The sequence below is a fragment of the Oncorhynchus nerka genome, linkage group LG28, assembly GCF_034236695.1.
Source record: "Oncorhynchus nerka isolate Pitt River linkage group LG28, Oner_Uvic_2.0, whole genome shotgun sequence".
NCBI lineage: Eukaryota > Metazoa > Chordata > Actinopteri > Salmoniformes > Salmonidae > Oncorhynchus > Oncorhynchus nerka.
The window spans coordinates 74,121,800-74,184,683 of NC_088423.1; the positions used below are offsets into that span (position 1 = coordinate 74,121,800).

At 46.0% G+C, this 62,884-nt stretch overlaps 1 protein-coding gene and 1 pseudogene across 3 annotated transcripts; one reads left to right on the forward strand and one right to left on the reverse strand.

Annotated features, from left to right (window-relative positions):
• Window positions 1-6,355: 6,355 nt before the first annotated feature.
• On the reverse strand, window positions 6,356-18,400 carry LOC115112546 (fibulin-7-like; annotated as a pseudogene).
• Window positions 18,401-27,681: 9,281 nt separating this feature from the next.
• On the forward strand, window positions 27,682-60,066 carry LOC115112355 (C-type lectin domain family 18 member A-like). 3 transcript variants are annotated; one of them, XM_029639367.2, is made up of 13 exons: window positions 27,682-27,899; window positions 28,723-28,814; window positions 47,809-48,039; window positions 48,302-48,399; window positions 48,553-48,674; window positions 49,335-49,442; window positions 49,602-49,694; window positions 51,191-51,297; window positions 51,462-51,591; window positions 51,727-51,823; window positions 52,333-52,424; window positions 59,270-59,426; window positions 59,594-60,066. In XM_029639367.2, exons 1-12 carry the CDS (start codon window positions 27,773-27,775, stop codon window positions 59,305-59,307), a joined length of 1,335 nt encoding a protein of 444 aa, XP_029495227.2. In that variant the 5' UTR covers window positions 27,682-27,772; the 3' UTR covers window positions 59,308-59,426; window positions 59,594-60,066. The 3 variants fall into 3 exon arrangements, with proteins under 3 accessions (XP_029495227.2, XP_029495226.2, XP_064869191.1); XM_029639366.2 differs by lacking the exons at window positions 59,270-59,426; window positions 59,594-60,066 and adding an exon at window positions 53,958-54,761; XM_065013119.1 differs by lacking the exons at window positions 59,270-59,426; window positions 59,594-60,066 and having other exon boundaries at window positions 52,333-53,379.
• Window positions 60,067-62,884: the final 2,818 nt, after the last annotated feature.

The window sequence follows — 62,884 nt, forward strand, 5'->3', positions numbered from 1 at the left end:
GTGTGTGTGTGTGTGTGTGTGTGTGTGTGTGTGTGTGTGTGTGTATGTGTGTGTGTGTGTGTGTGTGTGTATGCATGTGTAGGGGGATAGAGAGGAAGAGATCTTGGATCTCTTTGATGCTGTTGGAATGGAATGGTGGTCTAAGGTTACTAATAGATAAAGAGTACTGAAATGCTCGCTACTGTTTCCAACTCTGTTTTCAACTCAGACCCAGGGTGTGTTTGTGTGTGTGTGTGTGCATGCGCCTGGGTGCTCATGCATGTTTTTCCATGCTTGTGTTTTAAAGGTCCAGTACAGCTGATGAAACTAACACTGTAAAAGTGTGAAAACATTAATCAGTGTTATCTCTCTTGGGGCGGCAGGTAGCCTTGTGGTTAGAGCGTTGGACTAGTAACCGAAAGGTTGCTGGATCAAATCCCTGAGCTAACAAGGTAAAAATCTGTTGTTCTGCCCCTGAACTAGGCAGTTAATTAACCCACTGTTCCCTGGTAGGCTGTCATTTGTTCTTAACTGACTTGACTATTTAAATTTTTTAAATGTTACTGGATTAAAATACAGTCTTCCACACAGATTTGTATGGGTGGGAGTTTTGACTTTCCATGGTGACATCACCATGCAGTAAATTGGTTAATAGACCAATTAAATTCTATCTTAAAAAATAGTTTCGAATTTTTGCCCATTTGAATGGAAATCTATTACAGTAAGGTACTTAAGTGTTACCCAGAAATTATTTGATATCGCTATAAAAAAAAATAAACAGCTGCATTGGGCCTTTAATATGTCTGTGTGAGTTCTGAGACAGATTGAAAAGAGGAGTGAGCTCAGAGTGTAGGGTTCGTATTCAGGACAGGAGGAGGGTGTGGGTGAGATACAGGTAGTCCTGGGTGGGCAGAGACAGGAGGGTTAGGAGGGGGTGAGGAGAGGAGAGGTGTGGAAGGGGTCAGAGAGGATGTGGGGACTGACTCATCACCACATCAGCTTTGTTCCTCCCCCGGGGACAGATAACATTGGGACAGGATGCCATTCAACTATTACATCTCCTTTCTTCCTTTCTCTTTCTGTCCCTTCCTTTCATCAAGACAGAAAGGGAGATAGATACAGACAGAGTGAAGAACAGCGAGGGGTCTCTTTCAGAGCAGAAATAGAGACACTGGTCTCTTAATTCACAGCAGCCTTCAGCCGATGACTGACTAACTGCTTTGAATTGCTTGATATTCAGACCACTCTATTCAGCCATCACTCTCTCCCTCTATCTCTCTTTATCATTTCCCCCGTCTCTCAGTGTGCAATCTTATTTTGGGATCCTCACCCCCCCCTGTGGTCCCCTAGTGGGTCTCACCCAGGTCAGGGGAGCCCCCCCCCCCGTCTCTCTCTCAGCCCAACAGAGTGACTCCGAGGTGGAGCTAGGTTCAGCGTGTTAGTGCCTGTTTGTCTCCACTGATGCACACTGCCTGGCTCTGCGTGGCTACACTGGGCTGGTTAACCCCTCAGTGCCTATATATGCGACTGTGTGATCACCCTCTCCGTAGCTGACGCGAGTAAGACCTTTAAACAGGTCAACATACACAAGGCTGCGGGGCCAGACGGATTACCAGGATGTGTGCTCCAGGCATGTGCTGACCAACTGGCAGGTGTCTTCACTGACATTTTCAACATGTCCCTAATTAAGTCTGTAATACCAACATGTTTCAAGCAGACCACCATAGTCCCTGTGCCCAAGAACACAAAGGCAACCTGCCTAAACAACTACAGACCCGTAGCACTCACATCTGCAGCCATGAAGTGTTTTGAAAGGTTGTTGGCTCACATCAACACCATTATCCCAGAAACCCTAGACCCACTCCAATTTGCATATCGCCCCAACAGATCCACAGATAATGCAATCTCTATTGCACTCCACCCTGCCCTTTCCCACCTGGACAAAAGGAACACCTACGTGAGAATTCTATTCATTGACTACAGCTCAGTGTTCAACACCATAGTGCCCTCAAAGCTCCTCACTAAGCTGAGGAACCTGGGACTAAACACCTCCCTCTGCAACTGGATGCATGCTCAGTCCCTTCCTGTACTCCCTGTTCACCCACGACTGCATGGCCAGGCACGACTCCAACACCATCATTAAGTTTGCAGATGACGCAACAGTGGTAGGCCTGATCACCAACAACGACGAGACAGCCTATAGGGAGGAGGTCAGAGTCCTGGCCGTGTGGTGCCAGAATAACAACCTATCCCTCAATGTAATCAAGACTAAGGAGATTATTGTGGACTACAAGAAAAGGAGGACCGAGCACGCCCCCATTCTCATCAACGGGGCTGTAGTGGAGCAGGTTGAGAGCTTCAAGTTCCTTGGTGTCTAACTAGAATGGTCCAAACACACCAAGACCGTCGTGAAGAGGGCACGACAAAGCCTATTCCCAATCAGGAAACTAAAAAGATTTGGCATGGGCCCTGAGATCCTCTACATCTGCAACATCGAGAGCATCCTGACTGGTTGCATCACTGCCTGGTACGGCAACTGCTCGACCTCTGACTGCAAGGCACTACAGAGGGTAGTGTGTACGGCCCAGTACATCAGTGGGGCTAAGCTGCCTGCCATCCAGGACCACTACACCAGGCGGTGTCGGAGGAAGGGCCTAAAAATTGTCAAAGACCCCAGCCACCCCAGTCATAGACTGTTCTCTCTACTACCGCATGGCAAGAGGTACCGGAGTGCCAAGTCTAGGACAAAAACACTTCTCAACAGTTTTTAACCCCAAGGCACAAGACTCCTGAACAGGTATGGCTACCCGGACTATTTGCATTGTGTGCCCCCCCACCCCCAACCCCTCTTTATACGCTGCTGCTACTCTCTGTTTATCATATATGCATAGTCACTTTAACTATACATTTATGTACATACTACCTCAATTGGGCCTTCCAACCAGTTCTCCCACACATTGGCTAACCGGGTTATCTGCATTGTGTCCCACCACCACATGTACATACTACCTCAATCAGCCTGACTAACCGGTGTCTGTATGTAGCCTCGCTACTTCTACAGCCTCGCTACTGTATATAGCCTGGTCTTTTTACTGTTTTATTTCTTTACCTACCTATTGTTCACTTAATACCTTTTTTGCAATATTGGTTAGAGCCTGTAAGTAAGCATTTCACTGTAAGGTATCCCACATCACAGCTCCCTCAACATGGAGCACCCTGCAACGACCACAGCACAGTGAGTGTACTCTATATCAAATCAAAGTTTATTTGTCACGTGCGCTGAATACAACAGGTGTTGTATACCTGTTGTATACCTGTTGTATTCAGCGCACGTGACAAATCAACTTTAGAGTACACTCACTGTGCTGTGGTCGTTGCAGGGTGCTCCATGTTGAGGGAGCTGTGATGTGGGGTATCTTATACACTACTGGTCATTTATTGTGTAAGAGTTAGTGTGTATGCGTTCTCACACCACTGCTCACTTGGATCTTGTTCGTGTGTGTCTGTGGCATTGGCCGTGTGTGTGGTGTGGTGTTAACCAGGGGTTTCACGTCCGTCCAGATGATAGAGTGCAGAGAGTGGGGAAGGTTTGTGGGCAGCTTGACACAGGGGTGAAACATTTCATCATACAACCCACACAACAACACCAGCCAAATCTACAGTACATCTCACACACACACACACACACACACACACACACACACACACACACACACACACACACACACACACACACACACACACACACACACACACACACACACACACACACACACACACACACACACACACACACACACGCATGTACTCCTAAGCCCCCAAACACCCAGTGCTAAAAAGGTGGAAAAGAGCATTTCAATTTGTCATATCTCATTAAGTAACAATATACACAGTGTGTGTGGTTTAGCTCATTCATATACTGTAAGGATCTAGTAGCTCTTTGAGCAGAGTGTCTTTGGCTGTCTGTCTGCTGCACAGTGTTGCTCTGTACTGCCATGCCTGATATCTTCCCCAGACCTGCTCATACTGTACATCATACTCCTGTTTAATCCACTATGATGGACAGATCATCTACAGGTCACACTTCAAGGCAAGCCCCTTATTCAGTCCTGTGCAGAGACATACGTACATATATAGGAGAAGTAAATAATGAAACCCTAGAAATCATACAGTAGTGTTTTGATTAAATGTTTAATAGTGCTTTCTCAGATAAATAAAAAGCAGATCACAAAGAGGGGTTTACAAAATAAATACAGTTGAAGTCGGAAGTTTACATACACCTTAACCAAATACATTTAAACTCAGTTTTTCACAATTCCTGACATTTAATCCAAGTAAAAATTCCCTGTTTTAGGTCAGTTAGGATCACCACTTTATTTTAAGAACGTGAAATGTCAGGATAATAAGAGAGAATTATTTATTTCAGCTTACATTTCTTTCATCACATTCCCAGTGGGTCAGAAGTTTACAATTAGTATTTGGTAGCATTGCATTTCAATTGTTTAACTTGGGTCAAACGTTTCGGGTAGCCTTCCACAAGCTTCCCACAATAAGTTGGGTGAATTTTGGCCCATTCCTCCTGACAGAGCTGGTGTGTCTGAGTCAGGTTTGTAGGCCTCCTTGCTCACACATGCTTTTTCAGGTCTGCCCACAAATTTTCTATAGGATTGAGGTCAGGACTTTGTGATGGCTTCTCCAATACCTTGACTTTGTTGTCCTTAAGCCATTCTGCCACAACTTTGGAAGTATGCTTGGTGTCATTGTCCATTTGGAAGACCCATTTGTGACCAAGCTTTAACTTCCTGACTGATGTCTTGAGATGTTGCTTCAATATATCCACATGATTTTCCTGCCTCACGATACCAACTATTTTGTGAAGTGCACCAGTCCCTCCTGCAGCAAAGCACCCCCACAACCTGATGCAGCCACCCCCGTTCTTCACTGTTGGGACGGTGTTCTTCAGATTGCAAGCTTCCAGCCTTTTCCCTCCAAACATAACAATGGTCATTATGGCCAAACAGTTCTATTTCTCCAAAAAGTACGATCTTTGTCCCCATGTGCAGTTGCAAACCATAGCCTGGCTTTTTTATGGTGGTTTTGGAGCAGTGGCTTCTTCCTTGCTGAGCGGCCTTTCAGGTCTTGTCAATATAAGACTCGTTTTACTGTGGATATAGATAGTTTTGTACCTGTTTCCTCCAGCATCTTCACATGGTCCTTTGCTGTTGTTCTGGGATTGATTTGTACTTTGGTGTGAAAAGTGCATTCCTCTCTAGGAGACAGAACACATCTCCTTCCTTATTGGTATGATGGCTGCGTGGTCCCATGATGTTTGTACAGATGAATGTGGTACCTTCAGGCGTTTGGAAATTGCTCCCAAGGATGAACCACACTTGTGGAGGTCTTGGCTGATTTCTTTTAATTTTTCCATGATGTCAAGCAAAGAGGCACTGCGTTTGAAGGTAGGCCTTGAAATACATCCACAGGTACACCTCTAATTGACTCAAATGGTGTATGTAAACTTCTGACCCACTGGAATTGATACAGTGAACTATAAGTGAAATAATCTTTCTGTAAACAATTGTTGGAAATATGAATTGTGTCATGCACAAAGTAGATGTCCTAACCGACTTGCCAAAACTATAGTTTGTTTTCAAGAAATTTGTGGAGTGGTTGAAATACGAGTTTTAATGACTCCAACCTAAGTGTATGTAAACTTCCGACTTCATCTGTGTGTCAAAATAAGTTTAACACAAGACCAGGAAATAAAGGATTGTCAATGTGTAGCTTCATGTCTTCTCATCTTACAGACATTGATTGTCATGTGTTGGATGTAAAACAATAAAACCAGTTAAGGAGCGCCTATTTACAAGCCCAGCTCTCTCTCACTCTCTCTGCTACAGTGAGGAAACATTCAATCTCCACCACAAGTGGCCATTTTCTCATTTTCATGTCTTTGACCCCTTGTCCCCATCCCTAATTTTGCACGCCCCTAAACCTTAACCACCCTTCCCTTTCAGTCATTAGAATTGATACAACTCTACCAAATGCATCCGTTCCTGCCATACCTGTATGTCTCGACTCAACTTAGACTCCCTCTTCCCCTCCTTTTAGTTCCTCTTTGATCCTTAGTGCCTCAACCCTCTCTACCCCCCTCCCAGCCCCCTAGCCACTGCCCCACTCCAAAACTCTTACCACAGTACCCTTTCACGCACCCCTCTGCCAACGGCCCTTCGTCCAAACTCTTATCTAAACTATTGTCTCTTTGAAATCCTCTCCATACCCACCCCCCCTTCACCATATCCACTTTCTTCCCTCCATTCTCCATCCAACTCCAGCTGGCCTCCCTCAACTCACACCCCTCCCTTTCTCTCTCCCCCTAGAACTCGTGCTGGGAGATGAACATGGTGATCTTGGTGATGTACCGCCCCGGCTGGACCCCTTTCTCCAGCTCAGTCATCTCCACCTCTGCCTCCAGTGTAGCAGGGCCTTGCACCGGGCTCCCCAGCTGGCCTGTCTGTCGGTCTGACCGCTGCACCGTGAAGTGGCGTCGGGCCTGCCCGCGGCCCAGCAGGGAGAAACGCAGCGTGTCGCCATGAGGCGGAGGGTCGACACATGGAACATGGTGCGTGGTGCTGACAGGTTGGATACGACAGACAGGTAGTGGTGGGAGATGGAGTTAGGGGCCTGAGAGCACACCTTGTTGTCCACAGAGCAGGGGTTACGCTCACAACGCCTGGGGAACGGAGAAGGATATAGGCATTACGAGGGATTATTGCAAGAGACTGATAAAAATAGTTATCAAATCTTTTCTTGATGAACTATAAGAGGAGGTATTCACAGGGGTGAGGTTTTGCTGTAGGTGGCGTTTCGTATGCGGGAAGAGTCCACACGTACACACTGGAACCCTCCGTAGTTGTTTATACACATCTGGTCCCGGGTGCAGTTATTCAGTCTGGTGGCACACTCATCTATGTCTACAGGCCAGGGAGAGAGAGGGAGAATAATATGTGTAAAAGTGAGGGACAGATAAAGAGACGGAGAGAAAATAGAGCGAGACAGAGAAATAACTGATTTATTGTAATTGTCTACAAAAACAAACATTTATTCAGACAAGATGTATGGTTTGTTTAATTATTCAGCCAGTGGATAACAGAATTGCACGGAATTACAGCTACAACGGATAGGAAATAATAGGAAACATTCATTATCCTTCAGCCAAATGATCTTCTTTCTCGTTGTGGTAGACTATTCAAATGTTTAGTATTCATCTGGCATAACTGGCATGTTTTGAGCCAAAGGATTTGATGGTGTGTGTGAGTGTGTGTGTTCAGCGCTGCGGGAGCATTTGAGACTTTGGTACAGTGTGTGTGGTCTCCTTTCACCTTTGCAGTTGCGTCCATCGCGGGTGACATTGTATCCAGCAGGACAGGTACAGCGGTAGCCTCCAGGGGTGTTAACACAGGCATGTAAACACAGCCGGCCAGCCTGACCCATGTGGAACAACTCACACTCATCAATGTCTGAAAGACACACACACACAGTTAAAATTGCTATTGATGTCAGTTACAGTATATAACATTACAGACTGTGTGTCTTTTGATGTTACCATAGCAATGGTAGCTGTTTGCAGTATACCTTTGCAAGTGGTGCCGTCACGCCCAGAGATGGTGTATCCGGGGTCACAGGTGCAGTGGGTGGTGCCCTGGACCTGCGTACAGTGAGATGGATGGAAAACGGACCAACAGTCACAGCCGGGGGAGAGATGGCAGCCGCCGCAGAGGAGGTGGCAGACGAGGTGTTCGTCATGGTGACAAAGGCTGGAAAAAAAAGAAAGAGGGAGAAAAAGAGAGAGGAATGAGGAGAAGCGTGAAACTAAGGCCGATTCTCATTGATATGGAGGTTTCTGACTGCAGTCTGAGGGCATGGCCATCTAAACATCTCCATCTTCAAATTGGTACAGTGCAGCTTATTTCTTTATAAAACACTATGGTTACCATGTGAACAAAGAGTAACAAATGAACTATTGGTTCACAGGGTAACCAGTGTTTGGACCAGTGTTGTGTTTGAGACCACCTAAAGCGAGACCAATTCATGACTAAGATAGGAGCTAATCTTGTCCGAGTCAAGACCAAGACCAGAGGGGGACAAGGGGTACGAGACCGAGTCAAGACCAAGACCAGAGGGGGACAAGGGGTACGAGACCGAGGAGGGGACAAGGGGTACGAGACCAAGTCAAGACCAAGACTGGAGGGGGACAAGGGTATGAGACCGAGTCAAGACCAAGACCAGAGACTGAGTCAAGACCAAGACCAGAGGGGGACAAAGGGACACCGGGGGGAGGGACAGTGCGAGACCGAGTCAAGACCAAGACCGGAGGGGGACAAGGGGTATGAGACCGAGTCAAGACCAAGACCAGAGGGGGACAAGGGGTACGAGACTGAGTCAAGACCAAGACCAGAGGGGGACAAAGGGTACGAGACCGAGTCAAGACCAAGACCGGAGGGGACAAGAGACCGGAGGGGGACAAGACCAAGACCAAGACCGGAGGGGGACAGGGTGCGAGACCGAGTCAAGACCAAGACCGGAGGGGGGACAAGGGGAGTGAGACCGAGTCAAGACCAAGACCGGAGGGGACAAAGGGGACGAGACCGAGTCAAGACCAAGACCGGAGGGGGACAAGGGGTACGAGACCGAGTCAAGACCAAGACCGGAGGGGGGACAAGGGTACGAGACCGAGTCAAGACCAAGACCGGAGGGGACAAGGGGCGAGACCGAGTCAAGACCAAGACCAAGACTGGAGGGGGACAAGGGGTGCGAGACCGAGTCAAGACCAAGACCGGAGGGGACAAGACAGACCGAGTCAAGACCAAGACCGGAGGGGACAAGGGGTACGAGACCGAGTCAAGACCAAGACCAGGAGGGGGACAAGGGGTACGAGACCGAGTCAAGACCAAGACTGGAGGGGGACAAGGACAAGGTCAAGACCAAGACCGGAGGGGGACAAGGGGTAGACCAAGTCAAGACCAAGACCGGAGGGGACAAGGGGTACGAGACCGAGTCAAGACCAAGACCGGAGGGGGACAAGGGGTACGAGACCGAGTCAAGACCAAGACCGGAGGGGGACCAAGACCCAAGACAAGGGTACGAGACCGAGGGACCAAGACGAGACCGAGTCAAGACCAAGACCGGAGGGGGAGGGGAGTCAAGACCAAGACCGGAGGGACAAGGGGTACGAGACAGAGTCAAGACCAAGACCGGAGGGGGACAAGGGGTACGAGACCGAGTCAAGACCAAGACCGGAGGGGACAAGGGGCAAGACCAGACCAAGACCGGAGGGGGACAAGGGGTACGAGACAGAGTCAAGACCAAGACCGGAGGGGGACAAGGGGCGAGACCGAGTCAAGACCAAGACTGGAGGGGACAAAGTGGGAGGGGACCACAGGGGACCGAGTCAAGACCAAGACTGGAGGGGGACAAGGGGTACGAGACCGAGTCAAGACCAAGACCGGCGGGGGACAAGGGGTACGAGACAGAGTCAAGACCAAGACCGGAGGGGACAAGGGGTACGAGACCGAGTCAAGACCAAGACCGGAGGGGGACAAGGGGTACGAGACCGAGTCAAGACCAAGACTGGAGGGGGACAAGGGGTACGAGACCGAGTCAAGACCAAGACTGGAGGGGGACAAGGGGTACGAGACCGAGTCAAGACCAAGACTGGAGGGGGACAAGGGGTACGAGACAGTCAAGACCAAGACCGGAGGGGACAAGGGGTACGAGACAGAGTCAAGACCAAGACCGGAGGGGGACAAGGGGTACGAGACAGAGTCCAGAAAAAAATGATTCCAATTCAAGACCATGATTGTAATTTTGTCAATCGCCACCATAATAACAGTTCAAAATGTCCAGTATTTCTGTGTTGATATTTCAGAACAACATATGGATTCTTTAGACATTCAGAATGGTGAAGAAAATGCTGGCTGAGGGAAAATAAAGCCACTCTACAAATGATTACTAACCCAAACACAGTGGGGAAGAATGGATCTTATGCAGCTTCAGAGAAGGGCTAATGGATTTATAAAATAACTATTAGAACAAAAAGAAGAATAATATTACTTTCAAAGGCTTTCTGATTTAAATCACTTCAGTTTTTGTTGGAAATGAAAGGGTTAATACTGAAGCGAAAAAAGATCCAATCAGGATTTTTCTTTGTTGTTCTCTGGGGAGATAAATCTAGCTAGCTAAGTCAACCATTGGGTAGGCCATCATAAGCTAGATAGGAAAACTACTATTGTGTAGCTAGCTATCTTTAAAAAAAATCTAGTTTGTGCAGCAGGTGTTATAGAAGAGGATGTTGTTACTAATTTGTTAGCTTCTCCCTTTTCAAGAATAACTTCTTGAGTAAGTTTAAATTTATCCTCATCTACTGAGTGGAACTGTGTTTATTTTTATTTCCGTTGTTAGCCATCTCTTTGAAAATAATGTGTGTGTGAAACGTTGTTGCATTTAAACTTTAGGTCACCAGTTACTTTGTGTGCTAAACGTGAAATGTTTTTGCAATGGAAAGTAATAGTTGTACATTTGGATTAAGAAATGCTTAGCCTAATGGTTGTGTTTTAGTATTCTTATGATTGGAACCCACTGGCTTACTATGTCAGAGTGGGTACACTCACATTTTGCAAACAAAATCTCAAATGGTCTGCCCAGCAAAGGAAAAAATCTTATGTTTTCAGTTTATTAGATTAGCACTCTAAATCACACCTTTTTATTTTTAAATAGAAAAACAAAAAGGTGACGTTCTAGGTCCACAACAAGGTGACGTTCTAGGTCCACAACAAGGTGACGTTCTAGGTCCACAACAATGTGACGTTCTAGGTCCACAACAAGGTGACGTTCTAGGTCCACAACAAGGTGACGTTCTAGGTCCACAACAATGTGACGTTCTAGGTCCACAACAAGGTGACGTTCTAGGTCCACAACAATGTGATGTTCTAGGTCCACAACAAGGTGACGTTCTAGGTCCACAACAATGTGACGTTCTAGGTCCACAACAAGGTGACGTTCTAGGTCCACAACAATGTGACGTTCTAGGTCCACAACAATGTGACGTTCTAGGTCCACAACAAGGTGACGTTCTAGGTCCACAACAAGGTGACGTTCTAGGTCCACAACAATGCTTAAACCACATCAGGAGACCCTTTTGGAGGTCTGAAAATATAAATGAGTATTTTTGTAATAATAATAATGTATTATTTTTCTGTTTTTGCTCCATCTGATTGGGTGGTTCTGGCTCCCCAGTGGGTAGACCCTTGTCCACCCAGGCCCACCTATGCCACTGATGCAAACAGGGCATGATGACTGAATTCCCTTCTGACTTTGGACCAGACCTTTTCAATACCTTGTTTGCATACCCATTGTTGCCTTAGTTAGCATTTACTGGTAGATATCATACATTGAAAAGTATTTCCTACCTACCCTACTGGCTACCAATGTCATTTTTCTGTGAGCTGCTCTATTCCAAAAAACCAGTTGAGAGCTGTGCACTCTTGCTGCCTGCAGATGACATTCTGCTGAAACTAGGCTGTGTGTGCTGCGCACATGTGAATATACAGCTCTGGAAAAAATGAAGAGACCACTGCAAAATGATCAGTTTCTCTGCTTTTTACTATTTATAGGTATGTGTTTGTTTGTTTGTTTTTAATTAAAAAGTTATAAAAATTTACATTTTTGTTTCATTCTATAAACTGACAACATTTCTCTCAAATTCCAAATAAAAATATAGTCCTCATTTAGAGCATTTATTTGCAGAAAATGACAACTAGTCAAAATAACAAAAATGATAGTGTTGTCAGACCTCAAATAATGCAAAGAAAATAAGCTAATATTCATTTTTAAACACAATACTAATGTTTTAACTTAGGAAGAGTTCAGAAATCAATATTTCATATAATAATATGTAATAAACCTGATTTTCAATCACAGCTTTCATGCATCTTGGCATGCTCTCCACCAGTCTTTCACATTGATGTTGGATGACTTTATGCCACTCCTGGTGTAAAAATTCAAGCAACTCGGCTTTGTTAGGTGGCTTGTGACCATCCAGCTTCCTCTTGATCACATTTCAGAGGTTTTCAATGGGGTTCAGGTCTGGAGATTGGCCCTGGCCATGACAGGGTCTTGATCTGGTGATCCTCCATCTACACCTTGATTGACCTGGCTGCGTGGCATGAAAGCTGTGATGTGGGCGGACGGTCTCGAGTACTACAACACTGGTTTAGACTGACTTGCAATTTATGTTAGGTTACATTAAACTTTTAAAAAATGAAATTAAACCGTCATGCAACACTGTAGATTCCCAACATATTCTGACCTCAGTGTTCACATCCATTACACCATTCAGCCCTCTATCAGTGGGCTGTGTGTGAGTGGGATGATAGACTTATAGAAGGCTCCCACACAGTGCAAGCAGTGTTAGTCATGGTCAAAGTCCATCCAAATCCCCATTACTCTGTGTGTGGCTCTCACCTACAGCAGTGTACTGTACACATGGGGGAGAAATGAAACAAACAGACAGAGAGAAACAAAACCTAACTGGGCCTTATTGAGGCGCAGGCTCTGCCTGGAGCCCTGAGTGTGTATGATAGCCCAGCCAGCCAGAACCAGCGAGAGGGAGTGGACCTGGGTCTCCCTCGGTGTCTGGCCCTTGTGTGTTGTTGCTACTAGTTAGCCATAGCATAGAGATATATATAGGACTAAGATCTGGTTCCAGTTTATAATCGCAATAAGGCACCTCAAGGATTTTGTTGTATATGGCCAATATACCACTGTTAAGGGCTGAGTCCAGGCACTTAACTTTGCGTCGTGCATAAGAACAGCCCTTAACCATGGTATACTGGCCAATATACCACACCTTATTGCTTAAGCATCTCTACCTACATGTTGGCACAGGGCTCTGGCAGGTGGCTCCGGCCCAGCCTTTGGTACACGTGCAGGAGAACTGGTTCATCTCGTCCACACACGTCCCTCCGTTCAGACAGGGAGACGAGGCACACTCATTTATGTCTGAGGAAAGACAGGAGGAGCAAGGGATTAGTCAAGAGAGGAGAATGAAGTAATATTAGCCCTGATGTAAAATGTTGGCTCGCTGACAAGCACAGGTGTAACCTTATAGCTCTGATGCATGAACCAAAAGAGAAAAGCTCCTTCTCTCTCTGTGTGTGTGTGTGTGCATGCACACACTTGCGTGCGTGAGCATGAAGGTGCGTGTGCATCCGTGTGTGTGAGTACTCAACCTAACCGGAGCGAAAGGGATGGCCTGACTTTTAGTCTCACAGAACGTCTTTGAAGCGTTATCTAAATGTTAGCGAGCTGTCAAGACAGAGGGCTGCTATCACTATGTGTCATAGTCACTGGATTCAATAACCCATTCTGGATGGCCATGAAAATACATAAAAAGGAAATGTGATAATGAAACACATATGGATGCAAGCCACCTTATCTAGATAAATGTTAGTAATATGCATGAAGTTTAAAATGAGGGAAAGGAGATAAAGAAAAGAGGGGGGCACAAAGAGGATGCTGACAAGGACGTGAGAGAGATGATAGAGAAAATAAAGAGATGAGTGACGGGACAGAGAAGATGAAAGGAGAAGATAAGGGGGGGGGGACACCTGACAGGAGCCAGAGAAGTAGATGGTAGTTGACAAAAGATAGTGATTTCACATCAGATATGTGTTAATCTCACCAATGGTTAAGGTTTGGATTAGGGGTAGGGTAATCTGTAGCAGATGGTTGGGTCACTGCTGCAGGTGGGCTGCTGGCCGCTCCAGGTGAGGCTCTCCTGACACATCCTGCTCTCTGCTCCCACCAACTCATAACCCGCATCACACAGGAAGTGAACCTCGTGACCTGGGTTCTGCGCCTCTCCCAACTTCCTGCTGTTGGCAGGCGTGTCCAGCTTTAGACAGGTATCTGTAAAGCGGTGGGGGGCGGTTGGTAGGGGGACATAAGCCAAGACTTAACTCTCCAGCCATAGGTCCATAGGAGTTCAGTTTAACATGTCTACCTACCGCTAACCACCAAATGTCAAATTACATACAGTAGTAGCAAAGGAATAACAATCCACCAATAACAGTTAACATTTTTAGAACGCAGCGTGACGCTGCTAATAGCATTTTTACCAGGACTACTCGGTCCGGCTGTGCTGTGTGTAGGCCTACACAACTTACTGCATCACGATTGGTTCTCGTTCACGAGGTTGACAACAATAGCAGAAACATTAGTAATACAAACCTTCTTCACATTCTTGCAACTGATGTTTTTTGGATTATAAAATAAAAAGCAGCAGGCCTACTAAAAGCCATTTTAGGCATTTCAGTGTACTTAAAAAGAACATGAAGAAATCTAATTTAAGCATGTTGCATGTTGTGTCTTTGACTGATGTTTGGGCTGTGTGCAGACTTACCATTGTTTACTTTGCCAGTCTGTTTGGTGGCTGTGTTCTGCAGCAAGTTGAGTTTCTTCCTCGGGGTGCGGAGGCTCTGAAGGTATGTAGCCTCGTGGGTCGACAGCAGCTTCTGGACCTGCTTTAGGGAGCTCTGCATGTCCTGCCTGCTGGGACAGTCCTACAGGGACAGGGCATGGTAAGCAGGTGAACACGTTTTTTGTCCAACAGAAACAGGGGAAGCCAGGGGCAGTGGAACAGTTAAAAAGGGCTATACAGGGATAACTTGACAAGAGAGTCATCCCCAAAAGGCAATTCATTTGCAGAGTTACTCTATTTTAAAAAGCCGTAATTCAGGAAGATCTTAACTGCATTTTAGCAAAGGGGCAGGTTACAAACATGGGTTTGTAAGATCCATTAAAACATTGAGGAGCATGCAAGCTTATTTTTCCTACACTGACATAGGCAATGAATGTTCTCTGTGTAGCCTAGTGAAATGCAGTTACAGTTGATAGATGACTGCCTAATTTAAACTCAAGTCAGGGACCGTGAGACACAGGTGACTTGGTCAGAGGATGGAGGCAGAACTAACTCTTACATTAGCTTCCTAGAATTTGACATCACTCAGTTGTACAGACCACATTCTGTAACGTCTGCTTCCAACTCCCACTCTCAAACACGTAGATCCCCTGAACGCAGCTCACTTTCCAGCTCACACTCTCAAACACATAGAGCCCCTGAATGCAGCTCAGGTTCCAGATGCCAATCACCTAAATTCTGATCATCTGTTCACACACCTGTATGTCATTATCACACACTATTAAGTTCTTTGCACCCCATCATTGTGAGGTATTGTTTGTTTTGTGACACACTTCTATTGGGAGCTCTGGTTTTCCCAAAATGTAATGCTCCCGTGTATGATAGTTTTGGCCTGCCTCACTAACGATACCTTTTGCCTATTCCCTGCCTGTACTTTATCGGATTTCCTGTTATCAACCTACTGCCTGATCTCCCGGACGAAGTTACTAGCCTTTTCCCTGCCTGTCCTGTTGCCTTAGGACCCCCTGTGTATGACCACCTGCTTGCCCCTGGACCCAGCTACCTGCCTCCTCCTGTGGTCCTTTACAAATAAACACCTGCGCTTGAAACCAGCTCTTTGTCTTCCATCGTGTTCATTACACATACACTGCAAAGGCAAATGTCCTCGCAACTTAATCACTGGACAGAACAGAGGAATGACCTTACCAACAACAGCAAGTTAATGTACATTGGCTTGAGTTATGAATGATAAACTAGCAGCTGGTGAGCCACATGAAGTGATTTGTTACTGCATTTAGAAAGTATTCGAGGGGTTTTCCTAAGATAGCACTGAAAGGTAAAGAATGTAGTGTACAGTACATAAAAGTTGCTAAAAAGGTCACTGGTCTGAGTTTATGAGGAGACCAGAGGAGAGACATCAGAGTAGACATATCTGCTTCAACACTACATCAGCACTCAGATGGTCATGTTTTTAATCTCACTGTCCACAGTAGGCAGCCTAGTCGATGTGGTGAATGGTGACTGTATCAATTGAGTGGCGACATCATCCCCCTGGTTGTCTGCCCTACACGTGAACCAAGAGTTCTGAGCATGCATGGGCATCTCAACAACCCCTACCACCAGATGGGGAGCTTGAAGTCAGAGGTGGCTGTAGTGTTGGTAGGCTTTTGCCTTTGTGCAAAGTGAGTTGTTCTCTAGTGGTAGTCGTTTTATGTTTTGGAGGTTGCGTGCTTATGCCCCTGGTGGTGTTACTTGATGGTGCTAGAGAGAAGTCCTGTAGGCCTCCTGTACGGTCTAAGGGGGTTGCTGTGAAACACTAAAGACACACTCCATGAGAGAAAGAGTGGCTCCAATCCTATCTGGACTCACAACAGATTCCCATCACACTAAATCCCCTCCCATTCTGTCTTTTCTCATATCCCAACATATCTCTGCTGTTCTATCTCTTCAGCCCAGAAGTGTGTGGAAGTTCTGACAGTCAGTGGAATGATCTCCTTGGAGGCAGAAAAAAATGTTGCTTGCTCATAGCGTTCATTGTTTGATGCAGGGGTGGGTGTACTGTAGGTTGGCTGTTTGGGGTCAGATGGTGTGGCATAAACACCCAGAGGGTAAACATCACCTGTGTATGAGACACAGCCTCTCCTCCCATTGGCTGAGAAAATCAGGGAGTGTTAATAGTATATTTTCCCTAAACTTCAACTCTCTCCCTCCTCCTCCTCTCTGTCCGCTCATGGATGTTTTCAGAAGAAAGTAAATATTTGGTCATCCTGTGAAAACACCTGGCTGATTGAAACTGGAGCAGGGAGCTGGGCTGCTGGAGCGACATCAGTCAGGACCGAGGGAGGGAGGGAGGGGGGAGGGAGGGGGGGGGGAGGGAGGGAGGGAAAGGCTGCTGTTTGTGTGCCCCAGCGATAATGTCCTTTTTCTGCCTCCGCTGCAAAACATTTCATGCATTTGCATTTCATGTGTCTGTGACATTATCTTGGTGTGCCTAGGTAACATACCTATAGTCTCCTTCAGTAAGTTCTGAGCTGCTCTTTGAGTCGAGAGGTGTGCAGTGCAATGATGAAGGCCAAAGTAGCATGGTGATCTAATCCAAGGATTCTAAATTGTTCTAAGTGAATTATGTGATGCAGAAAGTTTTTGCATAAAAGGGAAAAGTGTCCTGTAGCTAATAATACTCTGACTGACCTTGTTACATTTACATTTACATTTAAGTCATTTAGCTTGTTCAATTATGTAATCACTGCATGGCTTCAGTTCTGCAGTGTGAGTTGTGCCATGACAAGAACAAGCCAAAGATCACTAATGAGACCTGAACAGACTCCTCATACACACAGCTCATTACCACACAGTACGTCATGATCTTAACCAAACGTGGACAAAAACTAAATTGAGTCCCAATCACACACACACACACACACACACACACACACACACACACACACACACACACACACACACACACACACACACACACACACACACACACACACACACACACACACACACACACACACACCCACACATACACACACACACACCAGCCTGCTGTAATATAGACCCTTGCACTTTGACAAGGTAGAGAGGTTTAGCAGTTTTTTGTTGAAATATGTCAGAGGTGTTCATAGGTCTAGTCATAGTGATGGGCCTCTCGGTGTGTGAACATGCATCAAGGGGCCTTAGTAATTGTTTGTGCAGCTTGCCTGGGAATTGAGGTCGACCAAACACCAGTTTTATCAATGGGTGTCTGTCCATGTCATGATGCATGGATAATGACCTTATAGCTGGACTTGCAGGCTCCTGACTTTGACAAGAGATTGTCACTTCAGCTTGATGCGTTTTGACCTTCAACAACACCCAGACATCAATGCTGCATTGCTCAGTGTTAGATGTTGAATTAAAGCCTGTCCATGAAAAGAGCATTCAGACAACCTTTCTCTCAGTCTATTTTCTCAGTTGTAAATCTGTGTGATATTTACCCACAGTCTTTTCAGGTCATTACAGATAATGGCAAGAATGTTAACTATGTCCCGAGGATACTGTATATTTGATAATTAATTGGTCTGGAAATGTTTTCTGAGTTTATTATGTTAATGGACTACCTAAACACATCAGAAACCACAATAGCCTACATTGAATCATAATACACTCATAGAGATTATAATTGTAACCCATGATCATATCAAATACAGTAATTTACTTAGATTTTACGCATCACTCTGTGATATGTAGTGTGATTACGTGCTTTTAAATCATTTACATTTTTGTTTGGACCAAGCAGCTGTGCAAAATAAAACCAAGGAACACCATGTGTTATCTCTTAATAGTGGCCAAGGTGCCCTCATGACACTGACAACCGCAGGAAACACTCACCTGCCCAAACGCAGCGCGGATTGGACAAAGACACAGGAACACAATGACAGCGTGCATCCAAATCATTTTCAGTTAATCCTGTACTGTGAATACACTCAGTCCCGAAGCGCTCTGGGTTGGGTATCTTCTTGGTACAGTGAATTTCCAGTGTGTAAAATGCGCTTATAAGCACCTCAGTGGTATTTGTGAGAAATGCTATTAATTCATTCACATGTCAGACAAGATGCCAAAGCGAAACTTTATGGAATGTAGGGTTTACTCTTCGAGAACCAATCAGGTTATGGGACTAGAAGACCTGTTGACCACATTTGACAAAATAACCATTGCGTAGGCATGTGTATTTATTTTTGGAAGGCACATGGCAAATTTCCTCCCTCAGAGCCTCTCAGATGTGGAATTTGTAAACTAGAGAGAAAAACAAATTTATCAGGAAGCTTGGATGGATTGAGGCAAGCTCCACTGGGCAGTGGGCACTGTGGGAAGGTGACAAGCAGGGTGATGTGAGACACAACTCATATACAGGTTGCATCTTCTCATGATTTACGAGGAAATGTAAACCCATCTTTCATTAGGGAAATAACTATGTAACACAGGAATTAGATATAACCTACTTGAGCAGCACACATTTTGTTGAATTAACTCAGCCTTGTGCTTATTACCAGGTAATTACAGTAGCCTAATGGACAGTGAGTCTGTGTTCCAATGTGTTTTTCTGTTATCTTGAATGGCAGATATCCTGAGAGAAAAAGCGTACTGTTGAATGAGCATAGAAAGTGGGGAAGGTGTGCCCTCTGCAGGGAGTAAGTGTCCATCACCTTGCCATCATCTAATTCAATGGTTATGTTCTCATCTCCCCAGCAGAACACACCTAACACCATCCCTACCATGGAAGTATAGCTAAGGTTAGTTGTTCTGTTGTACCCCCAGCCTGGTGAACGTTCTCATATCATAAAAACATTCTCATGCCATAATCAGCTCCAGATAGTAAATCACCAACTGCTGAAGCATCAGGAGTCCTGTTTCAGCACAGACCTGTCAGTGAGTTAGATCTGATTCCACCTGTAACTGATCCAACCACCCACCCACGTAGTATAGACCCACTGTGCCTGCACTGAACAGTACTGCATTTACTGGCCTCTACTTTACTGCTCCTTGCTTGCCTGCTTGCTCAGCTATAGTTCTGTCCCACTGTCCATTATGATACACATTTATCCCTTCTGCATTCCATTCTATTCCAGGGCTTGTGGTTCTGCATCACTCATCACAGGGACGTCCGCACCCGCCCTCTTGGGTTAAAGCTCTGTCTCTTTCACGACTCATTGACATGATGGTCTCAAATCCCCCTGGACAGCACTGAAGACAACAGTCACACAACAATAACTTCCCCACTACCACCCACCCACCTACTCACCCATGTGCAGTACCCCATCCTACTGAAAGCCCTTCACTAGGCCCAGGATGTGATGTAAGCATCACCCCCATGTCTGAATCTCTGTCCTACTCACTGAGGTGCCTCGGCGCTACTACAGTACCTTCCCTAATCCTAGTAGGTGATGTCACTATGAGAGGATAATGGGAAGAGAGCCGCATGTAGAATCGATAGCCCATGACCAGTGAGTGGTTCGTGACTGATTGGTGCCTCACTGCATGGGGGTCTCACTCCACAATGTCTGTTCTTTTATATCTTTGAGAATTTAATACAGAAACACGAGATGGCTCTCAATACTGTGAGATCCTTCTGTAAAAAGAAGCAGAACAGTACAGCTAGTTGAGGTTCTGTTGAAACTGGTTCCCCAATACACACCCCCTACCCCCAGTCTTTCAGTTTCAGTGGGGAACACACACATACAGTACGAACCCTCAAATTAAATCACAGAGTCTTGAGAAGACTCATGTTTGGAGGGATTTATTGTGAAATGTTGTTTTTGATCACATTTACGCATATTATTTGCTACTGATGGTCAAGACATTTGATGTTTTTGTGTGTTGTGCGGCGGGGTGTGGTTAGTAAAGTTGGGGTTTTGATGTGATGATGGAGAATGATTGGGTATCAGAACTCAGAACTTCTGTTCAGCAGACGTTTCATGGTTTCACTGTGGTGATTATATTGTATTTTTGACCTTGTGGGGATCTACTGCTGTAGTAGACCACTATGTAATAAAGGATTCCTGAAAAGATGGGTGAGATTTCTCCTCATGGTGTGTGAGCATCCCTGATTATTGAAACTTCTCTCGTTCTCTAGTTGTACTGTTTGCAGAGATTAGTTGTATAGAGATGGCATAGGAAAACCTCTGATTATTTGGTCTCTCTCACAGTGTTACCCACTATTGCATAAAGGCAGACTGAGCTATTTCTTTCAGCGCTACACCCTGCAATCACTGTAGTTACCTATCCTGAGGAAATAGGACAAGCGGTGCAGATTTCTCCAAATGAATGCCATAGTCAGGACTGTAATGCCAGTCATTGGTAGCCCAGTCTCATCCAATGCACACACACACACACACACACACACACACAAAAATATCTGTTATTTGGAAAACCTTAATTGAAAAAATGCCACGTGAGATATTTTTTTTATGTCTGTGGCCTTCAGTGAAACATAAATATTTTCATTGTGACTCTGAAGAAGTTTGCGATGTTATTCTCATGGATCAGTGACACTGAAGTCTGCTCGGTTTGGGCTCCTTGTCTATCTCTCAAGTACGGTATCTGTTGTTTATAAAGAGTTTAGGCTACAGTAATTGACTTGTGCTAACACGGATGTAGCCTACTGTTGTATATAGCTTTCCCTACACTACACATGGGATCACTCAGATAGGCCTACTGACAGTCACCTTTGACTTTTAATTTATGTTTTCTTGATTGTTTTACATAGGGTATACATTGGCCTTAGGGATGGTCCAGACTAAAAAATACTATTGGTCGAACAAAAGTCAAGCCAATCGATCGGTGGACATTTTTTACGGTGTATTTTTCCATATATAGACACACCCTATGTCAGGATTTGGCCAGGGTTGTTCCGGTTTTTGGTCACTAGATGCCCCCATTGTGCCTTTTGACCTTTTGTTTTCCCTTGATCCCCATTATTATTTGCACCTGTGCCTCGTTTCCCCTGATTGTATTTAAACCCTTTGTTTTCCTCAGTCCTTTGCTCTGTGTTTGTATGTTAGCACCCAGCCCTAGTATTCTGTTAACGCTTGTTGATCCCGGTGGACGCTCTTGTGGAATTCTGTTTTTTGTTCTTGTTTATTTATTTTTGAGTATCTTTTGAGGCTTTTTGTGCTATACCTACCACCTTGTGGATTTACCTTTTTTGTCTTGGAGGATTACCTTTGTTCTTGTGGAATTCCTTTTGAGGTTGTGGAGTTACATGTGTTCCTGAAGGACTTCACTTTTTACTACATTAAATACACCGTCTCAAGTACTGCTGTGTCTGCCTCATCTTCTGGGATCTGCCGACTATTCGTGGCTCAGTTGGTTAAGTGACTGTTTCTCACTCCGGAGACCCGGGTTCGTAACCGGGTCCTGACAGAAACACAGAGCCAAAAATGAACCCAGAGGCAGCCAGTTCCCAGGACCTTGTTGCCATGCTGTCCCACCACCAGGAGACTGTCCAACGCCACGAAGCCGCCCTGGTTCAGCAAGAGGCCTTAATGGCTAGACATTCTCATCTTCTGTCTGAGATGCTGACTTCCATAAAGCAGATATCTGATCGACTTACCTCGGCAACAGTTCCCGTCCCAGTACCTCAGATTCACGTACCCATGGCAGTTAACCCTCTGGCTGAACCTCGTCTTCCACCTCCCCAACGGTTCTCAGGTGATCCAAGTGCTTGTAAAGGGTTTCTCACCCAATGTTCTCTCTCCTTCGAGCTGCAACCCTCGTCGTTCCCCACCGACCGGTCTAAGATCGCATATATCATCACCCTGCTGTCGGAAAAAGCCCTGGCCTGGGCTACTGCTGTGTGGGATGCCCATAGTTCCTGCTGTGCCAGCTACTCTGCCTTTGCTGAGGAATTCAAACGAGTGTTTCAAGGCCCAAGCAGTGGTCCTGACTCAGCCAAACAGCTCCTGACTCTCCACCAAGGTCGGCGCAGCGTGACGGACTATGCCATCCAGTTCCGCACGGTGGCAGCAGCGAGTGGTTGGAACAACGAGGCGCTCACTGTGTGCTTTCTGAAAGGCCTTTCCGACACTATCCAAGATGAACTGGCCACTCGGGAACCACCGGACAATCGCGAGTCCCTGATCAAGTTGGCCTCACGCATTGACCAGCGTCTGAGAGAGAGAACTCAACCGTAGACCTCTAGCCCCTATCAGTCCCAGCTCCGAGTCCCCACCTTTATCCTCGCTGGCTCCACCGGAACCCATGCAGATTGGACGCATCTCCCAGGCTGAGAGAGACCGCCGGATGAGGGAGCGACGCTGTCTATATTGCGGCAAACCGGGCCATTTCCGTTCCACGTGTCCCGGGCTCCAGGGAAACGCTCTGTCCCGTACAGACCGGGGGAACTGTAACGGGAAACATAACCTCCTCCCATCCGTCCAACTCCCGTCTGCTCATTCCAGTCACCCTTTCCTGGGACAACCACAAGCTTCACCTTCAAGCCTTGGTAGACTCTGGAGCCGCAGGTAACTTCATGGATGGTGTCTGGGCGAAGGAGAATGGCGTTCCCTTTGAACCTCTAAGTGACCCCATGAGGGTTACTACATTGGATGGAAGCCCTTTGGGATCTGGACTTGTCACTCATGTCACTACCTCCTTGCGACTTTCAGTTTCACAACACAAGGAATTGATGAACTTTCATTTGATCTCCTGTTCAGAGTTCCCTCTCGTCCTTGGATACCCCTGGCTTCACAGCCATAATCCTCACATCGACTGGTCTGTGGGCACTATCAAGCAGTGGGGTCCTACGTGCCAAGCTACATGTATTTTCCAGAATTCCGCGAGTTCTACTCCCGAGTCTTTAGAATCCATCGACCTGACCCGAGTTCCCGAGTGTTACCATGACCTCAAACTGGTATTTAGCAAACAGAGGGCCACCATGCTACCACCCCATAGACCTTATGATTGCCCCATCGAACTGTTTCCGGGCACTTGCCCCCCCAGGGGTCGGATCTTTTCCCTATCTCCACCCAAACGAGCTGCTATGGATACCTACATCAAGGACGCTCTGGAAGCAGGCCTCATGCGTCCATCCACCTCCCCGGCGGGAGCAGGGTTTTTCTTTGTGGCCAAGAAAGACGGTGGATTACGTCCTTGCATCGACTACCGGGACTCAATGCCGTAACCGTTACCCGCTACCCCTTATGGCCACAGCCTTCGAGCTGCTCCAGGAAGCAGTTGTTTTCACTAAGCTTGACCTGCGGAACGCATACCATCTTGTGCGGATCAGACCTGGTGACGAGTGGAAGACCGCGTTCAACACGCCTACTGGTCACTATGAATACTTGGTGATGCCCTTCGGCCTGACCAACGCCCCAGCGGTGTTCCAAGCGCTCATAAATGATGTGCTTAGGGATATGCTTAACATATTTGTGTTTGTTTACTTGGATGACATCCTCATCTTTTCGAGCTCTCTTCAAGAACACACAAAGCATGTCAGACAAGTACTCAAACGCCTCCTAGACAGCCATCTGTACGTTAAGCCGGAAAAATGTGAATTCCATTCATCCCGAGTACAATTCCTGGGATTTGTAGTGGAACCCGGTCGAGTCCAAATGGACCCCAGGAAGGTAGGGGCGGTAGCGGATTGGCCCACCCCCAAATCCGTTAAGGAAGTTCAGCGTTTCCTGGGCTTCACAAACTTTTACCGCAAGTTCATCAAGAACTTCAGCTTGGTGGCAGCCCCTCTCTCAGCTTTAACCAAGGGTGGCAATGCAAGGTTTTTGTGGGGAAGAGAAGCTGAGACGGCCTTCCAAGGACTCAAGCAGCGCGTCCTCTCTGCTCCCATCCTGATACTACCGACTACGGATGAACCGTTTGTGGTGGAGGTAGACGCCTCAGAGGTTGGTGTTGGAGCTGTCCTGTCTCAGAGGGTGAAGACAAGAAGCTTCATCCGTGCGCTTTCTTCTCACACCGGCTTACCCCGGCTGAGAGGAACTACGATGTGGGGGATCGTGAACTCCTAGCGGTTAAGATGGCATTGAAGGAATGGAGACACTGGCTCGAGGGGGCTTCTCACCCGTTTCAAGTGCTTACAGACCACAAAAATCTGGAGTATATCCAGCAGGCGAAGCGGTTGAACTCTAGACAAGCTAGATGGTCTCTTTTCTTCAATCGATTCCAGTTTATCCTCACCTATCGGCCCGGGTCGAAGAATCTCAAACCGGATGCCCTGTCCCGAGTCTACGCTCCTGCCATTCGAGATGACACGGACATGCCTGTCCTTCCTGCTGCTAAGATCGTGGTTCCGATTTCGTGGCAAGTTGAGGATACCGTGAGACGAGCTCAAGCTATCGAACCGGACCCGAAAGGGGGTCCTGCCAATCGGTTGTTTGTCCCCAAGGCAGTGAGGACTCAGGTCCTTCTGTGGGGGCACTCCTCTCGCCTCACCTGTCACCCGGGCGTAGGTCGCACCTTGGAGTTCATCCAGCGTAAGTTCTGGTGGCCTACCATAAGAGAAGATGTTGCCTCTTTCGTCAATGCCTGCCCCGTGTGCTGCCAGGGCAAATCTTCTCACCTCCGCCCTCAAGGACTCCTTCACCCTTTACCTATTCCCCACAGACCCTGGTCCCATATCTCGTTGGACTTTATTACTGGCCTTCCTCCATCCCATGGCAATACTACTATCCTAGTCATAATCGACAGGTTTTCAAAGGCGGCCAGGTTCGTCCCTCTGACTAAGTTACCTTCTGCCAAGGAGACTGCTGAGTTGGTAATTAATCATGTGTTCCGAGTCTTCGGCATTCCTCAAGATATGGTTTCGGACAGAGGTCCCCAGTTCGCCTCAAGGTTTTGGAAGGCCTTCTGCCAACTCATGGGTGCTTCTGCCAGTCTATCTTCAGGGTACCATCCGGAGTCCAACGGCCAAACAGAGAGGATGAATCAAGAGCTGGAAGCCACCCTCCGATGTATGACTCGTAACAACCCGTCCACATGGTCGTCCTTCATTGTTTGGGCCGAATACGCGCACAACACCTTGCGCTCCTCCTCCACTGATATGTCCCCGCACGAGTGTCAGTTTGGCTATGCCCCTCCATTGTTCCCGGACCAGGAGGCAGAAGTCAGAGTGCCTTCAGCCTTGAAGTTCGTCAGACGCTGTCGGCTTATGTGGAGGAAGACCCGTCTTAATCTTATGCGTTCCTCACAGAGGTACCAACAACAAGCCAACAGACGTCGCCGTCCCGGCTCCTACCCTGCGCCTCGGCCAGAGAGTCTGGCTCTCCACAAGAGACTTACCACTACGGGTGGAGTCTCGCAAGCTGTCCCAAAAATACATCGGTCCCTTTAAGGTTGCCAGGAAAGTTAACCCAGTTTCTTATCGCCTACACTTACCCAGATCCCTTAAGATTAATCCCACATTTCACATTTCCTTATTAAAACCTATTGTTTTTTCTCCCCTTGTCCCGGCAGACAGACCTCCCCCTCCGCCTCGTGTCATTGGAGGCCAGCCGGCTTATACCGTCCATCGGATACTGGATTCCCGCCGGGTGCAGCGGTCCTGGCAGTATCTGGTGGACTGGGAAGGCTACGGTCCCGAGGAGCGCTCCTGGGTTCCTGCCAAAGACATACTGGACCCTGACCTCATTCGTCAGTTCAGGGCTCTCCACCCTGAGAGAGCTGGTAGGAACGTCAGGAGCCGTTCCTAGGGGGGGGATTCTGTCAGGATTTGGCCAGGGTTGTTCCGGTTTTTGGTCACTAGATGCCCCCATTGTGCCTTTTGACCTTTTGTTTTCCCTTGATCCCCATTATTATTTGCACCTGTGCCTCGTTTCCCCTGATTGTATTTAAACCCTTTGTTTTCCTCAGTCCTTTGCTCTGTGTTTGTATGTTAGCACCCAGCCCTAGTATTCTGTTAACGCTTGTTGATCCCGGTGGACGCTCTTGTGGAATTCTGTTTTTTGTTCTTGTTTATTTATTTTTGAGTATCTTTTGAGGCTTTTTGTGCTATACCTACCACCTTGTGGATTTACCTTTTTTGTCTTGGAGGATTACCTTTGTTCTTGTGGAATTCCTTTTGAGGTTGTGGAGTTACATGTGTTCCTGAAGGACTTCACTTTTTACTACATAAAATACACCGTCTCAAGTACTGCTGTGTCTGCCTCATCTTCTGGGTTCTGCCGACTATTCGTGGCTCAGTTGGTTAAGTGACTGTTTCTCACTCCGGAGACCCAGGTTCGTAACCGGGTCCTGACACCCTATGTGTTTTATAGTGGCGACCTGTCATTCAGGGCAGATAGGGCTCTGTTTAGCTAATATGCATATATATGTATATATATATTTGTCTTGATGACAGCTTTGTACACTCTTGGCATTCTCTCAACCAGCTTCACCTGGAATGTTTTCCAACAGTCTTGAAGGAGTTCCCACATATGCTGAGCACTTGTTAGCTGCTTCTCCTTCACACTTAACCAGCATGGCTACCACAGCATTCTGCAGTGAAAAGCCATCCCATGCTTAGTGGGACTGTCATTTGTTTTTCATCAGGTCAATGACCCAACACACCTTCAGGCTGTGTAAGGGCTATCTGACCAAGAAGGAGAGTGATGGAGTGCTGCATCAGATGACCTGGCCTCCACAATCACCTGACCTCAACCCAATTGAGGTGAGTTGGACCGCAGAGTGAAGGAAAAGCAACCAACAAGTGCTCAGCATATATTGGAACTCCTTCAAGACTGTTGGAAAAGCATTCCAGGTGAAGCTGGTTGAGATAACGTCAAGGGTGTGCAAAGCTGTCACCGAGGTAAAGGGTGACTACTTTGAATAATATAAAATATAAATATATTTTGATTTGTTTAAAACTTTTTTGCTTACTACTTGATTCCATATGTGTTATTTCATAGTTTTGATGTCTTTCTACAATGTAGAAAATAGTCAAAATAAAGAAAACCCATTGAATGAGTAGGGGTGCCCAGAATTTTGACTGATACTGTACATATATATATATTTTTTTAGCTAAACAGCCTAAACAGCCCCACCGGGGCACCACTGCATGACACTTAATACTGTGTGGTTGAAAGGTCAGTCAAGCTTTTATATGTTTGGTTGTCCATGTGGGTTTATCGCAGATCGTGTATCGTTCATTCAACTAAAGTTTGAGTAGCTGCCAACTTTGTGCGCGAGTGGATAAGAACAGTTACAAAATGTTGAAACTCGTGGGAAGAGGAGAGAGAGGGGGAGTGGGAGTGAACGAGAGGGAGAGAAGAGCAGGGTAAAAGAGGGAGCCACTTGTCCACAAGGAGTTTAGAGTACTTGGCACTATTTACCTCAGTAGCCATGGGGTCTCTAACGGGACCCTTGTGTCTGCTTCTGTTTTTCATGGTGACCCTCCAGACCCAGTACCTCACCCAGGCGAATAGGATAAGCACGGAGAAACCGAGCCGCGCTGATTCATCTGAGAGCGGTAAGAGCGCGCGTCGACAGTTCTGTGATCGGCTCAGCGCTGGTCAGAGGAAAACAGCAGGGTGGCCGATGCACGCGATACAGTATATGTGAAGAAGTGTGGTTGTTTTTATTAATTTCTCTTGCAAAAAATCCTCAAACTATTCTAATTAATGCAGGATGTTATTTCATTTACAGTGGATATAGGCTAACATTTTACGCTATCATCCAGAGCGATGTATCGTAATGAGTGATTACATTTTCATACTGGGCCCCCGTGGGAATCGAACCCACAACCCATGTTCTATCAACTGAGCCATACTGGACTAACCAACTAATTTGAAGCAGATACAACTTGTAAATTGTCATCTGTTTCCTACATTCCATCTTAACTTTGGTAAATTGCAAAAATGTGATTTGCATATAGGCTAAACATTGGACATTCATTAGTCAATTATGCTATGCTACGTTTTAATCCCCCAGTCAAAATAACCTATGGGATTTTTCTTCTTTCCCAATAAAATAAAGAATGCTATAGGATTTTGAGAACTAAGATTTTGTTATATTTCTGTTAGAATCCTATTTGGGAAAAACATCCTCAGTAAGGCTACAAGGCCTATATATTGAATAGAGATATTAGTTCTCCAATGATAGGCCAAACACATTTTAGCTCTCCAATGACAGGCCTATCACATGTACCGGCTGTGGATATACACTGTCCCAATGTTGTGGAGTGCTACTGTATCAACAGACCTTTCAGCCAACCCCCTTGCCCCCCTTACAGACACTTGCATTCCATTGCCATGGCGACCAGTCCTAAATAATTGTTCTGTTCTTTATTCCAGGGCTTGGATTGAAGGAGCATTTTCTGATTGTTACACAGCACAATAGGCTGCGCAGCTGGGTCACCCCCATGGCCGCTAACATGCAAAAAATGGTTAGTTGCCTTGCCTGCCTTTCATTATATTTATTTTGTGTGTGTGTGTCAGTTTGTCTGTCTGTTTGTCTGTCTGCCCATCTGATTGGGGAGGATAGGCTGGTCCTAGCTCTATAAGGGCAACTTCTACCCGAAGCTGTAAGCAAATGTAACTCGGACGACTGCCGTGCTGCCATGCAGGCTGGCCCCTTTGAAACACATCACTGAGTTACATGGCTGCTGCTGCCTGCTGGACACCAAGGTCACCTGAAATAGAGCCCTGCCAGAAACCCTCCCCTGTGCTCTTTCCCATGCTCCCAATTACAGTTTGTCACAGTCCGTCTCTTGGTTAACCGAGCCCTCTGTAAAGGCCCTCCATTTGATCCATGATTTATTACACAGCTATATATTATATCCAAAGGTACTGTACAGATCAGTTGAAATCGTATCCTCATAAGTAATCACAGTTCCTCCCTCTCTGAGGGTATCCCCATTTCCCCATCTCTAACAACTAAAGAAAGGCAGCGACACCAGCCAGAGATTTCTCACAGGGTATCTTCTGTTGAAACATTGATATTCCCAACAGTGAGAGACAGTGAATATCAGTCTGTTAACGAAGACAGTGCATGTTGCAGTCACAGGGACACTGACACCACAGCTGTTCTGTATTACATTTACATTTACATTACATTTAAGTCATTTAGCAGACGCTCTTATCCAGAGCGACTTACAAATTGGTGCATTCACCTTATGACATCCAGTGGAACAGCCACTTTACAATAGTGCATCTAAATCTTTTAAGGGGGTGAGAAGGATTACTTTATCCTATCCTAGGTATTCCTTAAAGAGGTGGGGTTTCAGGTGTCTCCGGAAGGTGGTGATTGACTCCGCTGTCCTGGCGTCGTGAGGGAGTTTGTTCCACCATTGGGGGCCAGAGCAGCGAACAGTTTTGACTGGGCTGAGCGGGAACTGTACTTCCTCAGTGGTAGGGAGGCGAGCAGGCCAGAGGTGGATGAACGCAGTGCCCTTGTTTGGGTGTAGGGCCTGATCAGAGCCTGGAGGTACTGAGGTGCCGTTCCCCTCACAGCTCCGTAGGCAAGCACCATGGTCTTGTAGCGGATGCGAGCTTCAACTGGAAGCCAGTGGAGAGAGCTGAGGAGCGGGGTGACGTGAGAGAACTTGGGAAGGTTGAACACCAGACGGGCTGCGGCGTTCTGGATGAGTTGTAGGGGTTTAATGGCACAGGCAGGGAGCCCAGCCAACAGCGAGTTGCAGTAATCCAGACGGGAGATGACAAGTGCCTGGATTAGGACCTGCGCCGCTTCCTGTGTGAGGCAGGGTCGTACTCTGCGGATGTTGTAGAGCATGAACCTACAGGAACGGGCCACCGCCTTGATGTTAGTTGAGAACGACAGGGTGTTGTCCAGGATCACGCCAAGGTTCTTAGCGCTCTGGGAGGAGGACACAATGGAGTTGTCAACCGTGATGGCGAGATCATGGAACGGGCAGTCCTTCCCCGGGAGGAAGAGCAGCTCCTTCTTGCCGAGGTTCAGCTTGAGGTGGTGATCCGTCATCCACACTGATATGACTGCCAGACATGCAGAGATGCGATTCGCCACCTGGTCATCAGAAGGGGGAAAGGAGAAGATTAATTGTGTGTCGTCTGCATAGCAATGATAGGAGAGACCATGTGAGGTTATGACAGAGCCAAGTGACTTGGTGTATAGCGAGAATAGGAGAGGGCCTAGAACAGAGCCCTGGGGGACACCAGTGGTGAGAGCACGTGGTGAGGAGACGGATTCTCGCCACGCCACCTGGTAGGAGCGACCTGTCAGGTAGGACGCAATCCAAGCGTGGGCCGCGCCGGAGATGCCCAACTCTGAGAGGGTGGAGAGGAGGATCTGATGGTTCACAGTATCGAAGGCAGCCGATAGGTCTAGAAGGATGAGAGCAGAGGAGAGAGAGTTAGCTTTAGCAGTGCGGAGCGCCTCCGTGATACAGAGAAGAGCAGTCTCAGTTGAATGACTAGTCTTGAAACCTGACTGATTTGGATCAAGAAGGTCATTCTGAGAGAGATAGCGGGAGAGCTGGCCAAGGACGGCACGTTTAAGAGTTTTGGAGAGAAAAGAAAGAAGGGATACTGGTCTGTAGTTGTTGACATCGGAGGGATCGAGTGTAGGTTTTTTCAGAAGGGGTGCAACTCTCGCTCTCTTGAAGACGGAAGGGACGTAGCCAGCGGTCAGGGATGAGTTGATGAGCGAGGTGAGGTAAGGGAGAAGGTCTCCGGAAATGGTCTGGAGAAGAGAGGAGGGGATAGGGTCAAGCGGGCAGGTTGTTGGGCGGCCGGCCGTCACAAGACGTGAGATTTCATCTGGAGAGAGAGGGGAGAAAGAGGTCAGAGCACAGGGTAGGGCAGTGTGAGCAGAACCAGCGGTGTCGTTTGACTTAGCAAACGAGGATCGGATGTCGTCGACCTTCTTTTCAAAATGGTTGACGAAGTCATCTGCAGAGAGGGAGGAGGGGGGGGAGGAGGATTCAGGAGGGAGGAGAAGGTGGCAAAGAGCTTCCTAGGGTTAGAGGCAGATGCTTTGAATTTAGAGTGGTAGAAAGTGGCTTTAGCAGCAGAGACAGAAGACGAAAATGTAGAGAGGAGGGAGTGAAAGGATGCCAGGTCCGCAGGGAGGCGAGTTTTCCTCCATTTCCGCTCGGCTGCCCGGAGCCCTGTTCTGTATGGTGCTGTCTCTGGCAGGGTGTTAATGCTGAAGGCCATAAACACTGTGTGGGGTGGATCTGGGATCTGTCCCTGGGGCTCTGAGATAGATATACCAGGAGGATTACATACGGTGTCTCTCTGTCTCTACTCAAACTAACAGTTTACATACACTAAGTTGACTGTGGCTTTAAATAGCTTGGAAAATTCCAGAAAATTATGTCATGGCTTTAGAAGCTTCTGATAGGCTTAATTGACATCATTTGAGTTTATTGGAGGTGTACCTGTGAATATATTTCAAGGCCTACCTTCAAACTCAGTGCCTCTTTGCTTGACATCATGGGAAAATCAAAAGAAATCAGCCAAAACCACAGAAAATAAATTGTAGACCTCCACAAGTCTGGTTCATCCTTGGGAGCAATTTTCAAACGTCTGAAGGTACCACGTTCATCTGTTCAAACAATAGTACGCAAGTATAAACATCATGGGACCACGCAGCCATCATACCAATAAGGGAATCCCCCCCCCCCCTGAAATGGACAAAAATGAATGGGAACTTATTGGCACCGCACGAAACATATACACAATGTACAATACCACTCAAATTGATGTTGTTTCATTCAAAACTTATTGCAAATGCCATATGGCAAATGCCAAGTGTCACACAGCAAAAATCCAATAGATGGCGAGCGCGCTCCACGGTAAATTTTCACATTGCAAATGCACATCAAGTCAAGACCCAAGGGTCAAATTTGGAAAATTTGAAAATAAAAATGAAAAACTTATCACCCCCTTAAAGTGTTTTCTGGACTGTTTTTTGAAATTCTTTAGATTTTTTAGTCAATTATACACGTATACGAACTATATGAACATACTTTTGTCATATTTATTGTCATTTAAAAAAAAAATCAATAAGGCATATGTTTTGTCCATTTGCAATATGATTTCATAGGAAGTCATAAGTCGAAGTCAAAAGTCAGTGAACCATTGCCAAATATGCCATAAGAAATGTCCAAATGCAATATGAAAGTATTGATAGTGTCAAATCAGGTTGTTATGTCCATTTGCCATGTACGATCATAGGATGTCGGTTTCCAAACCCAAAAGTCAGTGAACCATGTTCAAATGTAATTTATACTGCCCAAATGATATATAGCACTATGTTAAGCCATGAATCAACCTAGATGGTCTATTTGTCATGTATGATGAGACAGAAGTGTTTTTTAATGATTTTTTGAAAAACGTCCAAAATGATGGGTAGTAGACCCCTTGCACCCCCCTAAAGGCAATAAAAAAAACATTTTAAAAATGTGCTCCTGGTAACTCATTCCAATCACCAGGCGCACAGCTGTCCATTTGCAATATGTTTCAATGGGCATCTACCATCACGAATTTGAACTTGGGATGGCCGGGCAGTGATTCTGGTTCCTCTCCATCGCTCGTTGGTGTTGATTTCAGAATGTCAATTTGGTGATGGTCTAACACTGTTTAAACATATTGCAAATGGACAAAAGTCAGCCAGCAAGTCACCGTCCATCAGTCAATTAGATATCATTCGGACACCAAACTGATACAAACTGACACCACACCTACTTTTTCCAACTTGTTTAGAAGCCAACTATCACATATTTCAGAGCAGGCCCAAAATTCACAGCACCTTCTGTTTAAACCATACTAAAAACATAAAACATGTAGTTACGTTCTAGCTGCGGGTCCAGTTCTGACATTATGTGTAGGTCTAGCTGAGGCGACCCAGAAACCCAAGTTTCGGCTCGATAGGTCATTTGGAGCCATAGCAGAGACCTTAATTGGTGCTGATAATCCACGTTTTCCGGGCGTTGCTACGGGGTCCTTGAATGAGCTATCGGACAGAAAATTTAGGGCCCATCTCTATGGGCCGAGGCGGTTTCAATGCACCTAGTCTTGCGACACGGGGACTTTTCTAAATGTTGTCATTTTCGCGATGGTCAAAATGAATTGAAGTTATTGCAAATGTACGAGGCTGTTTCTCGGTCTTCTAGAGCTACATAACTCACCGTGCACTATCGACTTGAGCTCTAGAACAGGTTTCTAAAATGTCCGAGCTCTAGGTCTGACGGTTCTTTGATAGTTTGAACAAAGGTAACTATTGCAGGCTCTGTGTGTCTCTAAGCCCCACACTGTCACTCCGTCCTTGCTGTGTGTGTGTGTGCGCTTTTCTTGGAAATCTGATGGGAGAAATTATTGATTTACAGTTCATGAGGGTTGCCTAATCACACGTATGAAATATCTGACTTTTTTAACCCTTCGAAACAGCCCCTATGACCTCAATTTAAGGGACTATCCTCATTGCGGTAGGCTTTTACAGAATCCTGAGTTTAAAGTCTTTATGTTAAGAATTGACTGATATACACAGGGTTGAATGCAGTGTTTTCACAATCTGCAGGTTGGGTATATCAAAACACCTTTATGGTGAATTTAAGGAAATTTTTCTGGGATTAAAGGTCAGATATGAAAATAGTCAAAGTACATGAACCTATGGTGTCAGGAAAAAAGAACCAGCCATTTATCTATCGTAATTGAACTTATTGGATATATAGGGGGCGCTCTTTTAATTTTTTGATAAAAAAACATTCCCGTTTAAACAAGATATTTTGTCACGAAAAGATCCTTGACTATGCATATAATTGACAGCTTTGGAAAGAAAACACTCTGACGTTTCCAAAACTGCAAAGATATTGTCTGTGAGTGCCACAGAACTGATGCTACAGGCGAAACCAAGATGAAATTTCAAACAGGAAGTGCCCCAGATTTTGAAGGCGCTGTGTTCCAATGTCTCCTTATATGGCTGTGAATGGGCCAGGAATGAGCTTACACTTTCTGTCGTTTCCCCAAGGTGTCTGCAGCATTGTGACGTATTTGTAGGCATATCATTGGAAGATTGACCATTTTACACTACATCTACCAGGTGCTCGCTTGGTGTCCTCCGTCGCAATTATTGCGTAATCTCCAGCTGCGTGTATTTTCCCATTTGCTTCCGAGGAGAAACCCAACTGCCACGAATGATTTATCATCGAATAGATATGTGAAAAACACCTTGAGGATTGATTCTAAACAACGTTTGTCATGTTTCTGTCGATATTATGGAGTTAATTTGGAAAAAAGTTTGGCGTTGTAATGACTGAATTTTCGGGGTTTTTTCTTAGCCAAACGTGATGAACAAAACGGAGCGATTTCTCCTACACAAATAATATTTTTTGAAAAAATGAACATTTGTTATCTAACTGAGAGTCTCCTCATTGAAAACGTCCGAAGTTCTTCAAAGGTAAATGATTTATTTGAATGCTTTTCTTGTTTTTGTGAAAATGTTGCCTGCTGAATGCTAGGCTTAATGCTATGCTAGCTATCAATACTCTTACACAAATGCTTGTGTAGCTATGGTTGAAAAGCATATTTAAAAAATCTGAGATGACAGTGTTGTTAACAAAAGGCTAAGCTTGTGAGTGAATATATTTCTTTCATTTCATTTGCGATTTTCATGAATAGTTAACGTTGCGTTATGGTAATGAGCTTGAGGCTATGATTATGCTCCCGGATACGGGATTGCTCGACGCAAGGAGTTAAGAGAAATCGTACAATGTACAATTGGTGATGCTCCAAAAAATGTTTTTTTCCCCCAAAAAAGTTAGATCCAGTTGCGGCGTGTTCAGACGAATCCGTTAAGGTGGGTTTCGGAGCTCTGCGATTTTTCTGTGATTTTCTGTAATTTTGTGAAATCACACACACTCATTCAACCCTCTGTAAATCAGTCAGTTCTTAACGTAAAGACTTAAAACTCAAGATTATGTGAGAGCCTACCCCAAAGAGGATTTAAAACCTGTTAAAGCGAGGCGTCCCTCTCAGGGTACGCCATCCCCCCCGTTCAGCTGAAACGGTGGCGCAGGGAATGAAAAAATATTCTTAGAAATATTTAACCTCCACACATTAACAAGTCCAATACCTCAAATGAAAGATAAACACCTTGTTCATCTACCCAGCATGTCAGATTTTTTAAATGTTTTACAGCGAAAACACAGCACATATTTATATTAGACCACCACCGAAACAAAGACAAGAGGCAGCCATTTTGTCCCAGAAAATATAAAATTATAAAAGCAGGATTAAAAAATAAATCACTAACCTTTTGAAAATCTTCATCAGATGACAGTCATATGACATGTTACACAGTACATTTATGTTTCGTTCAATAATATGCATTTTATATCCATAAATCACGGTTTACATTGACGCCATGTTCATAAAATTATCAAAAATGTCTGGAGAAATTATGGAAAGCTACGCCAGATAACAGAAATACTCATCATAAACTTTGACTAAAGATACATGTTTTACATATAGTTAGAAAGATACACTGGTTCTTAATGCAACCGCTGTGTCAGATTTGTTTTTAACGTTACAGAATTAGTTGACTATGCAATAACCTGAGACGGCGCTCAGACGTAACAATATTTCTCCGCTATGTTGGAGTCAACAGAAATACAAAATTACAACATAAATATTCCCTTACCTTTGATGATCTTCGATCAGAATGTAGTGGAAGGAGTCATACTTACCCAATACATCGTTTTGTTTCAATTCTAGTGTCCATGTAGTAGCATATGCTACCACTTTCAGCTCAAATGCCCAAAAAATGACTTCTGGTCCAGAATAATTGCGCATCAAAACTTCCAAATTACATATTATAGGTCGACTAAACTGGTCAAACTAAGTGCAGAATCAAGCTTTAGGATGTTATAAACGTACAAAACAAATGGAATTCCAACCGGACAATCATAGTTCATCTAGGGCTAGCTGGAACAAAGGAAGCTCTGTGCCCAATGCGCGCCCTAACGCACATGGAAATCCTCGCGACACTCAAAGTTTTTCGCCTCACTGAGTCAAAGTTCACAGCATTTGCACAATTAAACGCTCTACTGAATGAGGACATCTAGTGGAAGACATAGGAAGTGTTTCCAGATCAATAACTTGTTGGGAAGGGAGGGGGCGATGACGTCAAAGTTGCCCCAACTTTCAGGATCTCAAAACTAGTTTGGAAGATTGCCTGCCCTGTGAGTTCTGTTATACTCACAGACATAATTCAAACGGTTTTAGAAGCTTCAGAGTGTTTTCTATCCAATAATAATAATAATTTGCATATATTAGCAATTTAGGACAGATTTTTATGCAGTTTACTATGGGCACGCAATTCATCCAAAGGGGAAATATCGCCCCCTATCCTGAACAAGCGTTGAGGCCTCGACACCGTCTTTTTCGGGGCTAACGGCCCATTAGTCCAAACCTATGCTCACCAAGTTTCGTCTTCGAAGTATTTTCCTTTTAGGAGAAATGGCCATGTCGTGATTGGTGATGTTTTGTACATTTGCAGTAAGATTCCATTTGCAATATGGTGGAATTTACCGGGACAGCGGAAAAATGACCAAAGTTTGAACATTCTATAAAACGGAAACCGAATGTCCTAGAGACTTCGTTCGATGACTTCCTGGAAGATTTGGCCCCGGTGCACGGCCCACCACCATCAAATTTTACAAAAATTTGCGGATGTCTAGTAAGGGACCGTACATTTGCAATATGGAGTTTCTCATCGATCATACAGCAAATGCCAAAATGTGCCCTTCATGTATGGGAGGAGACTCGTTCTGTCTCCTAGAGATGAACGTACTTTGGTACGAAAAGTGCAAATAAATCCCAGAACAACAGCAAAGGACCTTGTGAAGATGCTGGAAAAGTATTTAGTCAGCCACCAATTGTGCAAGTTCTCCCACTTAAAAAGATGAGAGAGGCCTGTAATTGTCATCATAGGTACACTTAAACTATGACAGACAAAATGAGAAAGAAAAATCCAGAAAATCACATTGTAGGATTTTGTAATGAATTTATTTGCAAATTATGGTGGAAAATAAGTATTTGGTCAATAACAAAAGTTTATCTGTAAGGGATTTCCTTCTCACAGGTGGAGGACAGGCGGGAGACTCCGGCAGCGCTGTAGAGGAGGAAGGCTCCGTCAGCGCTGAACAGGCGGGAGATTCCGGCAGCGCTGGAGAGGAGGAAGGCTCCGGCAGCACTGGACAGGCGGGAGCACCTGTAGGGATGAGACGGAGAGACAGCCTGGTGCGGGGGGGCTGCCACCGGAGGGCTTGTGCGTGGAGGTGGTACCGGATAGACCGGACCGTGCAGGCGCACTGGAGCTCTTGAGCACCGAGCCTGCCCAACCTTACCTGGTTGAATGCTCCCGGTCGCCCTGCCAGTGAGGCAAGGTGGAATAGCCCGCACTTGGCTATGCAGGCGAACCGGGGACACCATGCGCAAGGCTGGTGCCATGTAAGCCGGCCCAAGGAGACGCACAGGAGACCAGATGCGTAGAGCCGGCTTCATGGCACACACATGCCCACTCTAGCCCGGCCAAAACGCGGAGCTGGTATGTACCGCACCGGGCTATGCACCCGCACTGGGGACACCGTGCGCTTCACAGCATAACACGGTGCCTGCCCGGTCTCTCTAGCCCCCCGGTAAGCACAGGAAGTTGGCGCAGGTCTCCTACCTGGCTTCGCCACACTTCCTGTGTGCCTCCTCCCAAGACATTTTTTGGGCTGACTCTCGGGCTTCCATCCACGCCGCAGTGCTGCCTCCTCATACCAGCGCCTCTACGCCTTCTCCGCCTCCAGCTCTTTTTTGGGGCGGCGATATTCTCCAGGCTGTGCCCAGGGTCCTTTTCCATCCATCCTCCCATGTCCAGTACTCCATCGCGCTGCTCCTGCTGCCGCTGCCTGTCACCACGCCGCTTGGTCCTGTTGTGGTGGGTGATTCTGTAAGGGATTTCCTCCTCTTCTTCCGAAGAGGAGAGGCAAAAAGGATCGGAGGACCAATATGCGGCGTGGTAAGTGTCCATGGTTCTTTTAATAAGAAATAGTACACATGAACAACTGAATACAAAACGTGGAATGAACGAAACCCAAAACAGTACCGTGTGGTGAAAAACACAGACACGGAAACAAACACCCACAAACACACAGTGAAACCCAGGCTACCTGACACCTGCCTCTGATTGAGAACCATACTAGGCCGAAACATAGAAATCCCCAAATCATAGAAAAAACAAACATAGACTGCCCACCCCAACTCACGCCCTGACCATACTAAATAATGACAAAACAAAGGAAATAAAGGTCAGAACGTGACATTATCTCAATACCTTGTTACAGAAATGTTTGCGAATTTGTTGAAAATTAAATACATACATATCTAATTTACATAAGTATTCACACCCTTGATTTAATACTTTGTAGAAGCACCTTTGGCAGCGTTTACAGCAGTGAGTATTTCTGGGTAAGTCTCTAAGAACTCTCCACACCTGGATTGTGCAACATTTGCCCATTATTCTTTTCAAAATTATTCAAGCTCTGTCAAATGTGTTGTTAATTATAGCTCAACAGCCATTTTCAGGCCATAGATTTTCAAGTAGATTTAAGTTAAAACTGTAACTCGGACACTCAGGAACATTCACAGTTTCCTTCCTCTCCGGCATCTGAGTTAGGAAGGATGCCTGTATCTTTGTAGTGACTGGGTGTATTGATACACCATCCAAAGTGTAATTAATAACTTCACCACACTCAAAGGGATATTCAATGTCTGTTTTTGTTTTTGTTTTACCCATCTACCAATAGGTGCCCTTCTTTGCGAGGCATTGGAAAACCTCTCTGGTCTTTGTGGTTGAATCTGCGTTTGAAATTCGCTGCTCGACTGAGGGACTTCACAGATAATTGTATGTGTGGGGAACAGAGATGAGGTAGTCATTCAAAAATCATGTTATACACTATTATTGCACATCCAGTGGGGGAAAAAAGTATTTAGTCAGCCACCAATTGTGCAAGTTCTTCCGCTTAAAAAAATGAGAGAGGCCTGAAATTTTCATCATAGGTACACTTCAACTATGACGGACAAAATGAGAAAAGAAAATCCAGAAAATCACATTGTAGGATTTTTAATGAATTTATTTGCAAATTATGGTGGAAAATAAGTATTTGATCAATGTGGGTGGGCACTGTGCAGCCTGAAACAACACGAATGTGTGACAAGCCTCCAATGATAATCCACTGGGCAGTTTCTCTATATCTGTTCCCATCTATTACTGTGCCAGTCTTATCTCCCTTTGCTTACATTGCATGAGGACAAACGAAGACAGAGGACAATCAGTGGATAATGAAACACACAACGGTGGGGTTGAATAGTGTATGTCCTAGAGGCCTAATGGCCGTTTTGTCCAAAACCGTCACTTATCATAGATTGTGTTCTCAAAGCCAATGATAGAGCAGAGTTCCTAGACTGCTGCTAAGCATCGGCAAACTGCACATAGCTGATAACACGTAATGAGAAAAAGAGGATGAGGATATTATCATGCTGCATTCAGGACTGTGGTATTACAGGTAATTTGCTTGCGAAGGCCGATGGAGGAATCCCGGGCGAGCTGAAGAAGCATATTAAGGAGCTTTTCTGATAAACGCTTAAAAGGCTCAGGGCTTTAGCTGCGTTTGTGATTCTCTTTGAGGAATTTCCACCCAGGCAGGGCAGCAGGCGTGGGTAAGCGCTGACTGATTGTGTCGGTAAAGAGATTATAGTGTGGCCCTGCAGCAGCCTCCCTCTTCTCCCTCTTCTTCTTCTCTTCAGGAGATAAAAGAGCAGCGCTTCACACAGTTTCACACAGGCTCTTCTCTCTCTGTACTCAGTCCATGCCCTCTGGAGGTTCACCTAGGGCTGGGGAAGCCTGTCTGACAATAGGAGGTACTTTGCTTCAACTACAGAAATGGAAATGAGGTATTTTCTTTTGGTGTAAGACAGGAGAGGGAGGCGTTTGTTTTACGTCTACACATTGCAGAAACTCGTTTTCTCGTTGTAATGACATAATTTCAAGTTTTGCCTGCTGGGTATGTGTGAGACAAAGTGTATAGGCTATGTGTATGTCTGCAGCTAAGTAATTTACAGTACATTAGGTCAAAGTTCAACCCGCTTAATGTCTCCACTTAGCTGAGGACTCACACGGCTAACAGACAGATTTGAGTGGGCATGAAAACATCGACTGGGAAACAGTGTTCCTGCTGATTGTCACTGCTATTAAAAGCTCCGCTGTCTTGGCTTATTTTATGGACTTACACTCCTTGCCAACATCAATTCCTCGGCTATAAGTTGTTGAATTTACGGACCATAGCAGAGTAAGACTAAACATATTCCTATATCTGGTCTTTGCTTCACTCCTGTAGTTACTTAATTCCTTGCACTGATGCATTGTGACGTGAAAATGGAACATTCAAGAAGGGGACTTGCCCGGTGACCCTGCTCCCCTCTGGTGGCATCAAAGCGTGCGCTGATGATTTTGACCAGGAGACATCAGAGGGAACAATGTGCTCAAAGGGGCTTAGCACAGACTCTTAATTAGCTGTCACTCCCCTGACATCTGGACATCCCTCCATTCATCAAACAACAAATGTCCTATGATGAGGAAGTAGTGCTAATGATGAAGTTAGTCCTACAGGAAGCAACATAATCCTTTCCAAGCTCTTTATAGTATGGCATGAATACTCCCATACACTGGGCCTGTTGTATTCTCTCCAAGGTTTTCATGTGTCAGTCATAAGACCTTCATCTGAGTTTTAGTAGGTATTTTCCTTAATAAATTGAAACACGTGTCTCCAGTTAGTGTTTCTGAGTATTAAGGATCTCTTACTTAACTACAAAGTTGAATAATTGACAAACGGGTCAGTGTTCCCTTTTAGAAGGCCCTTAAATATTAACACTGATGTGCCAGATGAAGATTAACTTAAAAGGTGACAACATGAAAACTCCCCTCTTTTCACCCTGTCAGTGGACCCAGTCAAAGCCACTGTGGAGGAAATGACATTGATTTGTTTGGCTGTCTCATTCTAGCTCCCCTCTAAGGGGGGTGTTTTTATATAACACACATTCAGGTGAAAACACCAGCTGTGAGCTCTGCTGAGTACACACAGGCAGGCTGTGAGCTGTGGCTATCAGTAGGACAGGAGTGGCCTGGAGAGTGTTTGTGTTGGGGGCCCTCTCAAGGTGATGGAAGGCTGGCAGAATCTCTGAGGAGCAACGTTGAGAAGGTGTGGAAATATGCGACTGGTGGGGGCTGTAGTAATGGTGAAGGAGAAGAGACAGGGGTCAGTGAAATGGGGAGGTGGTTGGATGTTGACGGCCTGGCTAACTTTTAGATCTCTCTGAAGAGCGAGTGGGAGTCGGCTAGCTTTGCATGACATCCCACTGGTGTGTGCCAGGATAGCCCTCTCCCTCCCTCCCCTTTCCTCCCCCTCTGTCCCCTCTCCCCATCTCCACAGGTACCCCCCCAAAGCCTTAAACACGGGCACCCTCATAGATATCATCCTAACCAACTTCCCCTCTAAATACACCTCTGCTGTCTTCAACCAAGATCTCAGCGATCACTGCCTCATTGCCTGCATCCGTAATGGGTCAGCGGTCAAACGACCTCCACTCATCACTGTAAAACGCTCCCTGAAACACTTCAGCGAGCAGGCCTTTCTAATCGACCTGGCTGTGGTATCCTGGAAGGATATTGATCTCATCCCGTCAGTAGAGGATGCCTGGATATTTTTTTTAAATGGCTTCCAAACCATCTTAAATAAACATGCCCCATTCAAGAAATGTAGAACCAGGAACAGATATAGCCCTTGGTTCTCCCCAGACCTGACTGCCCTTAACCAACACAAAAACATCCTATGGCGTTCTGCATTAGCATCAAACAGCCCCCGTGATATGCAGCTGTTCAGGGAAGCTAGAAACCGTTATACACAGGCAGTTAGAAAAGCCAAGGCTAGCTTTTTCAAGCAGAAATTTGCTTCCTGCAACACTAACTCAAAAAAGTTCTGGGACACTGTAAAGTCCATGGAGAATAAGAACACCTCCTCCCAGCTGCCCACTGCACTGAAGATAGGAAACACTGTCACCACTGATAAATCCACCATAATTGAGAATTTCAATAAGCATTTTTCTACGGCTGGCCATGCTTTCCACCTGGCTACTCCTACCCCGGTCAACAGCACTGCACCCCCAACAGCAACTCGCCCAAGCCTTCCCCATTTCTCCTTCTCCCAAATCCATTCAGCTGATGTTCTGAAAGAGCTGAAAAATCTGGACCCCTACAAATCAGCCGGGCTAGACAATCTGGACCCTTTCTTTCTAAAATTATCTGCCGAAATTGTTGCCACCCCTATTACTAGCCTGTTCAACCTCTCTTTTGTGTCGTCTGAGATTCCCAAAGATTGGAAAGCAGCTGCGGTCATCCCCCTCTTCAAAGGGGGGGACACTCTTGACCCAAACTGCTACAGACCTATATCTATCATACCATGCCTTTCTAAGGTCTTCGAAAGCCAAGTCAACAAACAGATTACCGACCATTTCGAATCTCACCATATCTTCTCTGCTATGCAATCTGGTTTCAGAGCTGGTCATGGGTGCACCTCAGCCACGCTCAAGGTCCTAAACGATATCTTAACCGCCATTGATAAGAAACATTACTGTGCAGCCGTATTCATTGATCTGGCCAAGGCTTTCGACTCTGTCAATCACCACATCCTCATCGGCAGACTCGACAGCCTTGGTTTCTCAAATGATTGCCTCGCCTGGTTCACCAACTACTTCTCTGATAGAGTTCAGTGTGTCAAATCGGAGGGTCTGCTGTCCGGACCTCTGGCAGTCTCTATGGGGGTGCCACAGGGTTCAATTCTTGGACCGACTCTCTTCTCTGTATACATCAATGAGGTCGCTCTTGCTGCTGGTGAGTCTCTGATCCACCTCTACGCAGACGACACCATTCTGTATACTTCCGGCCCTTCTTTGGACACTGTGTTAACAACCCTCCAGGCAAGCTTCAATGCCATACAACTCTCCTTCCGTGGCCTCCAATTGCTCTTAAATACAAGTAAAACTAAATGCAGGCTCTTCAACCGATCGCTACCTGCACCTCCCTGCCTGACCAACATCACTACTCTGGACGGCTCTGACTTAGAATACGTGGACAACTACAAATACTTAGGTGTATGGTTAGACTGTAAACTCTCCTTCCAGACCCATATCAAACATCTCCAATCCAAAGTTAAATCTAGAATTGGCTTCCTATTTCGCAACAAAGCATCCTTCACTCATGCTGCCAAACATACCCTTGTAAAACTGACCATCCTACCAATCCTCGACTTTGGCGATGTCATTTACAAAATAGCCTCCAATACCCTACTCAACAAATTGGATGCAGTCTATCACAGTGCAATCCGTTGTGTCACCAAAGCCCCATATACTACCCACCATTGCGACCTGTACGCTCTCGTTGGCTGGCCCTCGCTTCATACTCGTCGCCAAACCCACTGGCTCCATGTCATCTACAAGACCCTGCTAGGTAAAGTCCCCCCTTATCTCAGCTCGCTGGTCACCATAGCATCTCCCACCTGTAGCACACGCTCCAGCAGGTATATCTCTCTAGTCACCCCCAAAACCAAATCTTTCTTTGGCCGCCTCTCCTTCCAGTTCTCTGCTGCCAATGACTGGAACGAACTACAAAAATCTCTGAAACTGGAAACACTTATCTCCCTCACTAGCTTTAAGCACCAACTGTCAGAGCATCTTACAGATTACTGCACCTGTACATAGCCCACCTATAATTTAGCCCAAACAACTACCTCTTTCCCAACTGTATTTCATTTATTTATTTATTTTGCTCCTTTGCACCCCATTATTATTATTTCTACTTTGCACATTCTTCCATTGCAAAACTACCATTCCAGTGTTTTATTGTGCTATATTGTATTTACTTTGCCACCAAGGCCTTTTTTGCCTTTATCTCCCTTCTCACCTCATTTGCTCACATTGTATATAGACTTGTTTATACTGTATTATTGACTGTATGTTTGATTTACTCCATGTGTAACTCTGTGTCGTTGTATTTGTCAAACTGCTTTGCTTTATCTTGGCCAGGTCGCAATTGTAAATGAGAACTTGTTCTCAACTTGCCTACCTGGTTAAATAAAGGTGAAATAAAAATAAAAACATCTCTGAAACAGGACCCCATCTTTGGGGGCCAGTCGTGAAACGGCATATGTGGAAACACGCCCCTTTCACATTCGGGTCCTGAGTGCTGACAGCCGTCTCCACGATAACTGGCTGCAGTTGTCGGGGCAGCTAACGCTGAGCGGAGACATTCTGCTACCACTCGACACGCACAAGACGAGACAGGGGTCAAACGGCTTAGCCAATGAGTGACAGCCACTGTCCGTCTCCCTGTCCTAACAGAGGCAGAGGCTGCCTCATCAGTTCCTCATCAGCAAAACAGAAGAATCCACACTGTTTATATGCTGCTTATACAGTGTATTCAGAAAATATTCAGACTTTTCCCACATTTTTGTTATGTTACAGCCTTAGTCTAAAAAATGTTTTTTTAAAAATCCTCATCAATCTACACACAATACCCAATAATGACAAAGCGAAAACAGGTTTTCATAAAATGTTTGCAAATGTATTACAAATAAAAAACAGAAATAGCTTATTTACATAAGTATTCAGACTCTTTGCTATGAGAGTCGAAATTGAGCTCAGGTGCATCCTGTTTCAACAACATGAATGGAGTCCACCTGTGGTAAATTCAATTGATTTCTACATGATTTAGAAAGGCACACACATGTCTAAATAAGGTCCCACAGTTTACAGTGCATGTCAGAGTAAAAAACCAAGCCATGGGGTTGAAGGAATTGTCTGTAGAGCTCCGAGACAGGATTGTGTCGAGGCACAGATCTGGGGAAAGGTACCAAAACCATTTCTGCAGCATTGAAGGGCCCCAAGAACACAGTGATATATCCTCACACCAATATTTTTTACATTTGCAAACATTTCTAAAAACCTATTTCTGCTTTGTCATTAGGGGTTATTGTGTGTAGATTGATGTGGGGGAAAAAACAATATAATATATTTTAGAATAAGCCTGTAAAGTAACAAAATGTGTAAAATGTCAAGGGGTCGGAGTACTTTCCGAATGCACTGTATGCTTATATATGTGTCTACTGGGACACTGTTTAGACACTCAGTTCTTCATCTGCCTCAGTGCCTTGTGTCTCTTTAGTGGGCGGATATCCCAACTCAGTACTTGATACTGACAGGCCCATCATGTCTCTGACTGTACTGTGTCTTTAAGCAGAACCCTGTGAGTCTGTCTATGTTGTAGCCGGCTCTGTGCCAGGAGAGGAGAGAATGTTAATAGGTGTGTGACGTTGGGATTTCATTTGATCCCTACACTTTAGAGACACACACCTCTCACCAGACCAGGGCATGACTAAAGGACGCTAACCCATCCAGACTGTCCTGCCTCTGGCCCCCTACTCCCCACCCCCGATTTACCCCTACACTCCATGACCCCTTCTCCAACTCCCCTTACTTCTCTCTCCCCCTACATCCCAATCCACCAGTGTCTATGTCTCTCCTCTCATAGTGAGAGGAGAGACATAGAGGAGCTCAATGGGTGTAACTTTTGTTGACAATTTCGATACCTTTTGGAAACAAAACATGTTTTATAAGGAGGATGGGATCCACCCAAATAATTTGGGCTCCTGGATCCTTTCACAGCATTTACAAGGCTGCATTGAGACAATGACTTACTAATGACCCAAAGCCCAGCTCAGTTAATCCCTACCATTGTGACACTGAGTTGGCATAATGCTGAAGCAAATGTATATTATATCAGGGGCATTAGAAGACACAATGTAAGTAACCTAATTGATGTCCCTCTAACTGCCTCTGCTGATCCTACAGCTATTGTATGCTGTAATCATGTGCCTATGAACCAGATTTATACTGTTAGCACTGAGGCAGTGTGCCCTAGTAGGAAGTCCAGTGTGTGCAGCTCACCCTGCACTAACATAAATAACAAGAGCATATCTACTTCTGCTAAGCTTCCCAGTAAAGCAATGAAAACAGGTAAGCATCCCAGAAAAGTGCTCAAAATAGCCCACGTTAACATATGTAGCTTAAGAAACTAGGTTCTTGATAATACCTTTGATGCAGTGGCAGCAATACAAGGTTATAACATTTACAGAAATGCCAATGGTGGAGGTGTTGCTGTTAATATTCAGAACCACATTCCTGTAAAGCTTAGAGGATCTCATGTTAAATACAGGTGTCTTCACAGTCCCCAAGTCCAGAACAGACTATGGGAGGCACACAGTATTACATAGAGCCATGACTACAAGGAACTCTATTCCACATCAAGTAACTGATGCAAGCAGTAAAATTAGATTTAAAAAACAGATAAAAATACATCTTATGGAACAGTGAGGACTGTAAAGAAACACAAACATAGGCACATACACATACATACACACACACAAAAACATATGCACTATACACACAAGTACACATGGATTTTGTATTGTAGATATGTGGTAGTGGTGGAATAAGGGACTGAGGGGGCACAGTGTGTTGTGAATGCAATGTTTTTAAAATTGTATAACTGCCTTAATTTTGCTGCACCCCCAGGAAGAGTAGCTGCTGCCTTGGCATAATAAACACAAATACAAATACAGGGCTCATAGGACACCTTGCTTAGCCGGAATCCTCCCCTAAGTGCACCAGCTTTGAAAGCAGAGATCACCTTTCAGCCTCCCAGGCTGTTCGCTGTTCACCATCCTGACTGTGTAGTTTCTTTAGGACTGTCCTGTTTAAGATCAGGTACCATCACATGGCCTGTGTTGGCCTTTAGCGATGAATAGCACACTTGCTGTTGTTGATCTATTTAAGGCCTATGAGGATGAGATAGTATACTCAGTGACCTAATGGTCAGCTGGCCGAGCAGCAGAGTCACTCTGCCATGGTCTGTGCTCATACAACCAACTTTATTTATTTCCCTCCCATACTCCCACACAGTCTGTCTTTTTATCGATCTCCCCATCAGTCCCTGCACAAATACCATATCCATTTTAGGCTATAGATTTCCAGAGCTCTGCGACTAAGTCTTCAGAAGAAACATTGTCAGTGAACATTAACAATGGGAGGCCAAATGGTGAGCCTGGCATGGGGAGTGTATCAAAAGCAAAATGTGTCCCTGAAAAAGGGCCCTTCAGGTCACAAAGAGAGGAAGTCAGTCTGTCACCCTCAGTCAATGGAAGGTTGTCCCCCTTTGTATTAGTTTAAACGTGTGTGTGTGTGTGCGTGCGTGCGTGTGTGTATGTGCGTGTGTTGTCTTCTCCCCCTTCCCCATATCTGTAGGACTGGAGTGAGAAGCTGGTTCTACTTGCCCAGGAGAGGGCGGAGTCTTGCCACACAGACCCCTCTCCTCAGGACCAACAGCTCCGCCACATTGGCTGGAACACCCATCACTCAGCCCATGCCACAACTTCATTTGCTGAGGTCATTGACTCATGGTTTGAGGAAGGGAGGGACTTCATGTACTTGAGTGGGCAATGCAGAGAGAATGCTACCTGCCAACACTACACACAGGTAATGGTTAACAGTACTGGATCTGCTAACTGTGCAGCAACCCTAAGTAACTTTGCGTCAAAACAAGAAGTCTCAATTCAACTATCATTTCAATTTGAATAATTGGCGTGACTGAGTTTGTGTTGCCCACTTGCCAATACATTGTGTTGCCAATATACTCCCTTTCCCACTATGTTTCTCTCTAACTCTGTCTGTGTGTCTGTTCCTGTCTGTCAATCTCTCTCTGTCCGTCTGTCTGTCTCTCTCTCTCTCTCTGCTGTAGTTGGTGTGGGCCACCTCCAGTAATGTGGGCTGTGCCAGACAGTTGTGTCTGAGGCGTGATGCTCTCTGGGAGCTGTTTGTCTGTGCATACTCTCCTGGGTAAGAACACAATTAATTTACCTGATGTCAAACTTCTCCTCCTGTTTTAGTACTCAGCCTTAGCGTGCGTGTGCGCGTGTGTGTGCGTGTGCGTGTGTGTGTGTGCGCGTGTGTGTGTACATGTATACGTGTGTGATATATGTCTCTCTGCAGGGGTAACTGGGAGGTGAATGGGAGGTTGGTGGTGCCCTATGTGTCTGGCTTCTCCTGTTCTCTCTGCACCTCTTCCATGTCAGGCTGCTTCAGACTGTGGGACCATGTGGGAGGACTGTGTGGTGAGACCCCTATAGAGAAAACTCTCATTCATTTAAAGGTAGACTCAGTGAAATGATGTTGCCATGAGCAGCACCGCAGATTTTGCGATGAGTGAGATGCAATACTTTTCTCTCACAGTCACACACAGTATCTGCGCATGTGCACGGGTTTGCTTCACACTGTTACAGCGTGGGAGCCACGGGACCAAAACAGCGGTGAAGCCTCACACTTCAACGCTCTTAGTTGTTGTGGAAATGGACCCACTATGCTGTTTACTTTGTGCATATAGTTGAGTCTTCCTTTAAATTACTGAGAAATGTTCGCATTTGAAACATATTAGCTGTTCCTTACTCAAAGTAGTATCTATTTCAACCAACTCTGTTGATTGTTGCCTTAGAATCTCTTTAGTGCACTAAAAGCGACGTATCACCTCTATTGAAGATGACAGTTCATTATCTATTTTGAGCCAAAGACGTTAAGTGTATTTTTTGCCTCACTGAAGTATTGTCATGTGAAGGGGTTTTCTCTTAATCCGGTTTAACTGTTTAGCCAACACTTAACCACTTACCATGCAATGATGGCCTTGTCAGAGAACAAGCACTAACTGGAGGCTAAATCTATTCATGGAAAAATGAAGACTTTTAAGCATAGGTATTTAGGAAATTGTATCTGTGTTCCAGAGACCCCCAGGAACCCATGTCGCATGAGCTGTGGGCAGCATGGTCGTCTGAACATCTCCTCCTGCCAGTGTCATTGTGGACCTAGGTTCACCGGACGATTCTGTCAGGGTACCAGTCTATGTGCTCGTGTTTACCAGTCTGACAGTCTACTACAGTCATTATTATCTCTATGTGTCTGACTAGGCATGCTCTGCAGTGTGTGTGTTCAGGTATCTCTGTAGGTGCATCATGGTCGATATACTGTATGTGACTGTGTGTGTGTTTCAGTGCGCTGCAGTGTGAAGTGTGTGCATGGCCGCTACAAAGAAGAGGAGTGCTCCTGCAAGTGTGATGTTGGTTATGGGGGTGCTGAGTGTGCAGGTGAGTGTGATGTTGGTTATGGGGGTGCTGAGTGTGCAGGTGAGTGTGATGTTGGTTATGGGGGTGCTGAGTGTGATGTTGGTTATGGGGGTGCTGAGTGTGCAGGTGAGTGTGATGTTGGTTATGGGGGTGCTGAGTGTGATGTTGGTTAGGGGGTGCTGAGTGTGCAGAGTGTGATGGGGGTGCTGAGTGTTGGTTATGGGGGGTGCTGAGTGTGCAGGTGAGTGTGATGTTGGTTATGGGGTGCTGTTGGTTGGGGGGTGCTGAGTGTGCAGGTGAGTGTGATGTTGGTTATGGGGGTGCTGAGTGTGCAGGGAGTGTGATGTTGGTTATGGGGTGCTGAGTGTGATGTTGGTTATGGGGGTGCTGAGTGTGCAGGTGAGTGTGATGTTGGTTATGGGGGTGTGATGTGAGGGTTGTGATGTTGGTTATGGGGGTGCTGAGTGTGATGTTGGTTATGGGGTGAGTGTGATGTTGATGTTGGTTATGGGGGTGCTGAGTGTGCAGGTGAGTGTGATGTTGGTTATGGGGGTGCTGAGTGTGATGTTGGTTATGGGGGTGCTGAGTGTGCAGGTGAGTGTGATGTTGGTTATGGGGGTTGGTTATGGGGTTGCTGAGTGTGATGTTAGTTATGGGGGTGCTGAGTGTGATGTTGGTTATGGGGGTGCTGAGTGTGCAGGTGAGTGTGTATGTGTGTGGGAATCAGGGTTGTGGTCAATTCAATTTCAATTCCAGTCAATTCAGGAAGTACATTGAAACTTTACTGTATTAATTTAAATGGAATTGACCCCAACCCTGGTGGGAATACGTTTAGGTAGCCATTGTGATACTGTCACACCATTACTTTAAACCAAAATGAACTCCTGTCATCATTGTATCTAAGTCAATGCACCCTCTCTTCTATTAAGCTTCAGCCTGATTAGATTCAATGTTTACTGTGTTATCAAGCCATATGCATCTCAGGGGTTTTTCTTGTTTGGGCAAAAGACCGTCCTCCGTCCTCTCTCCTCCATCCTCTCTCCTCCTAGAACTGGAAACCGATAAGTGGTCATGTCGTCGAGCAGTGTGTAAATTTGTAAGTAGGAAGAGTGTCCTCCCCCCCTTGATAGCCACCTTTCATCGAGGATACTCATGTATCCTACCATGGAAGAGTTTTGAAATCTGTCACACCCCCATTTGAATCAGCTTTTGTTTTGTCAGAGACTAAGAACATGCACACATTTAAAAACAATATGCTACGTATTGTTTTATCTATAAAATATCTTCCACAACTAACTTAATTAATTTTGATTAATTTGAACGTTTTAAAAAGGAGGCGAGTGAGGACGGAGGAGAGAGGACGCAGGAGGTGAGCAAATCGAAATGATAAAAGGTCATAGTGTTTATTGTGACCAGAATGGACTGCGGTCTGTACACTAAGTTTGAGCCAAGATGGATGGTCAGTGCCTGGTGTCTCCTTTACTGAGGCCTAATGTGTGTTGCTTATGTTTCTGTAGAGAAGCAGCAGTTTCCCTTCCACAGCTGTGACGTGAGGATAGATGGAGAGTGCTTCATGGTGTCTCCAGAGGTCGACACCTACTATGGAGCCAAGACCCACTGTCAGGTTAGAGAGAGAGAGAGTGTGTGTGTCTGTGTGTGTGTGTGTGTGTGTGTGTGTGTGTGTGTGTGCGTGCGTGCGTGCGTGCGTGCGTGCGTGCGTGCGTGCGTGCGTGCGTGCGTGCGCGTGCGTGCGTGTAACCTATGTTGTGGTGTGTGTTTGGACCCCAGGAGCGAGGAGGGATTCTGGCCCAGATCCACAACCAGAAAGTTCAGGACATCCTCGCATTTTACCTCAGCCAGCTGGAGCCCAGCAACGAGGTCACAGACCCTGACTTTGAGACACGCAACTTCTGGATCGGTACGTCACTGTCCTTCTATACATACAGCCAAATAGCTTTGACAGACTGACTTTGGGAGTTTGTGTGAGCAGCATTGAGATGTGTCAAGGTGAGATAAGGATAAGCATCCTGTAAGGTTGTTGTATTGTGTCCAGGGCTGACATATAAACCCCTGAAGGACTCTTTCCGCTGGGACTCAGGAGAAATCCCCACATACAACAGCTTCGCCTTTGGACAGCCTGACAACCAGGGGTGAGAGAGTCATAACTTTTGACATCTTAATGATAATAGTAACAACAATTATAACTTTGTATTATCACGTCACCTTGTTGAATGGATAATCATAAAATAATATTATTGTAGTCAGAATCTACAGTAAGCAGGTGGAATGAGGCACTGCAAATGCGACTCCACAATATTTTTTTACTGGTATAGTCTCACGTAGCCTAACATTATCACCTCACCCTCTGTGTCAGGGGGAGAGAAGCCTGGGCCCATACCCACAAAGCATCTCAGAGTAGGAGTGCTGATTTAGGATCAGTTTTTCCTTTTAGATCAAAATTAATATGATTATATGGACAGATCCTAGATCAGCACACCTTATCTGAGATGCTTTGTGGATACGGGCCCGGGACATTGAGGCTACTGTGTTTGAAAGCAGAACTGTCATTTTCTGTCTGACCACCAGATGTCTCTGTGTCCCCTCTCTCCATCTCACTCTTCCTCCCTCTCTCCTCTCCCTTGTGTCTCTCTCCCTGCAGCTTCGGGAACTGTGTGGAGCTGCAGGCTTCCAGCGCCTTCAACTGGAACGACCAGCGCTGTAAGACATGCAACCGATACATCTGCCAGTATGGTGAGAGAACACAACTCTACGAGAGACAGAAAGAGACAGAGGTGAGGGAGGGAGAGAGAGGTGGAGTGAAACAGAGAGATTCTGAGATATTCTAATCAAGGAAATCTGTCCTCACACTGCATCCAGACTCATTACCATTAGATGTAGCATTCACTGATATATCTTAAAACTCTCTAAACCTGCAGGTGGTTTAAAACACCTGTTGGACATTGACATCACCGTGACAACATATTAAGAGAGACTGACAGCAGCTCGTAAAAACAGACAGAGCGGAGTTCAAACACTATCGGTAGAAGTTACCAGTACACACAGATCTAGGATCAGCTTACTATCCCCAAATTCTGACCTTAAATCAGCATGCAAGGGAAAGACATCAGGACCCTAAATCTTTACCTGGTCTCTCTGGCTGAGGGATGCTGGAGTCAAAGTGAGTGTTCGGTGTAAAACCCAAGCAGAGAACACATAAACACATCACAGCCCTAACTCCTGATCTGGGTGCAGTGTTTACCGTCTGTGTTTACGAGGGAGAGGCTGTGTGACACGGCCCACACGTTTTAATGATACACTCAGCTGGAATCAATGGCACTCAGGGCTCCTCATAAAGAGCCTTTTAGAGATCGATATACGTCAGGCCTACAATGGAACCAGACACACACACACATTTCTCCCCTCTATAATTCACCAGAGTGATGGAGTCAGAATTGGAGGGTGGTATTGTTTGTTTGGGTTTGGTTAATTGTGTGCGTTCTAGGCAGGTGTCGAGCGCTGCAATCTCATATTGATCATCCAGGGCCGTCCTAATCCAGTCAGTGTTGCTGGACGTTTTTAACAGCTCACCGTTTAAAAGCTCTGAATCTTGATGGAAAACCATAGGCTTCTTAGAGCGAGAGGCCTTTGTGTACAGAAGGGTCAGTAAAGAGGATTGGAGAGGAGTGTGTGGGTAGGTGTGTGTGCGTGTGTGCGTGTGTGTGTGCGTGTGCGTGTGTGTGTGTGTGTGTGTGTGTGTGTGTGTGTGTGTGTGTGTGTGGGTGTGGGTGGGTGTGTGGGTGGGTGGGTGGGTGGGTGGGTGGGTGGGTGGAATGGACCTGACCAGAGCTTAAAGTGGAGTGATAAGGCTGGTGAAAACAGAACACATGAGAACACAGCTGGACTAGAGGGGAGCATGTTTTACTCAACTCCCTCCTCTACACAAGCACTCTAACTAAAACAAAAGATTCATTGGAGCAACAAAGAGTGAAATGAATGGATTTGACTGTGATTAATAGCTCCCCCACACAATATCACACACACACACACACACACACACACACACACACACACACACACACACACACACACACACACACACACACACACACACACTCCCTCTATCTCATACCCCCCTGAAGGTATAATTGTGAAGCTGCTTTGATGTGTTCTGTTAATTGGCAATAAAATGATAAGCTGAAAGCACAGGGAGCCTGAGGGGTCCACACAATTACCCAGATACAGTGTGTGTGTGTGTGTGTGTGTGTGTGTGTGTGTACATCACAGCTCCAGAGCACATAGCCCTGTGGGAGGTTGGCCGGTGATGAACTCGGCACTCGAGGGTGGAGAGCACAGCATTGGAGGGGTTGGGGAGGTGGGTCGTTTGGGCCGTTCGTTGGACCCGGTCTGGGTGTGTGTCAAGCAGAAGCTGGTCTTATTCTTATTTCATCCAGTGTTTTTCACGCCAACCCTTGTTGCACATATCCCCTGTTGCTGGTCAGGACTGGGCCTGTCTAACTAGTGCAGGAAAAAAGCACACACTTTTTTATTTTATTTTATTTATTTCACCTTTATTTAACCAGGTAGGCTAGTTGAGAACAAGTTCTCATTTGCAACTGCGACCTGGTCAAGATAAAGCATAGCAGTGTGAACAGACAACACAGAGTTACACATGGAGTAAACAATTAACAAGTCAATAACACAGTAGAAAAAAAAGGGGAAAAAAGAGTCTATATACATTGTGTGCAAAAGGCATGAGGAGGTAGGCGAATAATTACTCCCTCCTCTACACAAGCACTCTAACTAAAACACAATGGGAGAACTTCCAAACCAACAGAGTTTGAGCTCAACTGTAGATGGTCCATGGCAGCACAAATCTTTGTTTTGTACGATACTGTTTTTTGTATTGCATATTCTTTTCTCTGACTTAGCTAAATTATGATTCATTTCTGATGTTTGCCATACCTGCCTCCCTGCATTGTCAGTTTGAATGTACAATTCTCCCCAATGCACTGAATGTACAGTACCATGACAACCACTATTTTTGCTTTCTCAGTCATCCAGTAAGTGAATTAAAACGGTTTGCTACAATGTGCTGTGGGGTATTTTTCCAGACTCTGTAATTCTATTGGTCTCTGTGTATGTGAGTGTGTGTGTGGTGTTTAGTGGAACGTTTGTGTTGTAGTATGTGAGTGTTTGTTTGGAATAGTTTGTGAACGTGGCACTGTGTGTCTTTCTACACTAGTTTGGGAAGAGGCCAGTTTTACTCCTGTGTGTTGGGAGCGTCTCTGAGGTGACATCACAGACAGTGTCCAGGAATCCCTATGGACCAGGGATGAGTGTGTTCAGCTGTTTGTCAGGCAGCACTAGGAGGGGAGAGGGGGATGAGGGTGGGAGGGATTAAACCAACCTGCAGTGCTGCAGTGGAATCATGCAAATGAACAAAGCTGAGAGAAGGTCACCAGGTTAACAGGTGGGCAGTGGAGGAGGAAGACGAGCAATAACAGTGTGTATGTGTGTGTGTGTGTGTGTGTTTACCATACCTGCATTAAACAGTGGTGTTAATGCCAAGCCCACTGCGTTGCCACGCTGCCACTCAACAGCTGATTGGTACAAAAGACAAAACTACTGAAAAAGTTGTTTTTTAAATGGAAGTACAATCACCCATATTCCCCACACAGCAATCAGCCTTGAGCAATCACTGAATTTACAGTAAAGTCAAGAATACAGGGAGGCATTTTGACTTACAGTAGGTCATAGTCAGGGTTGTTCTGCTCTACATTGAACAAACTGATAACGTGGTATTGATTGTAGATGCAGATACGTAGATAATGTGTTCATGTCTTTGTGTGATAGACGTGCCTGCCAAAATGCAGATGAAACTGGTTTTCGGGCTTCTAACTGTTTGTATGACAATGCGTGTGCTGCGACTGAGTCTTGATTTACATGTATGCATGTAAAGTGTGTGGGTGCACTAGGGCTGGCTGATATGGCCTAAAAATCAGATCTCAATTTCTTCTTATTTCATATTTCTCTTATTTCACTTATGGGTCGATTCGTGGTATGCTTTGTTGTACAATTAAAGGTCAAATCCACTGCATTTCAAACAGTCAGCAGTAATCTAATGAATTCAGGGCTTGTGAAATTATGGCTAGGCTAAACATAATTATTTCATCTAAATAGTTTAACTGGCTTTTTTTCTCAATAATCACTGATCTGGCATTTAAGTCTGTGTATGAAAAAGACATTTTTGTTCAAAACCATGCATAATGTACATTCACTAATAATGACTAACTTATTGTTGCAGGCATTATATAAAATTAACACAGGTCTCAAACTAATCTTTATATTTCAAGTTTAGCCAACTTGGATCTACAGTATTTGCTAGCTTACAAGGCAAAACCGTTAAATTGTTATGAACACACCATTCTGTCCATTCTGTCCACCTCCAGCTGTTCATAACAATTTAACGGTTTTGCCTGTCCACTGTCATTCTGTGCAGAGCATTGCATTTCCAGAATCAATGTTCATTGAGACTCCAGTTTAAGAGACGTTGAGACATAAAAAGAGTATCAATACCTTCTACTCTATTACGGTAAAATAATGTCTCAATGGGTTTCTGTGTCCATATGACCGATTCTGTTGGACCACCAAACCTCAAATGCAAATAGCGTGTTGAAACCGCTTATCAGAGAGGAAGAAGTGATGTCATTTTTGTTTTGAGAGGCAGGGGGAGGGGCTTGGTGTGTGTGTAAATGGGAAGGTGCACACTGCCAGAGATCTGTATATAATGATGAGATACTCATGTCTCCGCCCTAACAATGGGAGTCATTGTCCCATAGGCGCGAAGGACAGCGACAAACTTAGGTCGAAAATAAGCCCATAGAAACGCATTGGGTTTATTTTGGACAGATTCTGGAGCGAGTCATACCTCTAGCTTCGCCTCTTCCTCTCTGACACAGCACAGAACGAGTCAAGGAGACAAGACCAAACAACATGAGAACAAGAGGACATAAACGCTCATTAAAATGAAAATGTAATACAGACATTTGGAATATCGCGCAAAAACGTACATTTGAATTAATCAAATGAATGTGATCGCCCAGCCATAGCGTGCATATACGTGTGTATCATGCATGTGTATGAGACACCTTCACGTGTGTGTGTGTGTGTGTGTGTGTGTGTGTGTGTGTGTGTGTGTGTGTGTCCACGCTCCATGTAAGAGACAGAGCACTATCCTAGAGCCAGTGTTAGCGTGGCTGGCCGGCCTGCAGCCCGCTGGTCTCATGGTGCCCTCTGATAAGCTGGTGCCGTAGCTCGCCTCAGAATAGAAGCAGTGCCAGTGGAATTAGCTCCCATTGTCATGGTAATAACAGTGATATTACTGCCCTAGTCTGCCACCGACCCACCATTGTAAGGAAACAGGAATGCAATTTCTCCTGGGGCAGCGAGCGGAAGGAGGATGACAATTACTGTTGTGTGTGAGAGGGAAAGTCTCTAAATGACTCTCCATTCAAGCAAGGCCAATGGGCCAGGAGCCAATTAAAGAGGGAGCAGTGGAAGAGCAGCATCCCCACAACCCACAGCTCTTACACACACACACTTATTCAGGGTTACACACACACACACACACACACGCACGCACGCACGCACGCACGCACGCACGCACGCACGCACGCACGCACGCACGCACGCACGCACGCACACACACACACACACACACACACACACACACGTTAAGAGGAACAGACTGAGGCACCTCTTTCTCATTGTCAAACACAAGCACACACACACACACAAATTAATTCTCTCACATGCATAACTCTAGTGGAGTTTGATTTAACGTTACACTGAGTCTCATGACTTATTCATTTGAACACGTTTAAATATTTGGGTTTGTGGACTTCATAATGCAGCGGGGGTCCGTCTGAGCTGCATGGATCACCTACCACAGACACCATTCGTCATGATTAAACGCTCCTGTGGTGTTTATGGGATCAGACAGTCTCCTCTGATTCCTACAGATATGTATCTACACAACAAAGTGCCGTGTGAATCACCATGGAGGAAGCCAGGGGTAAAAATGGTGACGCCGTTCACTGCTCTCTTTCACAGAAGAAGAATAAAGTACCTGAATAGCAGCGTAGTGGTAGTGTAGCTGGCGGCATGTGGAGGAGATATGTGGGCCTTTCAGCGGGGAGGAGAGCTCCAGATTAGTCTGGTTAAACCAGCGGCTGATAATCAGCCACAACAATAGAGCCAATTACTCAGAGCCCACAGATAACTGAGCTCCCCTTCAGACCCAACCCTTCCTCTCCTCTCCTCTGCTATGGCTCATTTATTCTGGAGGTGTTTCTCTCTCTCTCTCTCTCTCTCTCTCTCTCTCTCTCTCTCTCTCTCTCCTTTCTCTCACTCTCCTCTCTCCCCTCTCTCTCTCTCTCTCTCTCTCTCTCTCTCTCTCTCTCTCTCTCTCCTTTCTCTCTCTCTCTCTCTCTCTCTCTCTCTCTCTCTTTTCTCTCCTTTCTCTCTCTCTCTCTCTCTCTCTCTCTCTCTCTCTCTCTCTCTCTCTCTCTCTCTCCTTTCTCTCACTCTCCTCTCTCCCCTCTCTCTCTCTCTCTCTCTCTCTCTCTCTCTCTCTCTCCTCTCTCTCCTTTCTCTCTCTCTCTCTCTCTCTCTCTCTTTCGCTCTCTCCTTTCTCTCTCTCTCTCTCTCTCTCTCTCTCTCTCTCTCTCTCTCTCTCCTCTCTCCTTTCTCTCTCTCTCCTCTCTCCTCTCTCTCTCTGGGTGTATAAGTATCTCAAAGCAGCAGGGCTACTGAAGGCTGCAATCAGTAGTCAATTAAAGCCTTTTACATTCCAATGGTAATGAGGGCTCCAATGCCCACCTGCGAGGAGGGAGGGTGGAGGGGATGGGGGGTTGGGAGGGGTCTGATTACGACTCTTATGGGGAGGTTGATGGTAGGGGATAGACATTTGCAGACAAGGCCTATAGAGTTATCATAAACCTATGTCCCTCCAGTCATTGGGGGATGCAGTGTGTTCTGGTTTTCAACCCTACCTTTTACTAACTGATTAAGACCTGAGACACCAGGTGAGTGGATTCTCCAACCAATCAATGGCCCTGATTGCCAAATTAAGGGCCAGCATCAGAGACTGTTGCCTCCGAGAGCCACGCAGATGTGAACCCCTTGTCCCCTGTATAACCTCATTGTGTTTGGGAGAACTAGTTGAAGAGTAAATAACATGCCACTGCTCAGAGAAACACTCTATAGGATAGGTTGATAAGTTTGCATCTTTATTTCTCTCCAAAGTACTAATGCATTTCTCATTTATTTCCCAGCCCTCCAAATCCATACACACAAAGTCAATTATATGGTTATGGAGAGAGAGAATTATCAGGCCCACTGCCTAATAGGAACAGTAACTAATTTTAGCCCAAACCAATAACAATCTATTCAAAGGGAGCTTGTGAATACGCTACAGTTCCCCTCATCATTAAACCAATATCTTTTAGCCCTTTATCTACATTATGGGAACATTTTCTCCCTATTCTCTCTTCCCTCTGTCTTTGTCTACTCCTCTCTCCCTCTCTTTATTGCAGACCGAGCGCCCGGCACATTGCATTTGGATGCCAGATGAACTTTGATAAGAGTTAATGAGAAAGTAGCATTGTGCTGTGAGGACAGAATGGCCCTGGCTGCTCTTAAGGACCCCCTCACCACAAGATGGAGAGAAAAGAACTGCCCACTCTACCTACGGTATGTCTGGCAATAGGAGGGGGGAGGATGGGGAGGATGGGGAAGAGGTCGGATGATAACGGGGAGGGAGGAGGAACAGTATATTTTCAGTCAGTGACCATTTTGTCTTGTTATTAACCATTTACCCTACTCTCCCTCTGTTTACATGTTCTCCATCACGGCTGCAGGTTTCATCTCAAAATGGCGTCCCCCGTCCTCAGAATCTACAGCACCTAACCTGAATGGGACCTCTAACCACACTCTATATAAGAGGGTCGTGTTCAGCTCAGGCCAAGACATTCAACTTGCACTGGAGTGGGACATGGGAAATAGAGTAGATGGGTTTGCTTTAGATGTGTTAGTTCCGCCTGATGATATTAAGCCATGATAGATAGACTAGGCTCATTGCAAATCATAGAACTCATAATTCTCATAAGCAAAGTGTAACATCCATTTATTTTAATGAGCATCTATCATGACTTTCTGTTTTTCCGACATTTAGTCCCAGTGTCTTTATGGAAATTGAGAACATTTCAGAATGTCCATGAGCCTCTACTGTGAAGATAATGGATTTGACCTGCTGTTTACTTCATCCCAATAAAGTCTTCCTTAGCATTTGATTTATAAACACTTAATGTCCTCAAGGAGGATACGAAATAATCGTCAGGCTCCGATCAAATAAAATCAAAATAAAATAAAATCAGATGCAAGCATACTTCTGTTAAATGCGGTCTAACTTGGAATGCTGTGTGTGTGTGTGTGTGTGTGTGTGTGTGTGTGTGTGTGTGTGTGTGGAGCTGATTCGTGAGATGGCGAGGCGGAGAGACAGGGCTCGTCTCAGACACGCCAGAGAGGCTAATGTATCTCTTCAGCTCTCTGATTAGAACCATTTATCGGAGATGAGGGAGGGGAGGATGAGGAGTGTTGGAGAGTGGGAGGGATACAGGGATAGACGAGGAGAGGAGAGTGAAAGTGGGATGTGGAGGAGAAGGAGTGTGGCGAAACGAGACAGGGAGAAGCAAGGGAAGAAGGAGTGAGATGGAAGAGTGAGGGAGGAAGCAAAAACATGGAGCCCAGCGTGAGGCAGAAACAGAGGAGATGGGAGGGGAAAAGAGAAGCGATAAGAGGAGTTGGATTGGAGAGAGAGAGAGAGAGAGGAAGGGTGGAAAAGGGCATAGAGAAGAGAGGAGTTGGACTGGAGAGAGAGAGAGAGAGAGAGAGAGGAAGGGTGGAAAAGGGCATCGAGGAGAGAGGAGTTGGACTGGAGAGAGAGAGAGGAAGGGTGGAAAAGGGCATAGAGGAAAGAGGAGTTGGACTGGAGAGAGAGAGGGGAAGGGTGGAAAAGGGCATAGAGGAGAGAGGAGTTGGACTGGAGAGAGAGAGAGGAAGGGTGGAAAAGGGCATAGAGGAGAGAGGAGTTGGACTGGAGAGAGAGAGGGGAAGGGTGGAAAAGGGCATAGAGGAGAGAGGAGTTGGACTGGAGAGAGAGAGGTGGAAGGGTGGAAAAGGGCATAGAGGAGAGAGGAGTTGGACTGGAGAGAGAGAGGGGAAGGGTGGAAAAGGGCATAGAGGAGAGAGGAGTTGGACTGGAGAGAGAGAGAGGAAGGGTGGAAAAGGGCATAGAGGAGAGAGGAGTTGGACTGGAGAGAGAGAGAGGAAGGGTGGAAAAGGGCATAGAGGAGAGAGGAGTTGGACTGGAGAGAGAGAGAGAGAGAGAGAGAGAGGAAGGGTGGAAAAGGGCATAGAGGAGAGAGAGTTGGACTGGAGAGAGAGAGGGAAGGGTGGAAAAGGGCATAGAGGAGAGAGGAGTTGGACTGGAGAGAGAGAGGGGAAGGGTGGAAAAGGGCATAGAGGAGAGAGGAGTTGGACTGGAGAGAGAGAGGGAAGGGTGGAAAAGGGCATAGAGGAGAGAGGAGTTGGACTGGAGAGAGAGAGAGAGAGAGGAAGGGTGGAAAGGGCATAGAGGAGAGAGGAGTTGGACTGGAGAGAGAGAGAGGAAGGGTGGAAAAGGGCATAGAGGAGAGAGGAGTTGGACTGGAGAGAGAGAGAGAGAGAGAGAGAGAGAGAGGAAGGGTGGAAAAGGGCATAGAGGAGAGAGGAGTTGGACTGGAGAGAGAGAGGGGAAGGGTGGAAAAGGGCATAGAGGAGAGAGGTGTTGGACTGGAGAGAGAGAGGGGAAGGGTGGAAAAGGGCATAGAGGAGAGAGGAGTTGGACTGGAGAGAGAGAGGGGAAGGGTGGAAAAGGGCATAGAGGAGAGAGGAGTTGGACTGGAGAGAGAGAGAGAGAGAGAAGGGTGGAAAGGGCATAGAGGAGAGAGGAGTTGGACTGGAGAGAGAGAGAGGAAGGGTGGAAAAGGGCATAGAGGAGAGAGGAGTTGGACTGGAGAGAGAGAGAGGAAGGGTGGAAAAGGGCATAGAGGAGAGAGGAGTTGGACTGGAGAGAGAGAGAGAGAGAGAGGAAGGGTGGAAAGGGCATAGAGGAGAGAGGAGTTGGACTGGAGAGAGAGAGAGGAAGGGTGGAAAAGGGCATAGAGGAGAGAGGAGTTGGACTGGAGAGAGAGAGGGGAAGGGTGGAAAAGGGCATAGAGGAGAGAGGAGTTGGACTGGAGAGAGAGAGAGAGAGAGAGAGAGGAAGGGTGGAAAAGGGCATAGAGGAGAGAGGAGTTGGACTGGAGAGAGAGAGAGAGAGAGAGGAAGGGTGGAAAGGGCATAGAGGAGAGAGGAGTTGGACTGGAGAGAGAGAGGGAAGGGTGGAAAAGGGCATAGAGGAGAGAGGAGTTGGACTGGAGAGAGAGAGAGGAAGGGTGGAAAAGGGCATAGAGGAGAGAGGAGTTGGACTGGAGAGAGAGAGAGAGAGAAGGGTGGAAAGGGCATAGAGGAGAGAGGAGTTGGACTGGAGAGAGAGAGAGGAAGGGTGGAAAAGGGCATAGAGGAGAGAGGAGTTGGACTGGAGAGAGAGAGGGAAGGGTGGAAAAGGGCATAGAGGAGAGAGGAGTTGGACTGGAGAGAGAGAGAGAGAGAGGAAGGGTGGAAAAGGGCATAGAGGAGAGAGGAGTTGGACTGGAGAGAGAGAGGGGAAGGGTGGAAAAGGGCATAGAGGAGAGAGGAGTTGGACTGGAGAGAGAGAGAGAGAGGAAGGGTGGAAAGGGCATAGAGGAGAGAGGAGTTGGACTGGAGAGAGAGAGAGGAAGGGTGGAAAAGGGCATAGAGGAGAGAGGAGTTGGACTGGAGAGAGAGAGAGGAAGGGTGGAAAAGGGCATAGAGGAGAGAGGAGTTGGACTGGAGAGAGAGAGAGAGAGAGGAAGGGTGGAAAGGGCATAGAGGAGAGAGGAGTTGGACTGGAGAGAGAGAGAGGAAGGGTGGAAAAGGGCATAGAGGAGAGAGGAGTTGGACTGGAGAGAGAGAGGGAAGGGTGGAAAAGGGCATAGAGGAGAGAGGAGTTGGACTGGAGAGAGAGAGAGAGAGAGAGAGAGAAGGGT

Excerpts from the sequence above, each read along its gene's own strand:
- LOC115112355 (XM_065013119.1), top strand. The coding sequence starts at position 27,773 with ATGGGGTCTCTAACGGGACCCTTGTGTCTGCTTCTGTTTTTCATGGTG. Across the intron at positions 27,900-28,722 it reads CGCTGATTCATCTGAGAGCG|GGCTTGGATTGAAGGAGCAT; the intron begins GTAAGAGCGCGC and ends TCTTTATTCCAG. Across the intron at positions 49,443-49,601 it reads CACCGGACGATTCTGTCAGG|TGCGCTGCAGTGTGAAGTGT; the intron begins GTACCAGTCTAT and ends TGTGTGTTTCAG.